This window comes from Nelumbo lutea, chromosome 7 (assembly GCF_056320005.1).
Source record: "Nelumbo lutea isolate HS-2025 chromosome 7, American lotus-T2T, whole genome shotgun sequence".
In the NCBI taxonomy this organism is placed as follows: Eukaryota; Viridiplantae; Streptophyta; class Magnoliopsida; order Proteales; family Nelumbonaceae; genus Nelumbo; species Nelumbo lutea.
Genome location: NC_142690.1, coordinates 2587167 through 2652106, shown reverse-complemented (window position 1 = coordinate 2652106; position 64940 = coordinate 2587167). Strand labels below are relative to the sequence as shown.

The window sequence follows — 64940 nt, the reverse complement described above, 5'->3', positions numbered from 1 at the left end:
ATGTTCATGATACATAACCTCAACTTTCTTAAATAGAAGAAGCAATAATTTGAAACTGTTCATTTTTATCAATATGTGCAGTTTCAAAACTTTAAGAAAGTTGAGGTTATGTATCATGAATATTTTATGAGAAAAACAACACTGGTATGGAGTAACGCCAACGTTTTAAAGTTTGGGGACCAAAGTGGCACTAGGTCCAAAGTACAAGGTAGTAATCACAAATTTTCCCTATTAAAAAACACCAAATTGGACAGATGGTATTTAGCATGATGCCGTTTTATGAGAAAATGGCGCCGCATAGGCACCACATCAAAGAAAATAGTGCTTCAAACAACGTCTTTTTGTTTGATTTTGTTTTTCAATTTAAAAAAAAAAAAGTTGCTCTTGACCATGCCTTGGAAATAAGTATGGTATGGAGTAACGCCAAATTCAATGTTTTTTGATAAAAATAGTGCATTGTTGCCATCGGTGAAATGATGTGGCATCATCTTAAATGTTGGATAATATAAATCATATTAAAAATGTTGCTGCCAGCACTAGTACCAAACAAAACCAGTGTTGTTTTTCTCATAAAAAAAATAGCTTATGTGGCAGCACCAGTTTCAAACAAAAAAATAAGCACCATTGTTGCCAACACTTGTATCAAACAAAACCAATGTTTTATGAGGAAACAACCTATATGGCAGCACCGGTTCCAACCAAAAAATAAGCACCGGTTCCACATGCCCAACACCATTTTTCTCATAAAACAATGGGGTATTCCCAGCACCAATGAAAAACACCTACTTAACCATGTTTCGAAATCATATTAGCCTTTCTAAGCATGGGAACAATGCTTATTTAAATAAACCTTTCACAAACCTCATGACAGTCTTCAATTATCGTGATTGACTATTTTTTTTGTTAATGAATGATTTATATAACAATATGTATTATTTATTTAAAAATGTGTTTGGATAATTTTGTCCATTCCGATGATGACTTTCTGTGAATAAAAGAAATAGTTGTATGATTATAATTTATTTGGGAATCAAACAAACGCATAAAGGGGGCATTCTTTTTTGGGATTTTGAGAGGGGGAAAAGTTTATCAATAGGATTTTGGTTCCCATTAACCAAGAATCCTATGTTCTTTTGTCAAATTTATGTGTGGGGATTAGGGAATGTTTATTTTCCTGAGTAAGTGATACCCATCACCTAAGAGTAAATAACTTTCCCACCTAGTAAAAAAATTGCTAACATTTGAATGGGACAAAAATGTCCCTTTTAATAATAGGTTTCCGTAGTTAAAATGGTCATTGCCTTATTTACCTGGGAAATAAAAGAACATGGGTAAATGCACTTGCATGGGCAAGTGTTTCCTAAGAAAAAATTTACCTATGTAATTGCACTTACCTAGGTAAGTAACTTATCGAAAAGCAAATGGAGCCAAAAAATTCATTTCCCCAAGTAAATAAATTTTCCAAAAAAAAAGAAAAAAAAAAAACAACTAAAGAGATCGAGCCAATAGATTCCTAAACAATATCTCTAATTGCACATTCACCATTTGGCATCCTAAAAGCACCCAAATTGATATTGATCCCTTCACTCCAATCCACCTCTTGAGTTTAACAACTTCAACTTCATCACTAACATCCAAATGGTTTTATATTGAATCCATGATGTCGCTTTGGCCCTCTCTAAAAATATAGAGGGTGGGAGACCTCTAAATACTTTATTATTTATGTTTCTCCACAATGGCAATGAATTAAGGCTATATCCATATAAATATATCTACTAAAGCCTGCCCCATTAAGAAGACATAAGCTCTTGCACTTGCACCGATCCTTAATGATTAAATTGGTACAATATGGGGTGGGAACATTAAGGTTAAGGATTGACCAATATATATGTATGTATGTATGTGCATATTGTCTTCTAATTCTCTAATTTCATAGCAATACAAACTAGTATCTAAACCTCTTCTACCAAGAAAAGACTTGACCAATATTTTATCTTTTAAGTACCAAGTTAAAAAATCCTTAAAAAAAATTACTAAGTTAAAAAAAAATCATTTTTCGGAGAAAATGGAGATTCCAAATCTTCTTATAGCCACCATTAGAAAGGGATGCAATGCACTTTCTCCCTAGCAACTAACCTATATGCTTACTTTGTAGTCATTTTTCCTCTAGACAACTTCACCCTCTATATCCATAAGAGGAATTGTTGTAATTTTTATTTATGTTCCAAATTTGAAAATTTACATGGTTGCAAATCTTCTATATGTTATCACTTTTTATTGAGTAGTTTGTCACATTTGGAACCATGATGTTCTCATTAACCATGTCCCCTACATTATCCATCTTACTTAAACATAGATCACCAATCAAACTATCATTCCAAAATTGAGTCTTTCTCTTATTGCCATTTTTTTAAACAAAGTTTTTTTTTTCAAAATTCCTATTTGATTTAAGATTCCTCCCCACTAGGGTGGATACAAATTGAGCTTTTCACAATTTATTTGAGCTTGAATCATGAGAAGCTGGACTCAATTTGGTCTAAACCAAGCTTCAAGTGGAGCTCAAAATCAAATATGCAAGCTTATTTGTCAATTGACCCAAGACAAACTCGAATATATGAGCCTATAAGTCAAAGCTAAATTTAAGCTCATGTCTCTATCTCGAATGGAGCACAATCCCAAACTAGGACCTCGTATTTTTTTCTTCCAAATAGCCAAATATTTGGCTCGGCTTGAAGCCACCCCTACTCCCTATGTCCATGGGCAATTGTTTTTGAGTTTTACATTCCAAAAACTCTCTTGAACCAAATAATTTTTTAAAACCACTTGAACCTAACATTAAAATTCCCCATCCTAATTTAGAAACGGAAGCCTTATTAAACCATTCCATTTTATTAAGTCTCCATTCACCCTAATTGCATGGAAAACAACGACTTTTTGATTGCACGAGGGAGAAGGTTTCTTATCACTTTCAGATTATTTGAGGAAAAATAGAAAACTTTACAAAAAAATATTGGGGCATCATGCTAATGTTAACCATCAAGAGGGTAGCTCTACCAGCTAGAGATAACCGGTTTTTTTTTTCCACCCACTCAATTTATTTTATATTCTCTCTTGTACCATTTTGAAGGTACTTTTGTTAATTCGTTCATCCACAATCGGAGCATCAAGATAATTTTATTTTCTTTTTTTGTGATATTTCTTTTCTTTTCTTTGTGATATTATGATAATTTTAAGAATCCTAATATCCTATATGTAATTTTTTTGTGACTTTCAGGCACAATTTTTGAAAAGCGTTAATGGTGATTTTTTTTAATTAGGTTTTTTGGTCGTTACCTCTTGCAAAATTATCCATTAACTCAATAAATTTAAAACTACAATAACTGAAGATTTGTGGGGGAAAAAACAAGCAATTACCTACAGACCCTTCTTTTTTTTTGCAAACCAACCTTATTAGGATTCCCTCCATGTATAACGAAAATGTAAGAAAAGAGGGGGTTCCCTAGCGAATATGAGGGAGTAAAAGCTCTAGGGAGCCATTAATGGGGGGTTTGGAAAGAACCATAAATTATATATTCCATAACCCAATTAATACACCTATCCATTAAAAACCAATTTTCCTTGGAACTTTTTTCTTTGAAATACCATTAAATTCTATCATATACCTTTCCCACGCATGATTACATTGTTTCTCTAAAAGAAATACGAATTTCTGTATCATGTGTTGAATCTTATGTGAACGATAATTGATAGTTTGTATTTTCTACATGTTTAAATCAACTAATTGGAAATTTTGATGTATATTCATGCCATTTTGCTTGTTTATTGCTTATACATGAAAGTAAATAATGATACACTATACCTGACTTATGGACCCGATCAAACAACCCAACCCACTTCACACTCAAACTTGTTTACTTTAATAATGCTTTGAATCTCATGTGAATGATAATTTGTGTTGTTACATGGTTCAATCAAAAAATTGGAAAATTTGATGTCTATTCATGCTACTTTGCATATTTATTGCTTATATACAACAATAAATAACCAGAAATTAGGTGTGGGTTTTGGAGCCAACCTGCCCCACCCTCAAATGCTAGGAGGGTAGGGCTGGGGAGGGTTTTGCATATTCATGCATGGGAGGGTTTTCTTTTTTTTTTGTAATAGAAAATGAGATTTCATTAAAATTATGGAGGATACATCATTGGATAGTCATTGAGCAGGATGTGCATTAACCAGGAAGGCACATTCATTATGTCAGGCTTTAGAAGCTAGGTGGTGAGATGCATTATTTGCTCTTCCAGAGATGCTGACTTCTTGCTATCCATAAATCTTTATCGAATAGATTTGATATCACTTAGAAGTGCTATAATAGGAAAGAAATGAGATGTAGCCTCATGGTTGATAGCTTTGGAAGCATTCCGAGCATCTGTTTCTATGATGATTCTTGAGTGAGGGAGATTACTGCTTTCCTTTAAACCCATTCGGATTGCTTGGAGCTTAGCCGTTTCTATTGATGGACTTAGGATATTTTCAATTTTGGCTTTTAAGAGTGCTCCTTCATTAGTTCTAACAATGCAATCAATTGTGGCTTCTTTCGAGGCTTCTCTAAAAGACGCATCACAATTAAATTTGATCTAGCTTGTGGGAGGAGGATTCCAAGTTGCAGATGCCTCTGTCTCAAAGTCTCGAGGGTTGTTGGTCTTACAGATGTACAATACTCCTTGAGCTGACTGATGCTTTGAGCTACTATTGAGGTTGGGTGTCTATTCACTTGGTTGAAATACCATTCATTTTTGGCTTTCTAGATGTTCCAACATATGAAAAAGTGAAGAGCTATCAATTTTTTCCTGTCATTTAAGCTCCACCAAGGAGTTTGCTTCCAACTCATTATCCAATCCTCTATGTTATTGTACTGAAAATTACCATATCGATAACTCATGGGGCTTGTAATCCATACTATTTTAGCAAAGTCACAAAATCATAGCAAGTGTCGAATGGATTCCAACTCATGGGAGCATTTAGCACACTGACTTTGATCTGTAATATGGTGTAGAAACATTTTTTCTTTTCACTACTATTGCTCCTATGCAACAACGCCAAATAAAGTTTTTGACTTTTTGGGGGACCTGAGATTCCAAAGTTCCTTGTTTGGGTTAACGTGGGGTTGATGGCTTCCCACTCATGATGGTATCCCGATTTCACTATGTAAGCTCCATCATTAGTGCAACTCCATATTGAGATATCTTCAATGTCATAATAAGGAAGAGAGATAGTGAGGATGGCTTGTACCTCTTGATTCGAAAATTTATGTCTAAGAACATTAAAGTTCCATCTCTGGGGATGCTGCAACATCAAATCAACCACTTGGTTTAGACTTGTTTGATCTAGCTTTGGGGTCCGAATTTTTCCGTTTGGTAGCAACGGAACCCACTGGTCCTCCCAGATGTTTGTTGTTCTTCCATTTTTTCATTAAAGCTGATATTCATAATGCATGGGAGGGCTTGAATTCTAAAAATCCAACCAATTGCAAGTTTTGGGAGAGGACAAGCTAGAACGTTTGGAAAAGGCAGGGAGTGTCTAGAATCTATAAAACCCCCCTTTCGAACCCACCATGTTGCCATCTCTATCATAGGGTAGAGAAAGAGAAAACCAGGCTAACTCGATTGGATAACTAAAGCAATTCACATGGATTTTCTATATTTTTCATTTTCCCACTATTTATGTTGTTATACTAGTGATTGAACCCCATATGTTATTGAGGGGAAAAGAATCATAAGCATGGATTGGATTATTTTCTATTATGTTTTTCCCCTCTTGAGTTTTGACTCTTAGACTGTGTTTCGTTGCAATGCGAATTTATTTGCACTGATGCAAAACCATGGTAGTGTAAATGATTTTGGTGCAAATTCTGATTTATTTTTATTTTAAAATTTACCTTTTTTGTTTGATTGCATTAAAAATTAAGTAAAATAAGATCTGAAACCAAATAAAGTAAAACCCAAAATAAAATTAAGCCAAAGTTTGCATTCTTTTCATTTGCACTTCCATGCATTTGTACTAGTGCAAATAAAATTGCACTACAACCAAACATAGCCTTAGGCTTCGTTTGAAAATAGTGCAAATACAAGGTTTAGAAACACTTATAAGGCTCCGTTTGTTTGTGATACAAACGTCAAACCGGGATGTTTATGTACCCCAGTTCACGTTTGCGAGTGTTTGTTTGAAACGTAAAAAGGTAATGATTATCACAGCAAAGATGTATTTTCTAGCACTTTTGTACTCTGGGAGGAGAGCATTACTGTATCTATTTTTTTGATACAACTTTGTGTTATTTTGATAATTAACTTTTTGCCCGAAGTTAATGCATTGGAGCATAAGATAGTTGGAGCACTTAATGATGGGCCCACACTTTTACATCGATTTCAAACAAACAAGATGAATGCAAAAATGGTTTAAAATGTGAACCATGTTTGCATTCATGAACCAAAAAATGGGTAAATATGTAGTGTACATATTTGCGTTTGCATTGCAACCAAGGTTGCGTTTGGAAATGATGCAAATAAGTGTGAATGCAAATATGTAGAGTGTAAAACGGTCCATATAAATTGCAAAGTTGGGTTAGTTTCGTAATGACAGATTAACCCTCTTACTAAACTGACTTTTAGATGTAATGGATGCAAACATGAATTCTAATAAAGCATATGCCTTTTTTATCAAAAACCCACTTGAATGCAAATTTACTTCCTTTTTTATTTATGTTCTTTTACGTCTTAATATCAATATAAATATGCATTGGAAAATGTGTTTTCTGGCATTTATCAATGCATAAATGTAATGTTGCCAAACATAGGCAAAAGTGAACCATAGTGCAAATTTACCCTGAATCAGGATTTACACTTCATTTGCATCGTTTCCAAATGCAGCCTATGGCTTAATTTGGGATGAGTGTAAATGCAAATTTGTACATTTGCAAAACCTTGTACATGGTATTTCTAAAGCTTATATTTGCACTCTCCCCACACTGAGCCTAATATACATAATTTTAAACTTCTATTAAACCTGCCTATTTGGATCCCAAACACAAATTAACTAGTCAGGGTTAATGATATTGTAAATTTTACTCCTAAATATTGCTTACCATGTATAGTATGTAATTGACATAAGGTGATTGTTCAACACATCTTCTATATATAGTTCATTGCTAGATAGGAAGAACAAATGTTGTGTTTCTTTTTGTTAAATCAACTTTACTTTCCCCAAAGGTATATTTTTTTAGGCTTCGTTTGGTTTGTGGGTTGGGGATGAGAAAAGGGAATATTCTAAAAATATTCCTTTTTATCTTATTTGTTTTGAGGGAAATAGGGGGATGGGATGAGAAAAACGTGAGATGCAGGATCCCAAAATCGTGTAATCGGGGTCGCACCAAAATAGTGCAACCCCAGTGGAAAAATTCGAGAAAACTCGAGTTTTCTTCATTCATGGGATGTGCCTTCTTCTTCAACTGGAGTAAGGCGACGAACCAACGATGAAGTTACCACAGTCGCACCAAGACAGGTAAGGTGAGAAATGACGACGAACTAGCAAGAGAACCAGTGCGGTGGCAAAGGAACAAAAGAGGAACAGTGATCTCCTCTCCCGATCTATTCTCTATCTCTCCCTCCATCTTCCTCTTCTCTCTTCTCCCTCATCTTCTTCTTCTTCCTATTCTTCTTGTCTTCCTCCCCTTTGATTTTCCTTCTTTCTTTGATCGCCACTGCAACTCTCGGCAGTGGAGATCTACTTTCTCAGCACTCCCATCTCTCTCTCATTCCTACAAAATGGCAGCACTTTTCCCATATAAACCAATATCAAGTCATTCTTCTTAGCTTCTTTAGCCATGGCTTCTGCAGCTCCCTGTCCAACGTTATTCCCACAACTCTTTCCTCTTTTGATAGAAAGAGACCTTGTCAAACCATTGAACATATTTGATAAATGTCCCATTACTTCTACAATTTGACCCTAGTGTGTGAACCACAAGTTTCTTCCTTTTTCTTTCTTTAGATATGAAGTAATCCTCTAGAACAAATTTAGCGTTGTTCAGATGAACAAAGAAGCGATCCATAAACAAAGGTTATGAACCTTGGAGTTTAATATTAACCAAATAAAATAGATGTATAAGAAAATAATAACCTTGAGAATTCAAAGAAAAATTATCCATCTCTCTATCTCTTCCTTCCATCTTCCTCTTCTCTCTTCTCCCTCACCTTCTTCTTCTTCTTCCTATTATTCCCGTCTTCCTCCCCTTTGATTTTCCTTCTTTCTCTGATCGCCACTGCAACCCTCAGCAACAATAATATGCTTTCTCAGCACTCCCATCTCTCTTTCATTATGGCAAAATGGCGTACTTTTCCCATATAAACCAAACAATGGAAAGTTAAATTTTTACACATTCCCATCCCACCCAAATCTTCCCACAAACCAAACGGAGCCTTAAGGTGAGCTTTGATTTTTTTCCTATCAGCACATTATGTGCTTTAACTTTCATCTGGCATTGTGTTCAGAAGAGGTAATTCTTAGTGGTATTGTCAAGGCTTGATTTAATTCTTAATTTACATAGTTGGATTAATTTGCATAATTATCCTAACTAGGGTAATTTGTTTAATTTAAGGGAAAATTCATGATAGGTACCCTGTACTTTAGGTCGAGTGTCAATTTAGTACCCAAACTTTAAAATGCGACAATCTAGTGCCCGAACTTTAATTTTGCAACAATTTAATACCTGACATTAATCAGCCATAAAATAGCATGCAAAAAGACAAAAATGTCCTTCAAGTGTAAACTCACAACCTTATTCCTCTATGTAAGCTCCCAACCTTCCACAATTAAGTACTTGTTTAACTACTTCACTGATGAAGCACTGGTGGAGAGAGATGCCTCCTCTCTCCCCACCATCCTCATCGAGTAACTTCCCTACTAGCTATACTTGTGCGATCGCAATGGCGCCCTTGGTGACGACTGACGACGAAAAGGACTCCTCGTTTGACGAACACGATGACGACGATGACAGGGAGAAATCCTCCAACAACTCCAACATTCCTTCCCACTTCCTCTCTTTCAACCTTGCCTTCACTACCTACACCAAGGATTTTGGCGGACTATCGTACTCAACGTAAGCCATTAAATTGCCCGCTGAGAGGGTTGTAATTGCTGCTATGACCGTTTCGTCATAGTTTGCCAGGGTGTATGGGGAGATCTCCCTGATTAATTTCCCATCATCATCTACGACCGCGATGAAGGTTTGCTGAGACAAGGAAATGGAGATTAAATCCACAACGAAATAGGCCGAATCGTGATATCTGCTGGCCAGGACTCGTCTCCTTGTCATCATCCTCCATGATTCTTTCCCCCAAACTCCTAGTTTTACGATGCAATCTCGTCATTTGCAAGGAGCAATGTTGATTTGCAATTTCTAGCATTCCAAATCAAGAACCCACCCGGCTATCCCCTAGTTCGAAAGTTCACGGTTGAAGAGCTAGCTCCCAAGTCACCTTGGTCAGCCTCAAATGTTCCCGACAAAAGAAATCTTAATCAGATCGAGACTTCAGAGGTGGAAAATAAGTGGGTTTAACAAAATAGTAACCATTCCCAAAAGAATTTTCAAGGAAGATATTAAGTAAAATGAAGTAAAAATACAAACACATCGACAATCCTCTTTACAAAGAGACTAGAGAAGAACAAATGAAGTAACCATTCCCAGCAGGTCACTATTCCTACTGGCTTTGTGAGAAGAATAGAGACCGGAGATTTTAGCGTAGAGGAAGAGGAAGCGAGGTTCTCCTCTTTATAGAGATAGAATATCACATCAACCATGCAAGGGTTCATGACACATCGACATTCACATTTGAGGAGTGATTACAACTCCAAACATTGAGAAAGTTGTCACCTGACCCCTTGAGCATCAACAACACACCGCTGATGATGGCTGAAATGGAGAGCGACCCCTGCGTCGGCTTTCCAAGACAGAGGTTGGGTACCTCGCGAGTCAACAAGCTAACTGCCATGCAAGAGAAGAAGAAACTCTGGATAGAAGCCCTGTAGAAACAAACCCTAAGATGGATGTAGAATGAGATAGACCCTCGAAACGACGAGACTCGACAATGGTGGTGGGAACCTGGAGGGGTGGCATCGTATTACCCAAGGTGTGGGTACTTATAGACGGAGTTTCTCGGAACCCAAATCAGGTTCCGGGAACCCAAATCTCTTGTTCGCAAGATAATGCAGTTTAGAGAGCTGTAGGACCTGCCTTACCGTTCAGTTCAACAGGGAGCCACTTGCGCACTCAACCATTGTTGCAAGAATTTTTCTGTGCGACGAAGAATGTCTGATTGGTAGTTCACCTCCATCAAGAGATTTGGGTTCTCGGAACTTGATCTTCATTTTCTTGAGAAAGAAGATGATGAACAATGTGTTTGGGCTTAGTTTCATTTTCTCGAGAAAGAATATGATGAATAATGTTTAAGGGTAATTTTGACATTTTTTAAAGTCTTAAATCGACACGAGGTCATGTGATATACATAACTGACGATCCATTAATAGTAGGTACTAAATTGTTGCAAAATGAAAGTTTGGGTACTAGTTTGTCCCGTTTTAAAGTTTGGATACTAAATTGGCACTCGACATAAAATACAAGATAGCTATCGGGAATTTTTCCTTAATTTAATTACTTTATTTGCTTAGCTTAACTGGCTTAATCGATTGGTTAATTCACTTAGTTGACTTTATTTACTTATTTAGTTTAATTAGTTTAGTTTCTTTAATTGCTCCATTTACTTAGCTCAGTTTACTTATTTTACTTCAAATCGTTGTTGACAATGTTAAACCGTTTGACCAGGTGAAGGGTTTTTGGGTCATTTAAATATATATATATATATTATTTTTTAAAATGTCATGGGCTGATATATCAGATTAGACTTATTTAATTAATTTTATGCCACCATAGACCTCGAAAGTAATTTACTTAATTAACTCCAATTAAAGTGGCATTTTCAAACTATTTGGTCCAAGTGGCCTACAGTTTTCTTTTTCATTTTTAATTTTTTTATGAGTATTGCCACCTAAGCATGTTTTGTTATTTTATGCATTGTTTAACAGAGATGTCAATGTTGTTCTCTTATGGATTAACATACCATTTCCATCATAGTTTGAGGTTAAAAATGACTTTTTATCAATTTTTAGGGTCTGGAGTACATTATTTTTACAAAATTAAAATGTTATTAGTTATTAGAGCCAAAAATCCATTTTTATAGTAATATTTTTTTAAAAGAAAATTCGAATCACGTACGAAAAAAAAGTCAAACAAACCGGACCTGAAATATTGAACTTAGGCTCGGCCCACAAAATGTTTCAAACCAGCTCGAACACGGCCCAAACCTGAAAATTTGGCTGGCGGGCCCGGGTGAAATCAGTCAAATCACCATTCCTCATCCGTTGTCAAAAATCAAAATGACAGTACCATCACACACCGCGTAATGGTTTTTATCTTCCATATTTCTTTTTTTCTCTGTCAATTGCTACAATTATTTATCTATTTATTTAGTTGTCAATTTGATCGGCTGCAGTTCCTTGAAGTATCGGAAAATTCTATCTTAAACGGCAAGTTTTCGTGTCATTTTCGGCTATTTAATCTTCCCATTATATACGTTGTCATTATTCTGTCCATCCAATCCCTTCTTAACCATATTTTTTCTCATACAATAATTTGATTTAGTCCCATCTTATATTTCCAAAAAAGCCATTTATTTTCTTTTTTGAAAACAACAAAATGCTGATTCCATGTTATTTGCAATACGATATTGTCGACGTACCACCACAATCATCTGCTATTCATCCGGTATCATACCCTTCCTCAAATCTGGACCAGATCTTCTGCATACCCGAGATTCTTTTTGGGTAAATATGCATGCCCGAGATATAGCTTTATGGCTTTATGCTATGCTATGCACCCATAACATACAAGTTTAGAGAAAAGCATTGTACGCCCCAGTTCTATGACGAATGCTACGGTTGTCCGGTTATCGTTGGAATCAATCTTCTTCTACAGATTATTCAGGAGGGTCCCACTGGCCACTGCTTTAATGGCAGTGATTAACTGATTATGCAATGCAGGCGGCAACAATGGCAAGGCAAGTAATAATTTTGAGAATTTTTTTAACCATAAATGGTTAAATACTCCGAGGACAATACAGTGGGCAGCGTGAAGCACACTCCCCGTCTCATGGAAGCGCAGGTTATTCTCTTTCACGGTTTCACCATTTTTTTACTATCTTCCACTTGGTGGGCGCAGCCGAAAGACCAGAACCCACTACTACCGCCTTTGTTGCCCGCGCCGCGCACGTTAGATCGGATCCGCCACTCAGTTTGAAACTGAAGTCGCTGGTTTTTTTCCTTTCTCTGTTTAGAACGGGAGAAATACTAATGGGTACCCAATACTAATTCTACTCCTGGAGTCCTGGGTGTATTGTTCCTCGCCCATTTCTGTTTCGGGCATAACAATATAACATGACAGAAATAAGTGTATTTTTCCTTCTTCGTATTATCTTTTTGACCCTGTAAGATATATTGAAGTCGTTTAACGAAAGAAGCCTCTCTCTCTCTCTCTCTCTCTCTCTCTCTCTCTCTCGTTCAGCTTTTAACCGTGCCCCACGATCGGGGGTGTCCTTTATCGAGGTCGAGTCTCAGTCTACAATACAATACAAATACACAAAGCACCAAATCCCATCAACAAAAACCCCTCCGATGCCTCTTTTCTCCTAAATATCTCGACAATTCTCGATTCTTCTTCCACCGTCTGAGCCTCCGATCTAATAAAATCGTTGGATTTTGATCAGTAAATCATCGGACTCAGCTAATGATCAATTAATTTCAATCAGAAACCATTGGATTTTGATCTCATAGCGCTCAATCGCCGTTTGCGCGTCGAACCGCGCATTTGTTGGTATTGGCCTTGCATCGGTGTTGGTCTGTCGATCGGTTTTCGATCTGTACCGGACGCTGAATCCGGTGGAGTTTAAGAGGGATGGAAGGATTTAGAAGGATAGCTTTCAGGACCTGAAGATGCCCGGTCTAGCGCAGAGAAATGCTCAATTCAGCAATGCTTCATCTTTGTTATATTCGTCGTTGTGCTCCGCCGGATCGGCATCGACAAATGGAATCTGGTCGAAGCATCGCGATGACGTTACCTTCGATCAGCTTCAGAAGGTCTCAGACTTTCCATTTTCAGTTATAATGATATTTGTTTTAATTCTGTTCCTACTAAATTCTAGTAATCTATTAGTTTCTGTACGAAACAAGGTTGGACAATCAGAGCTTCAATTGGATAGAAACTTCAAATGATAGATTGAGAGTGTTCTCGGAGTGTTAGGTCTGTTTGCTTGCATGATGAACATAACATATGGACGACTACAGCAATCAGATTTGCGAGTTCTTCTATTCACTGGATCCATTGCATTAATGTCAACCTTTTATAATCTTATGCATCTATTCTCTTCCAGCGATTTGCAGATTCCACGGGATGAAAACCTTATTCTAGGAGGCCTTGTTCATTCCTGATCAATTGTCCATGTTACTTATTTGATACCAGCGTCCAGAGGAGGTTCCTGTTTATGGCCATTTCCTTTATTTATTTATTTTTTATATTTCGTTTTGCTTACTTAAAATCGGTGATCAGAGGAGGTTCCTGTTTATAGCCATTATTTCTAAAACCAGTGATCAAAGGTGGTTCGTGTTTATGTTGGTGTCTTCACCATTGCAGTTAGGATTGGAGCTGGACAGTCTACAATAGCAAAATGCTTAGTTTTAGAGATAATGCAGGAGAGATTACTTTTGCTGCCCTTTTGTTTGTGACATTGTTTAATTCATAGCGTGTTGAAGAGACTGATCATGCTATGGACACTAAAGACATGTTCTGTACTTGTGGTGCAGTTCTGGAGTGAGCTACCGCCCCATGCTAGACAAGAGCTTCTCAGGATTGATAAGCAGATGCTTTTTGAACAAGCTCGTAAGAACCTTTACTGCTCTAGATGCAATGGTTTGCTGCTTGAAGGTTTTTCACAGATAGTCATGTATGGGAAGTCCTTGCAGCAGGAAGGTGTGGTTGAACACCTTCCCAGCAGCAGAGCAGGAGCCCTGAGAAATCAGAATGATGGTGTATTGAATATAATGCCTTCATGCTGCCAAGATGACATTCAAGATCCATCTGTTCACCCTTGGGGTGGTCTGGCTGCAACTCGGGATGGGATACTGACAATTCTAGACTGCTTTATAGAGGCAAAGTCACTCAAGCCACTGCAAAATGTCTGTATACAAATCTTGATAATCCAAGTGGACCCTAGTTTTGTTTTGTACTTGGTCTTTTACGTAGTTTTGACATTTTCCTTTCTGTTTTAGGTTTTTGACAGTGCACGTGCAAGGGAACGGGAGCGTGAATTGCTTTATCCTGATGCCTGTGGTGGGGGAGGTAGGGGATGGATGAGCCAAGGAGTTGTTAATTATGGTAGGGGGCATGGAACTAGGGAAACATGTGCGCTGCACACAGCCAGACTTTCTTGTGATACTCTTGTGGATTTCTGGTCAGCACTTGGAGATGAAACTCGGCAATCACTTCTACGGATGAAAGAAGAGGATTTTATTGAGAAGCTCATGTATAGGTGTGTTCTGTTCTGTCAATTACCTAGTGCTGTGTCTAGTTTTTAAATTCATATGAGTAGTTGACATGAAAAAGCTCATTATGGTTGTTCAAAGCTCTAATGTGAACTATGAAGTTAATTGCCTTACAGTGACAGCACTGCAAGAATGACAATAAATGCTTTACTTTTAGTATTTGATAGACAACTATTTTTCTGTTATTGCATCTGAAACCATTTAAAATCACTCACAAGCTAATCCGAATTATTGGCAGTGAAGAATTTTGATTGTAGGCCTGGGAAAGTGAGACCTCAGAGGACTTTGAGCTTTTATATGGTGGACTGTACGATTTGCAGATGCTCATCATACAACCAAATTGTTGGCTAGTTGGTTGCTGTATCTCTAAGGTTCATCACCATCATCATCACCAAGCCTTATCCTAACTATTTGGGGTTGGGTAATGGCTATATGGATCCTGTTTCGCCATTCCGTTCTGTTTAATGTCATCTGTTTGTTAAATTACGTGCACTTAAAATAATTTCTTACTATTTTGATCCATGTCCCTTTTGGTTTGCCCCTAGCCTTTCTAGCCCGTTCAACTTGCAACAGATCACTTCTTCTTATGGGTTCTGTAGGTGGTCTTCTATGCACGTGACCAAGCCATCTTTGTCTACTTTTTCTCATTTTATCACCTATTGGACCTACTCCTAGGTTCCATCGAACGACTTCATTTCTAATACTATCCTTTCCAGCTTTTCCCACTCATACTGTCATACATGTCAGCATATGCATTTCTGCCACACTCATTTTTTAGACATATTGTTTCTTAATTGCCCAACACTCTGCAATCCAAGGATATGCAAGTCAAAGGGAAGGAAGATGATCAAGATAAGATCGGTTTTGGGGTAGATGCGGGCAGAGGGAGAAAGAGAAGGTAGACCATGTGGTGGAAGCTGCTTTGGAGTTTCATAAGACGAAGGTTTCAGTGGTTCAGGTCTCAAACATTCCAACTTTAGAGAAGTGCAAGGAAGGCTCATCAGGGCTTGAGGTTCAGGCTGTGGAGGAGAATGTGGAGAGCATCTGTGAAGCTGATGATGAACAAGATAATGTCCCAGATGAGATTGGCAGCTTGAAGGTTGGGTGTGGGGTTGACAGATCTGGATCAATGGTAAATTCTTCAACTTTCTAGTGGAGGTTAGTAATCCTGTTTCTGAAAATAGAAGGGGGGGTATTTGTCAAAGAGCATTTTGATTCTGTGATGAAGAATAGGGAGGTAGGTGAGAGTTTGGTGATTGAGGAGTCTGGTAATTTTTAGGGGGGGGGGGAATGAGGGTGGGTCTAGGGATAATGAGGGGGGAAATGGTGATGAGGTCCAAGTGTGTGGGGAAGTAAGGGGATGTTTGGAGGAAGATGAGGAATTGGAGTTGGGGGCTAGGATTGAAGAATAGACCCAAAGGTGATGCAAATTGTGGATTTGAGTGAGGAGATAGGAGAAGGTTTAAGTGCTAGGGTGTTGGGTGTTGGGTGTTGGGGACGAGAGGTTGGACAATGGGAACATCCAAATGTATAGTAGGAAAAGAAGGTACAGAACAAAGCCTTTAGATGAAATTGAAGATTGTGAAGGCAATATTTCAAATGAGAATGATTAAGGTGGAGACGTCATTTTAGGTGAAACTCATACAATTCAGCGAGCTATCAATTTGGATAGATGGTGAATGCTGAGATGGAAGCAAGTAAATCATTAGGGTTATTTTTTATGACGAAGTTACAAGGAGGGCTGGATTAGGTACTCCTCTTTGATAGAATTCATCAAACACTTCCAACAACTCTTCTTTCAACATGTCCCAACAATCTTGGTAGAAGGCCATTGTGAAACCATTTGGCTTAGGGGCTTTGCATTCCATTGAGAATACAAATTCCCTAATCTCCTACTCAAATATCCTCTCCAGCCAAGTCTTATTTTCATTTGGAATCCTTGACCATTCAAGACAAGCCACACTTTTTCCTTCAAGGGCCTTATATAAATTGATCTAAAATGCTCTTTGAATGCCCTAGTTTTCTTACTCTGATGTGTCATAGAGATTCCACTGACTAATAATCTTGAGATGTGATTCATCCTCCTCTTGCCAATTGCCAATGCATGGAAAAATTTAGTGTTTCTATCATCCTCCTTAATCCATTTGTGCCTTGACTTCTGTCTCTAACTTATTTCCTCTTTATGAAGTACATCTTCCAGTTGTTTCCTCAGGGACCATGTAGCCTCCTTATCTTATTCCTCAAAAGTACCCTCTCCTCTTTATTCAATTCCTCAATTTGATTAATCGGTGTACATTTCCTCTCTTCAATCCTCCCAAACTCCAAAATGTTCAAATCCTTGATCTTGGGTTTTAATTCTTTCAGCTTCCTGTGAAATCTCATCCCTTTCCAATCAGCTCTTCTTTTGCTCTCCCCCCACCACTAATCTTCTGAATAAAGCCCAGGTGACACAACCACATGTTCTCAAAGATAAAGGGAGTTGGCTCTCTTCCTTCAAACTCCTACTTACAGATAGAGATAGGCCAATGGTCCGAGGTTAATCTGGTTAAAGCTCTAGACACATACCCCAATGTTCCTCCCAATCCACTGAAAAGAGTTTGGAGCAAATTGGACTACCTTGGAGATTGGACCAGGTATAATTACTATGTAAGAGAGGCAATTCTTTAAGCTCAAAGACATTAATAAACTGATTAAACCTTCTCATACTAGTAGTAATACTTTTTCTCCTGTTATTTGTTTCTTCAGTGAATCTGATTACATCAAAATCTCCACCAATACACCAAGGTCCCTCCCACAATCCTCTTATATCTCCTAATATTCCTCCCACAATTCATTCCTCTCCCTATATCCATTCAAGCCGTACAGATTTGTTAAAATCCATAACCATCCCCCACTTGCCAAAACCTTATGGATAATGTCCATAAGTTCTTCAGTTCCAATCATCTTCTCCTCTCTCCACAGGGTTACCATACCCCCAAGATAGAGCCATTGCCCAACTTATTCCCCTAGGCCTCTATACACTTCTTGCCTATCTACTATCAAACTCTGCCAATTTGGTTTCTTGAAGGATAGCAATATCGGGATCCTCTTTTCTTACCACTTTCTTAATGATTGCCCTTTTTCTAGCACTACCTAGACCATCCAACTTGGGATTTTCATAGTTAACTATCTTTTTGCTCCCCTCCTAAAGTTCCCCTTCCTACTTCCTCTCATTTGTCCTTTTCCCTTCTTGCACTAAACTCCTTGTCACCTTCAATGTCCATCTTCAAATTTTCAACTTTACTCAACTTTATCTTCCTCACCTTTCCTTCCCCCTTTTTCCTTAAGTATGTTTTCATGCCAGTTGGGTCCTTAACACTACATCCAAGTTTTCCAGCAAAAACCCACCAAATTCTCTTCCTTACTATCTTGTTTCTCTCCACTGTACCTTTTCTAACATCTTTTTGTTCTCTCCCACTTCCCTCAACCCTCACTTCAGCATTGCCTCCCTCCTCAAATTTGTTTATGTCTTCTTCTCCCTCTAATTCTCTCATCTTCAATTCCTCGAATAAAGCCTCTATCATTTTCCAGTTTTTTTTGCCTTCCTCCTCCACATCCAACTTCTTACCCATTTCCTTCTTTTTCATCATGCCTTTCATAAACACTGTGGGTTGCATTTACACGGGCTTGCAGTCATGAAACCTGCTGAATACCTAGAGAATAACTGGCAGGCATAGAGCAAAAGTTAGTATCCAAACCTGAAACGACCATTGTACCTGAGCAAGATGGCTGAGAGGAAAGTTGAAGACTAGGTTCTGCTATAGAGTTTTGTTGGAAAGATCCTCCTGTTTGTGATAATACCCATTGTTCACCCTCAGGACTCTGTCGTTTATCCCCACCTGATGTCTCTCTGCTAGGCCATTGAAGATCCTCTTCACTTCCTTTATGGATACCCTGCTAAGAACATCTATTTTGGTCTAGAATTTCTTTGTTCAGGCTTTGGAGGTTTTCCCCAACGACCTTGTTCAAATCTGATTTACCTTCCACCCCTTACGATGGAGTCAAAGTAAGAGTTTGGGTGTTATTAATTTCTTATTCTTTAAATAACAAAGCCATATCATACCCCTCTTTCTCTCTCTCTCTCTCGTCATTACTAGTTTCCCCCACACTGCCAATCATCGTACTAGTCCCCAAATCTGAGTTCTCATCATTTGATGAACTACAGCTTACCCAATCTCCATTGGCATCATCAATACCTTCCTTTTGGTCTCTAGTATATCTTGGGTTAGTCTGGTCCAATGCGATTCGATTGGCATGGAATTTTTGAGATAAGGCTATGGGTCTCCACTGCAATACCTCCTTTTTCAAACCAATTTGTGAACCATCCTACGTCGGGTAGCCAATTCGGGACAATGATAGACTTATCTTCCCTAGTCGACCTGTTAGCCATACTAGGACCATGGTTCTCATGGGCCACTGAAGACTCACATGAGGTTTTTTTATGCATTTTGAGTTACTATTTATTTCTTTCATAGCCAATGCTTTTTAATATGATCCTATGCTTTTGAAATTTTATTCTATGTTTATAAACTTCTCCACCTAAATGAAGTAGCCAGTTTATTGTGTGTGTGTGTGTGTATTCTTATTTATTTATTTTTAGTATAAGCTAATTTATGAATATCTTGAAATGAATAATTTTCACTATATAAAACTTCTTTATTGGTGCTAAATGACTTGTAAGTGAGAGTGGACAAAAAGAGATTTGCAATTGCATTTAATTTTTGTTGTATTTATAATAATTTTTATTCCATTTTTATTTAAGCAAAAATGTAACTATCATTTTAGCTTTTAGATTTATGGGTCCTACTATCTTGTGTAATGCTTGAACATATGAGTATATTTTCACAAAAAAAGAACATATAGATATGATATTCCCATGTTTGGCAACTTGAGGTATAGAATAAGCATTAATACTCTTTTATTTGATAATTAAGAGAGAAATAGATATTTTTTATCTAAGAAAGATAATATTTGGATGTGGATTGTTCAATTTTATTGGTAATTATAACTTTTCTTGAATTTTGGAATCTATCATTTATTTTTATCATTTTAATAGTTTGATTGAATTAGACATGCACCTCACCAGTTTAAGGCAAAAGGTGGTAAGGCAAATGCCTCACAACATTTGAAAGCCTCAGGTCTAACACACACAACATTTGAGGCTGGGTGTTTTGGTTCTACCTTGCCATGAGGCATTTTTTTGAACATAAATAAAGAAAAAAATATATTACTAAAAAGAGTTTACAGCTCATAGGTGACAAGAGGCCACCCCCCAAAAACAGAAAAACAGAAAAACAGAACAGACTTACTAACAAAATACATCAGAAACCAGAAATTAAGCATTCAAGGAGCTCCAAAAGTCTGCCCCAAAATCTTCTTTCTTTAGTCCTTGAAAATCTGGCAGGATTAACACCCAGCCTATGACTGAAGAACTGATTCGAGCCACCACCTCTTCCCAACTTTTTTCCTTGTTCTCGAAGATTCTTTTATTTCTTTCCTTCCAAACTTCCCAGCACACTGCGAAAGGAATACAGCTGCACAGAATCTTGACCTTAGAACCACCCTGAACTTTTGGCGATCATCCAAAGATTTCAGCCTGATCTGAAATTGACCACCGGCCCCTCTTAAATAACTTGAAAAAATAGGACCATATTGAGGAAATGAAGCTGCACCTGTAGAACAAATGCAATATGTTTTCTTCTCCAGATAAGAAAAGGATACATCTGCTTGGGAATTAAAAGCCTTGGCTCTTAATGTTGTCCTGAGTCAGGATCCCCTTGGATAGCAGCTAAGCAAAAGCTTCCACTCTTGGGGGCACAGGTTTCTCCCAAACTCCCTGAACTGGTTCAGCTTCCACCATATTTCTGATCAGAATTGAGTATATTGACTTGACTGTAAATTTCCCATCCTTGCAATCCTTCCACCACCTACTAGCATCAACTGACAGATTGATCTCCACCGACTGCATTTCAGACAGCAGATCCACACATTCCTCCAACTCGCAGTCGAGTAAAGATCTTCTGAAGTTTGGAGCCCATACCAAAGAACCATTTGAGACTTTGTAACAATCCGAAATAGGTACACCCTTCCGACCCAATCTGTACAACCTTGGACAGATTTCACAGAGGCATATGCTTAATGCCTTTTAAGACTATGTTCTTAATTATCCATAAACAAAAGAAAAGAAACATCTTTTGGTTATTGATCAAAGGGGAAGGTTAAGAAAAGAAACATCTTTCATCATAATTAATAAAGTTTCAAGGTTAACAATAAAAAAGCAAAAGGTAGCCTTTTTTTTTTCAATGAAAAAACACATAAAAATGAATCTTGTAGCACCTGCCACTGCTAAATAATAGCCAACTTGGAATTCTTTTGAACAGTTAAACCATTTTAGAAGGAGCAACTTACCCTACCTTTGGTACTGTGGCCTTCCAGAACAGGACCAATTGATGTTCTAAAATGTATTCTAAATTTCTAATGTTAGAATATTGTAAGTCTTAAAACCTTGATGTTCATGCCACAGGTTTGACAGCAAGAGGTTTTGCAGAGATTGCAGAAGAAATGTTATTCGTGAGTTCAAGGAGCTGAAGGAGCTGAAGCGCATGAGGAGGGAACCTCGATGCACCAGTTGGTTTTGTGTTGCAGATACAGCTTTCCATTATGAGGTGCATTTTCTTCTATATTTGTTGGTCATAGTTTGCCGGTCTGCAGTGGCCCTATTTTTTCTGAGAAATAAGATAAATTTCATTAATAGCCAGAAGATAAAGGTGGGCGCCAAGGGAGAGGTTCCCTCAACAGCCAGACACAATGGCATCAGAGAAAAGCAAACAAGGCGTTACAAGGCCAACTCATCATCCCATAAGATCATCCCCCAATGACCATAAAAATGATTGTACTTAAAGCCCTCGAATAAACTGTTCATGGAAACCCACTTCACAATTAGCCTTTCAACTTCTGCACACATCTTTTCAACCGGAGGTGTGATTATCAAAAACCTTCCATTCCTTTCCCGCCATATGCACTAACAAATTGCTTGGGGCATCATATTCCATATGATTCTTCCCTGCGTACTAAAAAGCTTTCACCCTCCAAGAGGACACCAAAGCCTTGAGATCAGGAGTTCTACCCAGGATACATTGAACAAATGTAAGGCATGATGTCATACAGCATGGCTGTATTCACAGTGATAGGACCACTTTGAATTCTGAGAATCTGAGCTGGTTCAAGGGAGCTCACCCTCCTGAAATGGACGAGAGAGAGAGGAAGAGAGGAAGAAGGGAGAGACGGTAGAAGACTAAAGGATTATTTCATTTCATGCGTCGAATAGATGGGGGGTTACAATTATTTATACTCTCTCTTCAGTTTCTCCTGCACATGGACTAGACTGTGACTGCTAACTAACTGGAGGGACGTGGCCTCCTCACGTAAACGAACCTCAGTGGAGGTTGCACATGGGTGATCAGGTGTTTCTCTTGTGTTGGGCCTGGTTGATGTGTGTCTTGGCCTGGGTCTTATGTTGTGGGCCCGAATAGATAGTTGGGGCCTATCAGTCCCACCCTCTTCAAGAAACACCTTGTCCTCAAGGTTGACACGGGGATACTGATCTTGTAGTTTGTCATAGTTCTCCCAGGTGGCAACTTCTGGTGACAAGTTTTTCCACATGACTAAGGCCTGCTTGTGTAAGTTTTTGCCTATCTTGACCCCTCTTACATTCCTGATTTGTCGTGGTTCAACCAGTATATCCCCGTTTTCTGTGAATTGTGGAAGGGTCGGGCTGACCTTAGTTGTAGGGCTTAGGCAAGGCTTCAGCATACCAACATGGAAAGTCGGGTGTAATTTCGAGCAAGTAGGAAGCTCCAATTTGTAAGCCACCTGTCCCACTTGTTCAATCACCATGAATGGGCCAAAATACTTAGGAGCTAGCTTATGCCAAACTCGTCGGGCTACTGAAGCTTGCCGGTAAGGCTGGAGCTTCAAATAGACCCAATGCCCAACTGCCAATTCAAGCTCCCGGTGATTGCAGTCGTAGGCCAACTCCATGCGCTGTTGTGCTCTCTGCAAATGCAATTTAAGGAATCTTGATATCTCATCTCTTACATCCTCAATGCGCAGCCTGTAGTTCCCTCCCTCGATCCATTTTTGACGTACATCTCTGAAAAGTGTGTGGATATCAGCTGTTGTAAGGTACCCTCTTCCATGGAGATCAAACACCGAAACAAATATGTCAATCCTCCCGGTGTATCTTTATTTTCTAGGGCCAAAACAAAGTCAAGGAAACTTTCAGAATCCATCTGCCATGCATTATCACCACCACTGTCATTTTTGCGACGCTGAACACGTTTATCAAATGCCCGCTCCATGAATATTTCTGTCAATGTACCATCTGCATATTCTCGAAGCTCCTGCTTGCTCAATGTCCCATTCAAAACTTTATCTAGAGCAAGAAACATATCACATATCAGTTGTGCGGATGAGAACTGGTTTTCAGCTTGTTCAGTATCAGTGACTTCTTCCTCACTTTCCTGGTGTAGTTCCATGAGTTCCTGGAGGCAATTACTAAGTAGTACCTTCTTTATGCATGCTTTACCTCGTCTGTGAGGATCACAAAAGAAGAAAAATTTGCGTGCAGCTATGCGGCAGTTCATTTGAATAAAAGCTGCAGGCCTACCTCGAAGTTGTGCCAGATTAGGAATAAGACCTCTAATGTAGGCCTCCATTTCATGAGAGTGAAGGAAACCGTCAGAATCCTCATCAAGCTCGCTCATATCAATTCTCGCTTTAGTGAGGGAAACTGTGCACATCACATAAAGGTAAAACAACAGGATGGAAATTCTTCCAGACTCATCTTTCTCAATCTTTATAAAATTTGAAGGGCTGAAAAACCGTCGACACCTTGGACCTATTTGCTCCGTACATACAGAAGCAATATGGCAGAAATCTTCATATTTCATCTTCTTTGGTGAGAGTGTAGCTGAGGCCGGGACAATGACGACAATGACAAATGACGAGCACTAATTAATCCAACTCCAAACTGCCTGAACATACACACAACAACAATATCCACCCAGATATAGGATATGGCACCACTGGAGATGCTAGAATGGACAAGGTGAACAACGACTACATTAAAGATGCTTGGATTCTCACCATCACCTATCATTTCCCCCTTTCGTTGTTGACCTGTGTCTAGAGGTCTTGTTGGAACCAAAACCCAAATCATTGAGTCTGCCTTAGCTATTTTGGCATCATTGTCAATGATCGAAAGAATCTGCTGACATTGTAACAACTTGGTGGATACAAGCACACGTCCAATGCGATCTTCGTGGTCGAAGGTTCTGTGACCACCGGGCCTAACTCCAACAATGTACCAGAACTCATGGTTGTCACTAGGGAGCCATGGAAGAAGAGAAAGAATAAGGATCTGTAAAACTGGAGGGTGGACAGAGACGGGTTTCAGGTGGCATGGTGAGATAAGTCGGGTTATGGTTGCCGCCAACGAAAATGATGACCAGAGGTTGAACAACTGAGACGGACCTGGGCTGGGTATGGACAGGCTCGATTTAAGTGAGAGAGTGAGAGGGAAGAGAACAGGGACCAGGGGTCGGGCTACATGGATAATGATGGATAGGGCTATAGTCTTCACACCGCCCTTCTGTACCACCTCGCCTATTTTGTCACCTAACATCGCTGAGCTCGTTGCTAGGGTTGAAGTCTCAACTCCTGATGATGATCTCGTTGTCGTTATTGGCTTTCCAATGTTCTCTATCAGCTTCGATCCTCCATTTTCTCCGAAATGAGTGTTGATGGAAGGAGCTCGGCAACTATGCTCTTCTAGAGAACCGACCATTGTGCCAAGCCTGTCTGAAATCATCTTCAGCTCAGCCAGAATTCCTTTCTGATTCCTTAGACTTCCCTCAAGGCGACTGAGACTGCCTTCAAGCCTTGTCACCTGCGCATCCATGGATCAACCTGGCTCTGATACCAATTGATAGGACCGCTTTGAATTCTGAGAATCTGAGCTGGTTCGAGGGAGTTCACCCTCCTGAAATGGACGAGAGAGAGAGGAAGAGAGGAAGAAGGGAGAGATGGTAGAAGACTAAAGGATTATTTCATTTCATGCCTCGAATAGATGGGGGGTTACTACTCTCTCTTCAGTCTCTCCTGCACATGGACTAGACTGTGACTGCTAACTAACTGGAGGGACGTGGCCTCCTCATGTAAACGAACCTCAGTGGAGGTTGCACATGGGTGATCAGGTGTTTCTCTTGTGTTGGACCTGGTCGATGTGTGTCTTGGCCTGGGTCTCATGTTGTGGGCCCGAATGGATAGTTGGGGCCTATCACACAGACTTCTATGTCAATGCTTCTCTGGTTCGTGCACCGTCCATCTCATATCAGGTTTTACAGAAAAATCTATTTTGATTGAGTTCTTTTCTGTTTTTCTTTTCTTTTGTCATGCTGTGGATCTGTGGCTTCTAAGCACTTTCAGGTGTAATCCTTCTTTCCCTCTTTCTAAACCTTAGTAACCATTAACAAGGTGGAAGTGGGAGTTTTTCTACACTTCAAGTCATGGTTGGTTAAGTTAGAAAGGGAAAATGCTCCTAAAAAAGTGGAGTAGGAGAAAGGCTATCCTTTAAATACAGGGTAAGGAGTAGAATAGGTTCTTCTTTCCTTTTCAATGTGGGGTTAATGCAGTCCCTAATTTCCCTTTCACACAATTCCTACTTTATCTTTCACAAACTCCCCTCAAAATCTGTCTACACAGTACATAGTGCACATTTCCAAACTAAGTTCCCCCTCGTACACATTCAAATAGTACTTGATTAAGATATTCAAGTTTCTCTAACACACATACATTGCTAATTTCTTAAAGTAGAAATATTCTGGAGAACTTAAGATCTGCAAACAAATGGAGTAAGCAGATTACATTCAAAGCCAATAAATTTATATTTGAATAAATTATAGAAAAGGAGTGCTTTTGAAGATCAGAGAATCAGGTAAGTCACTGCAATGATTGATGGGAAAGGACTTGTGGTTGGTGCCATTTACCCATACTAGCTGCTTGAATGGAAAATGAAGCAAAAGGAAACAGAAGTTGTCTTGCAGGAAGGAAACAAAATCCAAAAGGAAGATTTATAATGGTGAAAGAAAACTTTGACAGGATAAAAAACAAATAGTTTGTTTTCCAGAAGGAAGACAACAAAAAGCTGGAGATTAGATTCAGTTATTCTGCAAAAAATGTTTAGAAGAGAAAAAATTGGAAGCTCAAAAGGTGGAGGAAGTTGGTAAAAGTCTTCAAAAATATGCAAATGAGCAAAAAGACAAGGCACCTCCTTATGGCAAAGAAATTCTCAATACTGATATTAACAGTGGAGGAAGAAACCTTATTCAGTAGCACTTTCATAACCACCAGGATGGGGGTACATGATCAGGGAAGTATAGCAGAAATGCTGAAAGATAAAATATCTTTGCGTAATGATTTCACCTTGAGAACATTAAATGCACTGGGGAACTTTGCAGTGGATTCAGTGACATTGCAGAATCCACCCTTAAATTGCAAGAGCTTGAAGTTGCTAGGATCCTGGTTTCCAGATATCAGGCCATACACAGATCCAGGATGATATAATAATTGATTCTCCACAAAGGTTGAAGTATCAACTATGGGCCTACTATCCGTGGAAGCACAACTCCAGAAGTAGAAACAGAGGTTTGGAGAAGTTGACACTTGACACTGTAACACTAAGAGTTGCACTCGGCAGGTGATTGGTGGATATTATCAGTGGAAAAAACAGAACATGAAGATTGTTACGGGCTCACTTTCTCGTAATAGCATAGTCTCTTCTTTCCCTAGGCAAAAAATAAGAGAAATAACAAAATTGTTGAGAAAACTATGGGTAACATTTAAATGAACACTTAGATCAGCCAATGGTATGGGCTGTATGGCTGATACAGTTATACCTGGCTAGACAAGGAGTGAACAGGACACAACCGTTTTGAGGAGCAACTTTCTGAGGAGAAAAGAGGTGTAATTTGACCTTTTAGTATGAATAATTAAGGATGGGTTGCAATGGTTTGATTATATGGGCTGCTTAGCACATCATTTACACCATTCATGTTTGTTACTGATAAGAAAAACTTTGCTAAGTACAAATTATCTTCATTGATAAAAAAAGTACAAATTATCTTCATCCTTCACATACACATATATGTGCATATGCTCTTCTCTTTATGGTTTACATGCTCCTAAGACACTTTGTAAATTAGGAGCTTCTCACATTTGACACTTGTAAGATCCTGCTCCATGCCTTGTTAGTTCTTACTTGGCTCTAAACTGCCTATAGAAGATCACCTTGAAGTTAGAATGACTGCTTGAACTAGGTAGGGAATTTTGATTTTTCTGTAAAAGCATGTGTCTACGATTTTAGAATTGTTATGAGAATTTTCACCAGTATTGCCTGAAGTCATGCTCTGTTCCTTCCAGGTATCTGATGACACAGTACATGCTGATTGGCACCAGTCATTCATTGACAATGTTGGAACATACCATCACTTTGAATGGGCTCTTGGAACAGGAGAAGGAAAATCTGATATTCTAGAATTTGAAGATGTTGGCATGAATGGAAGTGTTCAAGTAAATGGCCTTGACCTTGGTGGTTTGAATTCATGTTTTATTACAGTGAGGGCTTGGAAGCTAGATGGCCGCTGTACCGAACTTTCTGTTAAAGCCCATGCTTTGAAGGGTCAACTTTGTGTCCATCGAAGGCTTGTTGTTGGGGATGGATTTGTTACAATAACAAAAGGGGAAAGTATCAGACGTTTTTTTGAGCATGCTGAAGAAGCAGAGGAAGAAGAGGTAACCTATGACTTTAACCTGTTGACTATTATTTTTGCTGGCCATTTGATTTCTTGTATTGCTTTCATAGAAAATGTGTTTGAAGCTTCCTTGTGTGGTTTCTGGTCGTCTGTACGTGCAGGATGATGATTCCATGGACAAGGATGGAAATGAGCTGGATGGAGAAAACTCCCGTCCCCAAAAGCATGCAAAGAGTCCTGAACTTGCTAGAGAATTTCTTCTTGATGCTGCAACTGTTATCTTCAAAGAACAGGCATGATATATCTACTGATAATTCTTATACTTGGCCATGATTGTTCTGTTTCTTGATCATAAAGTAAATTTTATATCATTTCTATACAACTGTTTGCACTTAGAAAAGAAGTGCTACATCTAAACATATCTGTCATAATATCAGGCAGGTTGTGACTGTGATACAAAAAAAGCATCTATGCAAACAGTAATTGCAAGCAAAATACAAGTTTCTACTTGTAGGGTCATAACACCATGTGTTCAATTAGTGATAGATTCTTTTTTTTTTATTGGTTCTAGATATTCTACTACCAAGCAAGCTTTAAATAAGCGTGTGGAAAATCATGCACAAAGGTTAGAGTTAAGATTTCAACCTTCCATTGAAGGTATTTTGCTTGTCAATCAAATGAAAACTGGTTTCTGTTGTGTCAAACCATGGAAACAGTGGGATGGATCGTCATCATCTAAGCCTTATCCCATTTATATGGGTTCGGCTACATGGATCCTGTTTGGCCGTTCTGTTCTGTTTTGTGGCATATTCGTTGTTAAATTATGAGTACTTAAATCATTTGTTACTACTTTGATCCATGTCCTTTTCGGTCTACCCGTAGCCCTTTTAACGCCTTCAACTTGTAAGTTGTAACTGATTACCTTATGGATGCTTTTAGGTGGTCTTCTATGCACATGACTGAACCATCTAAGTCTACTTTCTCTCATTTTATCATCTATGGGAATTACTCCTAGGTTCTTTTGAATAACTTCATTTCTGACCCTATCCTTTTTATTTTTTCCACTTATCCATCTCAATATACACATTTCTTTCACACTCACTTTTTGGACATGTTTCTTTACTGCATAACACTCTGCTCGATATAGCATTGCTAGCCTTACAACAATGGGAATGTATCATTGCTGGAAATCTTATAATCAATGAGGATCTTCCTCTAAGAGGTTTAATTGTGATTGCAGAATCTTTAGGGAGGATCAGTACACTGCAGAGATAAACTGGACTGAAGCTTATGGGGTTCCGAAGGCTGTTGCTTGGGTCAATTAGGAAAGGGACTGTGCTATAATCAGAGTTTGTTGGATTTTATCTAGGAAAATCGATATTGTTGATTAGTGTAAATGAAGGGAAGAAAGTTCCAAAGCTGGAGTGAGTGAAAAAGGGGTTGGCCAAGGGTTCTGCTGTTCTAGAGTGCCATATAAACTTCACATACAGAGAAGGGGTTGGTTGAACTATGTAATGTAGAAAATCAAAACTATCAAATTTCAAATAAAGGGAGAAGAAGCACAAGAGGAAAGAAGAAGATAAACCATTGGAATAATCACCAATATTTACTCCAGGCATCAACAGCTAGTCAGCTACAACTGAAGGAGTTGCTCCTTTGGTATGGCTTCATACCAGGCAAACAATATCTGTAAATGCCTGCAATACATTTATTAAAAACCGTTTATAATAGTAGGTGTAAACTTTTGACATAATTTGATCTAAACCTAAGAATGAAACTCCTAATCTAGACCTTCTATCTTAAAATCTTCTAACAACAAAACTATACTTGACTCTGACAAGACAATAAATTTCCAAAATAGTCCTTATTCAAATCCAAACCTAAGATATTAAGTCTAAAGTGCTACTAATCAGCCCCAAAATAAAACCAAGGTGTTTGAATTAGTAATAATAACAATCTAGCAAGGTGTTAGATTGAGATCCTCGAAGTCTCTCCAGGTGCTTCTTTGACTTGGGCCTATCTCCCACCAGTTTTGGAAGAGATTCCAATGCAATTGATAAATTCAGGTTGGCAAGGTGTAAGGGGTTTTCTACATTTTCTAATGGGGGCCTGCATTGTTAAGAGAGTATTAATTCCATCATTAGTACCAGAGTTTTTATATGCCCTTAATGAATACACTTTATCTACACACAAAGAACAAGTTGGTAGCATTCCTAATTGAATAGTTAAATAAATAAATTAGAGAACAAAGACTCCTAAACAAATGCCTATCCAATCACAAAATAGATAACAGAAAAAAAACTGAAATGCTTTTGCTGCTGTTAGAAAATATAGATTGGCTACATATGTATTGGTGGTGGTGTTACTGGAAGAAGAAAACAGACAAGGTTTTTCATACTTCTTCACAACTGATCTATCAACTCCTCCTTTTCCAGCACCAGAAGCAGACACATCATCACTTGTAGTTCCATGGATAGGATTCTCTCTAATAGAACATGATTAGCCCACGTGGATGGTGGACCATGAAAATCGTAACAATAATAGTTCACTATGTGGCCCTCTTGTCCATGGTGACTTTATTTGCGCACTGAGCCACGCCCATCAATACCTCTACCTCTGGCACCTCCATGTCTATTTCGGGTTTAGACCTGTTCATGAGTCAGGATAGGCTTTGCCTCTTTATTAACAGAATGTGCTTAGGCCAAGCTCATGCCCAACCTGACCATCAGGCCTAGATCTTGAGCCAGAGCTCGACCCTCATATAAATCCCGAACCCCAGGCCTAGAAACTGGGTTTGGACAAGAAGATTTTTTTACTTAACAATAGAACTGGTTTATTTATATTAAATGGCCTTAGAACCCAAAAATATTGAAAGCCACTATGGATTGGGAATTGAGAAGAGGAACAAAGAAAAAAAATATGTTGTATATTATTAATATATTTTTTATTATATATTATTATCAAGCCAAGCTTTTTTGAGAAGGACTAAATCCCAACTTGAAAAAAGTCGGGCCTAGTGTTTTGGGCCGAAGCCTGACCTCATGGGACTAAAATCATGTCCAAGCCCAACAAAGAATGGGCTGGGCTGGACTGGCCCATTGAGCTACCCGTCTCATGAACAGGTCTACTCGGGTTCCATGATCACCACCTCTAATACCAATACCCCTACTACATACACCTCTATGATTCTACTGCTTCTAGGTGTAGTCAAAGCTGACTTCTCAAATAGGAGTACTATCAACTTGTGGATCTGAGACTCCCCTAATCCTAGAGAATACTTTTGGCAAAGTAGGAATATAACTATACCCAAACATCCAAGTGTTCTTGTTCTTGTTGTTGGATCTTCAAAAGCAATAGAAAGTGGCTAATATACATTAAGTTCATTCCTTAGGTTCTTCAGGGATGAATAGTACTCTTAAACAATCTTGTCAGTTGGAGAAGAAAATAATCTTGGTATAGCCGGTAAATTCTGGTCACATTGTCCTAGCTTCAATAGAGTTGCTTCACATGATCCCAAAATTTCCTTGGCAGTGTCCATAACACGAGATTAAAACTAATATAGGTTTCCATGCTGCACCAAAGCAAGGTCATAATTTGCTAATTTGGGCATTCTCTTGTACCCAGTCTTCATACCGGGCAGACCCACTCTCTGGCTTTGGGTCCTTAACATATTTCAACTCCTTAGCAGTAAGAAATATCTATACAGATTTGGCCCATGCAACATAGTTTGCACCATTTAACTTGACTGAGTAATTTGGACATCCATAAATTCTAGGTTCATAACCATCATGGATTTATTTTCTCCACTAGACGGAGCCATTATGTGATAGGTGAATACCACTTTGGCTATAAGGAAAATTCCTTAAAACAGTTTTTTTAATGAATATTTTGAGTTTTATTAAGAGACTTTATGTAAAATCTTTACAATCATCCCTTAGAGAGGCACGGGCTGCTGCCTCTCGTGCAAAAAGAAAACACATTACAATTGTTCTGGCCAGTCCTTACGCTTTATGTAAAATCTTTACAATCATCCCTTGTCAGTAGGTTGACTAGGGGACCTCATTGGCATTTATGGCAATTCTTTTGAGTTGTGATTGATGTTTATAGTAAATTTCACAATTACTAATTATAGTAATTCTTGGCTTCATATATTTAGTAGAACTAGAGAGTTATAATGTCCATGCTTGAAGAAGTTTCTACTCTTGAAGTCTGAATACAAGTAGGAGTTGAGTTGCTATTTTGGATCAACAGGTCATGTAGAAAATACAACCTATTCTACTCTACTGTTTTCTCCCTACTATGGAGTATGGGCTGAATAAAGAAATTCTTTTTGTATTTCTAGTTTTCTACCATAGCCAGCAGCTATAATAGAAGTTATTCTTACTTCCTCTTCTATCTTGGACCAACAGGTCTTGTAGAAAATACAACCTATTCTATTCTATTCTATTGTCTTCTCCCTACTAAGGACTGAATAAAGAATTCTTTTTATATTTCTACCATAGGTAGCAGCTATAATAGAAGTTATTCTTACTTCCTCTTCCAATTTCTCTTCTTTATTTGCTTGTTAATACTTGTGGCCAAAGTTGAATCTTAGAAAATTTCCACCTCAGTTAGTGCACTACGATGCATGTTTCCATGATGTGTCTTCTTCACATCAAGAAAGAAATATAACCAATTTGGTGGGAGCCTCATGCACTGGGATGCTCTCATTTTTAATTTGCAAAGAATAATTTTATTTGCCTTTTTACTGGCTTCCATTTTTCAAACATCCAAATCTGGCACGTTCTGTAACTATGGATGGTGCTTATTCAGGTTGAAAAGGCTTTCAGGGAGGGAACAGCTCGTCAAAATGCACATAGTATATTTGTTTGCCTGGCACTAAAATTGCTGGAAGAACGTGTTCATGTTGCGTGCAAAGAAATCATCACTTTAGAAAAGCAGGTACTTACTAATACTTTGCTAGTAATTTAGGATTAAATTTTCTTCCTGTTTTCATCCATTCAATAAAAAGTAAGCTTAATTACTAATTTTCTGAGAGATATCATTGACTACTGTCCATATCTTTCTACAGATCAAGTTGCTTGAGGAAGAAGAGAAAGAAAAACGTGAGAAAGAAGAGCGCAAGGAGAGGAGAAGAACAAAAGAACGAGAGAAAAAGCTGAGGAGAAAAGAGAGGCTAAAAGGAAAAGAAAGGAATAGAGAAAAGAAAGGTGATGAAACAAAGCAAATTCCCACTGTTCCTGAGGCTTCCATGAAAGATTCATCCCCAAGTGTTGATGCTGAACCAAACAAAACTATCATTTCAGAGGATGCGGTGGATGCAGTTAGTGAAACTGGAGATGATATGCTAGGCATGCCTCCTCCAGATGCTCAAGATGAACAACCCTCAAATGGGTCTGCCATTTCTAATGGGCCTAACCTGAAAAATGATAGTGCAAAATACACACACAATGTTGCCGAGGGGGACCTCTGTGCCAAGGATGGGAATGGTTCATTTACAATTGAGCATTCAAAATCTTCTCGCAGGAAACTGAGGTTCAGGAAAGAATTTCAAACTGACCTGGCTTCCAAGTGGTGTGAGAAGCACCGATCTGCAGTTGTCTATGACAGCAGAATTTTTTTTGATGAATCTGAGCGAAAATTTCGTGGTACATATACAGAAAAGCCTTCCAAGTGCATTAATGGAGTTATCAGGCAAAGAGGCAATACTACCAAGTTGAACACCAGAAATTCTGGCCCTAGGCTGGGGGAAAAGTCTCACTGTTTCAACAAGGCACGTGATAGGTATGACTTCCATTCCTGCAGCTGTAACCAACATGGTGATTACCGGTCGAAGGACAGTCATCATATTTCTGTTATCAGATCCTGTCAGGAAAGCAAATTTGTGTGCAAGTCAGAATCTGCATCAGATATGCCTAGGCCATTCTTTCGCAACAAGTATAATTATGGATCTTACATGTCTGATAGTTGTGGAAATCCAAAAAGCAAGGTCATGTCAGGCAACATTCCTCCAAGTCGAGATTTGTTCCATATCAAGAAGGTATGGGAGCCATTGGAAGCACGGAAAAAGTATCCCCGAAGCAATTCAGACTCTGATGTGACCTTGAAGTCATCTACTTTTAGGGTTGATGGATGTGAAGGCAGTAGATGTAATGGAGATGAGATTGGATTGCAGCAGCCTGATAATCTTCTCAAATCAACAGATGAGCTGTATCTTCATCAACTTTCTGGAAATTCAGGAAATGTTGATGATTCGGATAAAGACCAGTGCCACAAGGATAGCAAAAGGAAGGAATCAAGAAATTCGAGCCCAAGTATAGAGGGCTGCCAGAACAGATTTGGTTTGGGATCAAAGGCCCCTTACTGCTCAAAGGATGCTGCTGATGTGGAAGCTGAATTGTGTCCTTCCATTGCTTCTTTTTCTAGGAATGGTGCTTCTGATCCTACTATGAGTAGCACTTCCAGTTCAGATAACTTTTCTTCATGTCTTAGTGAAGGGGACAGCAGCACAGCCTCTTCAAGCACTCAAAATGTAGAATCATTGTCAATATCAGATTCAGAGGATGCCAGCCAACATTCTGAAGGGAGAGATGCTTCAACTTGTGGTGGCAATGGTTTTCATAGTTGCCAGGATGTTGGAGCAGATGACCAGCAGAGCATAAATGGAGGGGGATCTTTTACAAGTGGGACAGTTTCTGGGTTCCCAGTGGCAAGCTGTGCCATAGGAAGCAATTTTCCACGGGAACCACCAATAAAATGTTCCCATACTTCTGAAAATGGTAGAGTGACAGTTGATATGGGTTCTCAGCAGCACACTGTGCTTCCACCAATGCCTAATCAAAGCGTACATTTGCCAGTGTTTCCAGCACCTTCAACTATAGGGTACTACCATCAAAATCCAGCTTCTTGGCCATCTGCTCCTGCTAACGGGCTAATGCCATTCCCCCAGCCCAATGGCTACCTTTTTACTAGCCATCTAGGGTACGGTTTATCAGCAAACCAGCCCTCACACTTCTGCATGCAATACAGTGGTCTACACCATTTAAGAACTCCAGTGCTTAATGTGGGCCAGTTTCCAGTCTATCAGCCTGTTAACAGAGCTAATAATGTCATTTCAAAAGAGCAGAACAATAATGCAAAACTAGTTGGATCACAAGAAGCCATTAATGTGGCTGACAAAGTGGTAAATGAACGTCCTCTTGAGACCACATCTCCAAGTGGCCAGAATCCATCACAGACCCTGTTACACAAGGAAGATCGGTGCACTGTGACCTCTAAATTGAATAATGACAATAAAAACTTTTCATTGTTCCATTTCGGTGGGCCAATAGCAGTGGCCACTGGATATAAGTTGAATCCAGTGTCCATGAAAGAGGGAATGGTTGGGAATTTTTCTCCAAACTCACCAGCAGATCCTGCTATGGATGATCATACTTGCACTAAGAAAGAGACAACTGTTGAAGAGTACAACTTATTTGCAGCAAGTAATGGGACAAGGTTTTCATTCTTCTGATTGTTGAGAATTTGAGAGGCTGTTAGAATTCAGTCCCTGGTCCCTTCTTTGGTTATGAATGATTGAGCACTTGTAATTCATTAGATAAGATAATAATCATCTTTGAGAATTCCAATTATAGCATATATTCTCCTTCAGATCACTGTCATTGCAATTGTTTCTTACTTTTTCTTTTATTTTATTTCCCGTAGGGAGGAAAAGAATTGCGAGAGTGGTATAATGCTTAAGGTTTTCCTGTATGAGAAGGCTTTACTATTAATGAAGTATATGCTGATATTAAATTGGGATGTGCATATGCATTTTGGCTTAGACATCAAATCTATCTACAAATTCTCTTTAAAAACAGATTTTTATATTAAAAGTGTCATGGATTCTTCAGATTTTGCTCGATTAATGGATACTAGACATCAATATGCTTCTTGATTTTGATTACTTGATCCCTAGTAGTGCTATCAATGAGTTGGAGTCCCGAATGATTGAAAAACAGCAGGACTCGGTTCTGAATCTTATGATCTATGACCCTCGGGGTGGGTCTGTAAGTAATAACCCGGAACTGATAGGGTGATTCGACAACACCCAACTGATAGGCTGCTAATTCTCTTGGATTCTCTTCTCGAAATATCTCATTTATTCCTAAAAACATCAAAAGTTTTAGACATGCTATATGAAATTATTATACACATACAAATGTGTGTATATATAAGTTAGAACAGTTCCATTATATTCAGATATCTGCCAAAGTAGAAAAACAAAATTTCCACTGAATGTTTTCAGGGCCTTCTCAGATTTCCTTTTTCCAGATTTCAGACTTCAGACCTTAGTTCGTAACCTTTTATTTGTAAATCAAAACTAGGCGTTCTAATACAAATGAAAATAAAATATGTAGAGTGGCATGGGGATGTAAATGAACGATTGGCATGGATCCAAATCCAACTCTAGCTCTAAAATGTGCATCGGTTTAATAGAAAAAGAAAATTGATTTAATATAGTTTTTAAATTAAAAAAAAACTTTTAAGACACTGTGTTGATGATTGTCTCATTCTTTAATATAAAATGCACTGTTTAATTAAAACCTCCTCGATGTTCTAAGAAATAATAAAACCTCCCTTATCACCTTATGAACGGTGCGATGGGACGAAAGCAGTTAATAGTTTGTCAAAATTTGTTTGCATGTGCCATCATGTGCGACTAAAATTCTCCAAAAATCCAATTTTGCCCCTAATCACTTCATTTGCCTAATGTTTATAACTTCAATGGACAAAGAAGTCAAGCCCAGATTTCCTACAAACTTTTTTTACCCACTTTCTACCCACCATGAATTGGAGCCATACATCTTTATTATGAAAAGTGAGTAGGGAATCCCGAGTGAAAGAAGTCACCGACGTATAGAGGGATAGCGAGCCAATGAGAGACCTGGGATCAACTGACGGTGGCTAAATTGGTAATTTCTGTTTCTGGTTGTAGAGGAAACTTGGGAGTTGGGATCAAACCCCTGGAGTTAGAGGGGAAGGAAGACGAAGTTTGAATTCTATTACAAGACAATGCAAACTGCGCGCGCCATGGAAAGCTCCATTTGCTTCAATCCTTATGTGATATACATTATGAGATGGAGGGCAAGTAATGGTACTTAAAAAAAAAAATCTGTGTATGAATACAGTAATGATGGAGTTATATGCCCGACCAACAAACGTGAGCAAATGAATTTTGTGAACCGCCTCGGTTGGGAAGTCATATTTTAAGCAAATTGTTGAACTAAGTGATTTATTGCTTTGCTATATTCAACGGTGTAATAAATTGATAATGAATCCAACTTTAGCGACATGTCATAGACCTAGTCTCTTTTAGCATCTCATGCGGCACTTATCTTTAATCTGTTGCTCCATAAGTTAGTTTTTTTTTGTTTAGAGTATATTTCTGACTCTTAGGACTAAGTAGTTGGTCAATTCACTCCTCACACTAAGGCATATATTTGGGCAATAAGCACATAAAGTATACAAGGAAAGAGAGATTGAGAATTCAAAAAAGTTTATTGTATTGCTCAAGAGATGAATACAACACTTGAATGCTTAGTAAATGCAAATGAAGGAGGGAGTTTCCTTTTATAAACATTTTTACCTCCTTACATGATTTCTCTAAAGCATAAATGTTCTACACTTATCTTAGTTCCCTTACGTACATGTATGTACAAGAAAGATCTAGAATAGTGTACAAGTACCTAGTGTTCAAGAATCCTCATGAGTTTTCTAAAATGCTTTTGGAATATCTTTAAACCCTCTTAAAGTGTTTTGGAGCTTTAGGAAACTTCTTGGACATTCTTGAAATCTCTTCCTTCAGCCCTTTTCACTGTAGGGTCAGGTCACATTAGCTTCAACATTGGCACCTAATGACATACAACTATTAAGGTGCTCATAACTTGCTTAAAAATTTGTTCACTAAAAGAGAAAGCAATAAGTTTATCATTTTAATCATTTCTACTATTATCAAATGGTCCCTGCATTTGTTTCTGATGTAAATACATTTTTGCACTCATGGAATTAATGGTAATGATTCAATGAGAGTAGGGATGCCAATGGACTGGTTTTGGGTTGGACTCCGTCCAAATCAAAATCCATTTGGACAAATTGGATGGACCAATAAGACATTAAATTTGGATGGACTGGACGGACCAATATGTCATATTGGATTGGACCTGGTCTGTCCACAATGAATTTATATTGGATTGAGTCAATATGCTGGCCATTGATATAAAATAAGAACATAGGTGTCAATGTACTAGGTTTGAGTTGAAACCAATATAAACTAACATGAATTTGAACAGATTGGACAGTCTTTGGACTGATCCAAAATGGTCTAAAATATTCATTGGACTGGATTGGACCAGGTCCGTTTGTAATGGACTCACAATGGACTGGACTGAATTGGACCAAATCCAATCCAATTGACACCCCTAGATGAGAGTGTAAAATGTGGACTGTCCATTGTGTCCATTTACACTATTTGTTTGGTTCCCATCCACATAACAAGAGGTTGCAAATATTTGCTGTTTGATTAACACACTTCCTACGACTGCAATGTTGGATTCACCCAGGACGTAGATTGCTTGGCCCAACTGAGCTTCTCTCCATGCCTGCTTTTGTCCATAGACGAGGTCGCTCCAAGGTTGTGATTCTACCCAATGATCTTGATCAGATTCCGGCATCATTAATGATTCAAGCCCGATAGATCATCAAGCAAGGGCAATGAAACCCTGGATTACTGATTGACCAAGAATAAATCAAAACCCCAATAATTTGAAATCCTAAGACCTCTAGAGAAAATTAAATTTAGATTTTCTCTCTCACTTCTCGCTCTTTCTAATCTATACTATTAATAAAAGAGTGAATAGTCTCATTTTCTGGACTTTTCATTAGATATTTTTATCCCTTATCTAAGGAACATACAATAGATATTAAAAAGGGCATATATGTTTTTTACTCTTACTTCAAAAACTGCCCACTTATAATTGTTAAAAAGCTGTCCACTTATAACAACTAATAAATTGTTCACTTATAATAGTTAAAAAACTGTCAATGAATTATATATAGTTTTGTCCTGGAGATACTATCATGTGCAAATGCATGTACATATTTACTAATTCCTTAAAATGGTTGAATGAAAAAAAAAACCACATTAGGGGAGAGGGGAGAAGAAAATCACAAAAGCAAGTCAGGGCCAAGATAATCAATGCTGTCTCTCATTCCACTTCCACTTCGGTAACTCCAACAACGGAGGAAGGCAGACAAAATGGTTGTTGTATCACCTCTGGTGAGAAGCAGAAAAACAAGAGAAAAGAGTTTTACATTGGTGTTAACATTACATGACTGTTGAAATAAAAAAAAAAATTATATATATATATATATATATGTATATATTAAGAAGAGTTTTACATCTATTTATGATGTATAAATACACCACTAGAAAACATAAGGAAGACAGTGGGAAAAAATCTATGATGCAGAAAAAGATATGGAAAAAGTTTTAATCAATCAAAACCCACTCATGAATTTTAATACATAATACTATATTCAATGTCACATTTATGATTCTGATTTATTGGTCAGTTATTTTTTTGGATATCATATCTTTTCCATATGAATCAACAAAGCGGAATGCAAATTACACTGACCCGGTGTTTACATTGCAAACAAACGTGACCTATGTCTCGTACAAGAAAAAGTTGTTGAATGTAACATGTATGTTAAACAGTTGAAGCATAGATATTGACATTCAACATAGCATTGACACGCCAAATATGTATGCCTTGTGGGTAGGAATTCAACTATTGTTTAGTTTTGGCTCGTCTGTCGCCATTCAATATTTGTGTTTTATTGGAATAAAGCAACTACTTTTTACTAGTTTAGTTTCAATAACATCCTCCATATCATGTCAGAGTATTTTAACAACTAATCAAGTGGTCGATCCGTTTCTTCCCTTGGATTGTGGTTTCATGGTTAAAAATTTTGGGTCAAACGGGTTATCTCTCTCTCTCTCTCCGTAGTTTGCATGTAGCATATGAATGTTATATTTAGTTTTAATTTGCATTTCTATTTTAGTTTTAATTTTTTGTTTATAAGTTAAAAATTAAATATTTAGATCCGAAGTCAAAGGGGCTTTTAATTTTTTTTTGGACAAAAAATAATGCAGAAAAGTATTGACAGGCCCAATGCAGATTTTTGAATTCTACTATAGAGTTATAAACATTCAAAATGTCAAAAACCCCTACTCTATGCATCAATGCTGGCCCGTGAATTGGCATCAATTCTGAGCTGACACCCACCCCAACTGTACTTTGGGCCTAAAAATTCTGACCCTGGGTTGAACTGTCATTCTCCCAAAATAATGGGCCAAGCTTGATGCATTAAACCACATAGATTGCAAAAATTTACACGTTATAAAGAAAGATAACCCCAATATGATCATGGAATGCAAAGTTATGGCCCTTGTTTAAGGATACTAGTACATATAATTTTATCTCACCTTATTTCATGTTATGTCTTATTGAGCCATTCAGTTTGCATTATTAACTTAAGGGAAAATTCCCAATTAGTAACCTATACTTTGGATTTAGTGTCATTTTGGTTTTTGAACTTAAAAAATGCGATAATTCAGTAGTCAAACTTTTAAAACATGTCAATCCAATGTCTACCTTTAACTAACTCTTAATTAATTGCTAAATAGCATTTGAAAAAGACACAAATACCTTTCAGGTTTCATCTAATTTTCTTTATAAATCATCCAAACATTGATAAAAATTAACAATTCCAAATCTTTGCCTTTTCTATTAAAAAAAGTTGGGGTCATCAGAATGCCTACTGAAATATGACCCCAACTTCTTTAGATAGAAAAAGTAATGATTTGAGATTGTTAATTTTTTTGTTAACGTTTGGGTGGTTTATAAAAAAAATTAGATGACACTCAAAAGGCATTTGTGTCTTTTTCAAATGCCACTTAACAATTAATTAACAATAGATACTAAATTGACATATTTTAAAGTTTTGAATACTAAATTAATCGCATTTTAAAATTTAGAGACCAAAATAAATGGTACTAATGGGAAAATTTTCTATTGGAGATATTGCCCCGAATTCTCTAACATTAGGTATTTCGTTTTCGTAGTAATAAGCATCAAGCCGAGGTGACAACCCTTCAAACCTAAATCTCGAGCAATATTCCAATTCTAACATTAAATAGCGTTGTATGTGGGAAGCTGAACAAAAAAATCCATGTCATCCAAGCAGCCAGATTACACTTCTCAGCCAAGATCTCCAGCAAATTTTCAATTATATCCTTGTGTCAAATTTTGACAGAAATACATATAAATTTAATTTGCAAGTTGCAACCCGTGACATGAAGAACAGCCGGAGTAATGAATGGGTCATGGTCGATCGGTCTGACCGGCTGGGGTTGACGGTGGATTGAAAACTTTGGCCTGATAGGCGACAGCCCTGTGCGTACGGACCGGACCTCTTTGGCGGGTTTTAATTCACTTCATAAAGCCCCCAAAATTCCGTTTCCCGCCTTCAAACTCCTAAACCCAATATTGATTCTATTTCCCTCCCTTGAGAGTTGAGTCCCGACATCTATCACACACATATTATAAGGAAAAATTTCGATTAATATTCCTGTACTTTAGGTTTAGGTTTAGTGCCACTATAGTTCCCAATGTTTAAGATGCGAACAATTGTTAAATGTCGATCTATTACCTACTGTTAATTAATTAATTAATTGTTAAATAACATTTGGAAAAAGATACAAATATCTTTTGAATATCATCTAAATTTGCCAAGGATGGAGAAGCGAGTGCTTCAAAATCCTCTTCTACAAAAAAGGGGAAGAAAGCTGCGAAAGAAGTTTTAGTGAGCCGTTTATACGGGAAACCAGTTCCGCTAGAAGAAGCGCGGGAACGGTGGCCAGAGAGATACGACAATAAGGTTCGACTAAGAATTCTATTTTATCTGTCTGTATTTCCAGTTTCTTATTGCCATTTTCCTTAAAAACTTCCTCTTCTGCTCATATTTGTCTGTATCTCCTCTGAATTTCGCGGTTTCTTATCGTGACTTTTTCTTGATACGAAGCTTTTATTGTTTTATTTTATTTTATTTTTCAGAAAACAGAGAAGAAGAACGGTCGGTCTGGAAGCTCTAAAAAGTAATTCTATATTGTGTTTTTTTACTCGATACTCGGTAACCAGCTATATTTGGTATTTTTTTCATCTCTTACTTGTTTTCAATATATGATTTGGTTATTCAGAGACGACAGTGATGAGGAGGTACTACTTGCCCGCTGCCGTTACACACAAGCAGAGGTCGACGGCTGCATTTTCAATCTGAATGATTATGCTTATGTTAAAGTGAGGTTTTGTTTCTTGTACCTTTTCATTTGCGAAGATATAGACAATGCCGAGGCTTATTTAATGTGTGAGGGATTCAAAACACAGGCAAATTTGATGAATACAACAGAAAAAATTCCGGTGTTTGGGCCTGAAATTCATGGCATTATATGTTTAGCGAGGAAAAATGATACGCACTAATCTTTCAATTTATTTAATACTGTGTTTTCAGGGGGAACCCGGGAAACCTAATTACATAGGGAAGATAGTTGAACTGTTTGAGACCACCGATGGAGAGCCATATTTTACGGCTCAGTGGTTTTTCAAAGCTGAAGACACGGCATTATATCTGCTCTGTTGCGTCAGTGACAATCCCGTGATCTCTTGGATGATTTTAGGTCATTGGAGATGGCCAGTCTGCATAAAGGGGGGTGGTTTATGGGTTAGAGGTTTAAATTTTTCATCATTTTTGAACTTTACCAATCGTTTTTCAAATGTCTCACACTTTATAAAGCTGTTAAATAACTTACTTTTAATCATATTAAAATTGTATTTTTTTTTGTTATTAATCAATTTTTAAAAATTTCTTTAAATTTTATAATATATTCATGATTATATATTATAAATACATGGTTAAAAGTTAAAACTACCTTTTCAATACTCCATGTTTTTTCATGCTCCGAGCCATACTGGTTATGTTACCCCACGCTTATATGGGAAATGTAAAACCAGAACCGTGAAAACAACCGATAGAGCTTTGACGATACTAATTGGTTTGTTGGTTCAATGACAGATTGATCGGCAATTCAGCTGTTATCAAAACCCAGCAAAAGAAAGGAGTTGGTAAAAGTAAGCAATTATGCATTATTATTGTTTCAAGTAAGTAGTGATCGACAGAAAAAACGTGCAAGATCAATTACCGTCGCAGAATATGAATTCCAAACAAACAAACATCTCCTCCTCCACAGAAGAGAAAACATTCAAAGGACAAACAAAACATTTTTAACATGTATATTAACAGACTCAGACTGAACAGAGAACTCACGTTAATGCAATGATAGAGAGACAGATGGATTTAGTGGCGGGGGGTGATATGATTTCATGAGGCTTGCGTTATCTTTGATGCCTCGAGGTCAGCAGCTTTCTTGAGAAAGCTATTGTCATCGTCTTCGATAACCATCTGAATGGGTGAGTCGCCAAGGCCATCGGCGATGGCGAGCATGATCTTCTTCATCTCGGACCTGAATTCATCGCGATCGATGGTTCCATTGCGGTCGCAATCAAACTTCTCAAAGATGGCATCATAGAGCTGGGTGAGATCGTCGGGCTGGGTGGCCACATCGGATCCGTAATGGGTCTCGATGAGTCGGAAGGATTCGAAAGCCTTACGCAGCTCTGACCTGCAGAGGACACCATCGCCGTTGAGGTCTAAGGAGGTGAACCGCTCATCCACGCTCTTATTGAATATGTCCTCCTCGTTCACGAAGGATCGAACAGTGGGTCCATCTATTATCACAATTCCCATCCTTCTCTCTTGTTTTCAAGTTTTAGCACCGAAAGCCCACGGCACCCAGTTGGTTTTACTCTTGTGCCGGAGCGTTTGATTGTTTTTATTATTGGGTGATGCTTTATCTTTGGAAAATTGAAATTCGACATTCGAGCAGAAATGTCTGTCTTTTAGTGTATGGCCGTGTTGGGAGGGGGGGGGGGGTGTATTTTAGTCCAATGGAATTCGTGTCGTGGCTTTGTAATTGCAGATTTGCAGGTGTAGCACGAACTTAGTGATTAGTTGCGGTGAGATAGGAAGGGGGGTGTTGGGAAATGGCAATATTGACAGGCTCAACGTTGAAAAGTAGTAGAGTACATTGCCATTAGCATTGATGAAAATCATGAAAGAAAATAGGCGGAGGATTTGGGGCCATTAATTAATTGTCTTCGATTTGTGGTTTCCACTTTTGTGATAAGGAATACACAAGGGGCTGATGAGTGGTGGGCACCCTATTCCAATTTTTAATCCCCTAACTAGGGGGTGTTAGTATTTAAAAATTCAATTTTGAATTTGATATCTGATATAATCGAATTGAATTAAGATAATTTGAATATTTAATTGGTTGAATTCGGATATCCTATTCTCACCGAATAATTAATTGGATTCGAATTTGAATATGACTTGATTTGATTCAATAAATATTTGAATTTGACCGATTATTTAATTCTTATATATGATATATAAAATATTTTATATAATAATTAGGTTATATAAATAATTTATATACTTTATATCAATAAAATATTTATGTTATATATTTATTAATTATTTAAAATAATTAATAAATCAAATTTGAATTGAATTGAATATTTGAATATTTAATTGGATTTAAATTTGAACATTAATTTTCAATATCCATCTGATATCAAATCGAATTCGGATATTGGATTTTCTAATCAGATTCAAATTCGGATATTGCCTGATCCGATTCTAATTCGATCTGTTTACACCCCTACCCTTAAGAATGGTATAGGCAATATTGGGTTGTCAGCTTTGTAGATATATTACCAGAATATTGTCTTTGTGTTTCTTTTTAGAAGTCGAGGATATTGTCTAGTGGAGAGATAAATAGATTATGGTCTATGGGTGTTAAAATAATAATAAATAACAATAACTCAGCGCCTTTGCCCTTTCGAACTATGTTTATAGGAATTATGTTTCTAAATTTGTATTGAAAGTTTCAAGTGAAAAATACACTTTCTCTTTTTTGCCTTTTTGGCTTGAAAGTTTGTTGGTGGTTTGGGTCTCTACCTTTCTTTTGATTTGATTTGATTTTTGTTAGGTCAGAGGAACTAGAATTTTCATTCGGTGAGGGGAAGTGATTTGGTTTAGTTATGGTCATGTATACTTGTGTTATATTTAATGATTTATATAATTTTTTTGGTGAGGGGAGAATAATTTTAGGTAGATTGCCAAACTGTTTTACATAATTTTTTCTTGCATTTAACTTATTTACTAGAGAATAAAAAATAGTGTACCGAAAGGGTATTTTTATTGAAACTCTTGTTCTTCTTGTTTTTTATTTGGTAATTTAATAGGGAATGTGTTGTCTGGATCCACATGTGAGTATATGGAATTAAGAGTCTTATATTGAAAAAAAAAACAAGGGACTTATATATAAGGATTGTCTATATAAATCCCATCCATGTATTCAATCTCCCCCGTCTTTAACAACTCCTCTCATTACATAATTAGGGGGTAGAGCGAGGAATTTTTTATGAAGGGGCCAATTAGGGTGGGGGGGGGGGGGTGACAATGTGGGGGGTTTTGGGCCATAGGGGGGCCATGGCTCCCTTAGGTCCCCTAGCTGGCTCCGCCCCTATACACAATAGTGGTATCAAAATTGAAAATTGGGATGCACGTCTTAATGTATGGAGTGAAGAGTCCCACATTGGACAAAGAAAACAAATGCAAGGACCAATTGAGTAGTGACTCGATTGGCATGCAGACTAGATAGTCCTAGAAGTGAAGTGGTTTCGAGCTCCACTATCAGTTCCCACCACCACACCTTTAAGAAGAGTTATTAGATTTTTGTTAAAAAAGTGTTGTACTATGCCAAGGCAATTTCTCGTATCACACAATAGTGTTATCAAAATCTTATATGTGGTATCAACCTTTAACCTTAAAGGTTGTGCCAAACTCTTGTGTATAAGTCTTATGTGTGTGTTTAACATCTTTGATTTTAGCAATTTCTCTCATCACATAACAGTGGTATCGAACTTTTATGTGTGGTATTAAAGGTTGTGCTTAACTCTTGTGTGCAAGTCTTACGTATATGTTTGAATTCATCAATTTTGATAATTTCTTTTATTACACAATAATGTATCAAATTTTTAAAGTGTGATATCAACCTTTAACCTTAAAGGTTGTGCCAAACTTTTGTATCAAACTTTAACCTTAAATGTTGTGTCAAACTCATGTGTGTAGGTCCTACGTGTGTGTTTGAATTCCTTGGTTTTGACAATATCTTATGGCTTAGCAGTGGCGTCAAAGCTAAAGGCTAGGATGTATATAGGTGTTGACAAATGCACTTGATGGCTCCCATGGCTTTGTTGACTTTCTCTAGTTATGTATTAAGAAAGAGTGGTTGATCTCTTATGATGGTTTCACCTATGAGAATGTGATTCCATAGTTGTTTCCTCTATGGTTGTATGAGCAAAGGGCTCTTAGTTGGTGCATGTCAAACTTAATGATATGATACCAATTATCATTTGAAGGTAGAATATTCAATATAAAAAAGATGTGATGGAGAGATTGTTGGGATGCATATTTAACTCAATGATAGTATATTCAATATAAAAAAGATATGAATGTATGGGTGAATAGTCTTGTATTGAAAAAATAAAAGAAATACAAAAGACTTATATATAAAGATTGACCATTAACTCAATGACTAAAATTTTTAGGCTAAAGGTGATATTTAACTCTTGTGTGTAAATCTTATGCATGTATTTGAGCTCTTTAATTTTAGTGACTCCTTTCATTGCACAATACATGCTACATTAGTTATCCAGGCTTTAAAAAATTGTAATGACCCAACTCTATTAATGAGAGTATTGACGACTCTTATAGTGGATTTTTTTGCTAAGTTAAAATGGATATTTTGAGCCTTGCCTCTGTATCCTTTTTTTCTTTGTTCTCTAATTTCTTTTGAAATTTGGAAAGTCATACAAATTTTTAAGTTAATTATACATACAACTACCATATACTTTACGAGGTGGGGGTGTAACACTTAACCCCTTGAACCTTGTATGCCCCACCAAATAAAGTTCTAGATTTTAACACTTTGCCCCAATCTACTTACACTGTTAAACTATAAAAATAAAATTATCAAATTCTCATTTCTATTGGTTGATTATAATAAATACCAAAACGATGAAAATAACCATTTTAAAGCACAAATTATTTTGAAGGCGTTCTCAAGATGAACTTTGTTGCAATAATATTGAGAGAAACATATAAATGATTTTTAGAAAAGCTAGATTAAAAGGGAAAACTGGTATCATAAAAGAATATAAAGGTAATTTGATATTTAAGAAGTGTTTTGAGAAATAATCCATCAAGATGATGGATGGAATGCTAATGGTAGGGTAAAGTGCTTGAATCCAAAAGTTTAGGGGGATCTTTATCACAAAACAAAGTTCAAGGAACTAAGTATCATTAGCCCCAAGTGCAGAGTGACTGGTTATAATCAACCATTTTTTTGATAGTAAGGCTACGTTTGTTTGGGGTGGAAAATCGAATTGGGGTAAACTTTACACCCCGGTTCGATTTTATTGGCATTTGATAAACGTGTAATTTTACATTGAAAATTACATTTTGAATTTTATTTACATCGATAATTGATGTAATAAATACATCAAAATTATCGATGTAAAAAATAACCTTTCGCTCTCTTCTTCTTCTTCCCCCCTTTTTTTTTCTCTTTCCGTCACCGTCTCTGCAACCAGTTGCACTAACAAATCTGAACCCCTGTGGCCTAGAAGTTGTGTGCTTTGTCATTCATGGTGGATATCGTGTTTTAGGGCTTGTTACGTGGTTTTTTTACTTTCAAGGGTTTGGTTTGGTGGCGAGGTGAGACATAACAAAGAGGTCAAGAGAACGTGCCCGATATGAAATGATAGGCTGTTTGGATTTTGTTATGCTTTTTTTGGGTCGTCCAACCAAGTCAAGATCGTCCAACCGAGTCAAGTAGTTGCAGCAGCCCCTCCGATTTTGTTTGATCTGTCTCTCTTTCTCTCTTCTCCTCCTTTTTCTTCTTCTTCTTCCCCTGTTTCCCTCTTCCTTTGTAGATCGTCTTCTCCTCTTCTGCACCGTCTCACCCAATTTACACCTTGACAACCAAACAAGGTAGGTGTAAATTTTCAAAATCAATTGATTTTAATTTCCAGCAATCACTAAATTAGTTCATTTTTTTCTGTGGTATAAAATTTCAATTTACACCTCAAACAAATACAACCTAAATAAAAAAAATGAGGAAAAAGGAAAGAGAAAAAAAATAAAGGTGATAAAAAATCACTCACCAAAAAAAGAAAAACCCATCAGAAACCTCTCCCTCTACTTCAAAGAAATCAAACTTATCCAAATCAAATAAACAACTCCCAAACCAAAATGAACACAAGCTGACATGCCCTGTAACTTCACCATACAAACTTCTTAGTAATTAATACCAAATTTTTGCTTTTTGGCTCAATAAAATTTTTAGTTTTACTAATATATTGCAATCATCATGATCATGATCATCATCTAAACCTTCCCAACTCGCAACTATATGGGGTTAGCTGCACGATTCCTGTTTCGTCATTCCTTTTTGTTCAGTGGCACACCCAACTAGATTGTTGTAATACACAAACTATTTTAGTTTTATATCAAGCAAACCATATCCATTGAAAGAAACAGAAATTGAGGGAAGGTTCTAATGGAATTTCACAAATTTTATTAAAAACTTTCCCTATTTATTTTCACTTATTATCAAACCAGATATAACCTATATCAGAAGATAAAAGAGAAACGCCAATCATAACCTTTGGGTTGATTACATCTGGCTGAGAGAAAGTCTGGAGAGAAAAGTTTGTTTGTTTTTTTTTTTTTTTTAATTTTTTTATTGCAGTTGGTGATAATCTTGATCTTAATAATCTGATATAGGTTATGATTTAGATAACCCGCTTCAGAAGACTTCTGCATTGACTGAGCCACTTCAGAGAAGCTACCTGAGATATATCGGAAAGTCGATTTTATGATTTAGATAAACCTATTTTTGGCTTTCCTTTTTTTTTTTTTTTCATCAAACGTAGCTTTATAGCATTTCAGCTTTCTGGGTTTCTCAGCTCATACCACACTAGGAGCCGCTATGTGAAAGTCCTCCTAAAAGGGCACTTAATGACATGACCAGCCCTGGTAATTAAGGATGGCAATTTTTCCCACAAAAGCGGGTTCCCGATCTGATCCCCCGAACATGGCAGATTTTACCCGACCTTAAACGGGGATGAATTGAATTTGAGAGTTTTTCTTTTGCCCCGAACTGTGGACAGGAAGGGGATGAGGTTTGCACATAAATCCCCGAACCCGACCCGACCCGATTGTAAATCACAATAATGCCCTTATATATAGACATATGTGAGTTAGGTTTTGTATGTTGGGTTTCTCACTTCCAAACTTCTCGTCACTTCGTTGTTTGCTCTTCCTCTTCCTAGAGCACAATCGATAGTTCAGCTTCTCCCAAGCCAACCCCTACCAAAAATTAGATTGTAGTCCCATAAATAAGGGATGCAAATCGATCGGACTGGATTAGAATTAGGGTATATTTGAATCTGATCCGAGTTGTTTTCTTTAAAAATTAATAAATTATTAAAAGAAAAATAAAAAATACTGATTTAAATAAAGTAAAAACAAAAAATACAATTTTTTAATTATTTTCGTCATTTATATACATGTTTTTTATAAAAAATAAATAATATAACACATTTATAAAATATAATATAAAAATGTATTTATAAATAAATTATCAACGGTAAGCAAAGTGTGCTTCTAAAGTGCCTTGTTGCACTGCATACATGCGCGCACACGAGTGCACACACATTGCGCAGTAGCAAGCCTCCATACTCTCATCTTTTATATCTAAGGAGTGTAAATCAACTCCTATTGAAAAGCCCAAAACAATTCTGTAATTTTCCAATGTGGGACAAGTTAAAAACTAATTGTAGTAAGAGAAAAGTTATTTTTCAAAACATGTGTGCAAGTGTGTTTTGTCATGTAATTGACCAATCAAACCCCATTGGATTTAATCTCTAATGGGATTAAAATCCAACAATATGTATTTAAACCTTATAAGTTTGGAGATTTATTTTATATTTTTTATATATAGATTTATCGAGTCGTTGGGAATGGTGTATAATGAAGTTGGTGGAAAAAATGGTGGTTGTGTTCAATGAAAAAAAATGTCTAGAGTGGTGTATAACAAAGTTTCTTTCTGCACGAAGAGCTTCCTGAACTCCAATTGAGCCGCTTTGAGTCTTTTGACTGATTGGTTCTAAATAAAATTTTCTATTAAATGATACGCCTATTAGTAGACTTGTTCATGGGCTGGGTAGCCTGATGGTCCGGTTTGGCCTGAGTTGTTATTTTTTGGTCTTGGACAAAATTTCAGGCCCACGGACTCGGGCTTGGGCTTTCTCAAATAATCCCAGTCCAGGCCTGAGCCTGACCCATTATTTTTTGGGTTTGGACAAAATTTCAGACCCACGGGCTCGGGCTTTATCAAATAATCTTGACCCAGGCCCGAGCCCAACTTGTTATTTTTTGGGCTTGGACAAAATTTCAGGTTCGCGGGCTCGGGCTCGGGCTTTCTCAAATAATCTTGGCCCAGGCCCAAGCCCAACCCGATACTATTACATATAATAAAAAAACATTTAAATTATATATAATAAATATATATAATATATATTTGTTTTTTTAAATCATTAATAAATATTAATTTACTATTAAGAAATATAAATTAATTAATTATTAAGTTAATTTAATATTAATTTATAAAAGTACGCTGAAAATAAGACATTTAATATACAGATTAGGCTTTGGGCTCGGACTTCAAGCTTTATATAAAGGCATGACTTAAACTCAAAATCTAGGCCTGATGGTCGGGTTGGGCTCGGGCTTGGGCCTACATTTCTATTGATAAAGAGGCAAAGCTCGGCCTGAACCCGACCCATGATCAGGTCAGAAATAAAGAGTAATTCTGTTCATATTAAATTGTGTACGGATAGTGTGTTTGGCTATAACATTCACTTGAATCACTTCACTGGAGGCTGGTAGCTGAAATGACAATTGTTTGGAGCCAAAATGAGAAAATGACATAACAAAACCTGAAGCTAATCAAACCTGGGTAGATTGTAATTCTGTTCATATTAAATTGCGAATGATTTCAGAGTAAATTTGATTCATTTTTGTTTTATTTTTAGCCTTGTTTTGTTTTCTTGCATGAACTAATCAAAGTAAAACCAAAGCAACAGTGGACCACAATTTGCATTCTTATGTTTTTACTTCCATGCATTTGTATTAGTCTTATCCTAAAATCTGAAACCTCTTCAACTTTTATCAAGCTTAATGGAACTCTGTTTTTCTTCTTCTGATCTTCTTTATGGTATTCCTGGTGTGCAAGAAAAATTAGGTATCATAGAACGCAGTTAAATAATATAATGATGTTTTAATTTATTATAATGCATGTACTTGTGGCCCAGTCTTCTTCCCTTTAATCCCTTCCATTCATGAATACTTTATAGGTAGCAACATCTATGTTTTTTGTGTGCAATTGTTGACCTTTGCCTCTAAAATTTTGTAAAGTTAGCTATGTTTAGAAGTATTTATTATGTTTATGAGCTGTAATCAGTTGACATGATGTTTCATGCTCATTTGAAAATATAATTAATTGCCTGATTCTTTTTTTCCATCTTTATTTTTATTTTTAAGTATCCATTTTATTACTCTAAAAATACTTTCTGCATTAACTCATTTAGGCCATTGAATAAATGAACAGATGATAATCTGGGATTTCAATTATCTCAGTATCTATATAACCTGGGATTTCAAGTTTCAACAAAGCTTGGCTGGTTGCAGGGTGGGGATATGTCCCGGATTCTCCATCCCCAAGTTCAGTGGTTGGAGAGCGGGGATATGTCGGGGATGGGTTAAGGGATTTTAGCCACGGGACAGGGATGGGGAGGGGCGAGGGGGTGACCTGCCCCATACCCGTCCCTCCCGTTGCCATTCATACTGGCAATGCGGTTTGTGTAAATATTTAAGTTTTTTCATTTTCCTTTTTTTTTCAAAAAGACAAAAAGAAAAAAAAAAAAAAGTAAGTCATGACTCATGAGAGAAATTAAGAAGGCAATCAAAGGGGCAAATTAAAGACATTAATTGTTGCTCTAATTTATATTGATGCAAAATCATTATGGAGGGTTACAAACTTACAATTAATTAGCTGAAACTGAAAGCCTTCAATTAACATTTATGTGCATACACGAGAAATCATAAATTAACATAAGAATTACATAAAATTTCTTCAACCCTTTTTGGCAGATTCATGTTCAATGGCCTTCATGAGGAAGCTATCATTGTCCAGTGCCACCTGAACCGGCAAATCACCAATTCCACGGCCAATGGCGAGCAGGATCTCCTTCATCTCAGTCATGAATTCCTCTCGGTCAATGGTCCCACTATGGTCCCTGTCGAATATATCAAACACGATATTGTAGAGGGTGGTCAGGTCGTCCTCTGGTCTCGATTCCTTCCCCAATGACAACAGGCAATCGAACTCCTTCCTTAGCTCTTCACGGGAAAGCACTCCATCACCATTTTCGTCCAGTTTTGCGAAATGTTCGTTCACACATTTGTTGAAGGCCTCGCTGTCTTCAACGAAGTCTCTCAATGTTTGGCTACTAAGGAGGGCAACGCTCATTGTTTTTTCTGCTGCTGCGTTTGCCTGATGTGTGACGGAGATGGACGACACACAGTACTCTTCGTTTTCAGCTGTTTTGGTGCATGTTTTTCCATTATATACTGGATTATTTGCCCATTTCCAATCTTAGGGAGTTGGTTGGGCAAATGGAAGGTCTGTATATGTCTTCCATCCTCAGAATTCCATCTGTCATCATTTGAGCCGGTAACCTTTTCTTTTCCTTCCCTTTTTCTTCGGGGTGAGGGAGGGGACAGTCGGACAGACGGACGAGGACGAGCGCTTTTTAACTTCTACGCACCCATCGCATATGCCTATGCCATGGTTAAAGGCATGTTAGAGTCCTCCCCTTTTAAACATGTGGCATGGCATTAATTGAATCCAAAAAGTGGGTAATTTTATTATAAACATGTTTATTTATAATCGATTAAATATAAAGAATGGAATCCATTAAAAGATTATCACAAATTTATCTTTATTTTTAAATGATTTTTTTTTTCATTTTCTGTTATCTTTCCAATCAACTTCCCTCTTTTAATTAATTTCTCGGAATATAGCTGTTATAATCGGTTTGGTCGGTTTGGATCCGTCCTACAGATTGACCCATTGATAGTTTGAAACTCTTCTTCAAGAACATGCGTTAATATCGTAACAGGCCCAATGCAAATTTCTGAATTCCACTATATATCTATAAACATTTAAAATGTCAAATACCCTACTCTATGCATAAGCCCATTTTTCTAAATGTAATAACATACCAATTGTTTTGGGCGTGATTTTCCTCATAATTGATTTTTTTAGATGAAACCCCGTCCATCAATGTTGCATGCTTTGTTTCAGTATATAGATACAGAGTGTAAGTTTTCTTTCATTCTCTTCCCTTTTCACGTTTCCATCTTACTCGCATTGACGTTCAAGGCTTCAAGCCATGCCTTTGAGTTTCTGACCATGAAATTAATAACTTAGTACATAAAATTAATTATTAATTCATTAATTTTTGTATGTATAATTAATATGTAAAACAAAAGTTATTAAGTTTATAAAAAGAAATACAAAATGATTCAATAATTATTAAAAATTATTATTTCAAAAAAAAAAAAGAAAATGATTGAATAATTAGTAAAACGGCTAAATAATTGGATTAATTAACTTCATTAAGTTACCTTAGATTTATTAGTCAAATAAAACTAATAATTTAATTTAAGTTAATTAAAATGTGATAAAAAATAAAAAACAACTATTTAAATAAAAATTAATTGGATATGTATTACATTATAAAATGTAATTGTCTACGTTAGCATCTCCTCTCCATCCTTCTACACTATTTGTCAAAACTTACATTTTTCTTTTAAATTTTTTAACATTATCTATAATTCTATACTCTCACAAAATACTCAATTATCTAATGTTTCTTCCTAAAATATCTTTATCTTCCTAAAATACTCAAATTAAACTTACCAATACATGTACTGAATCTCAAACAAAATAATAGTTGCCCCATACTTAGGATTTTGCCACGCCTACTACTCCATAGACTAAAAAGAAGAAAAAGCATAAATTTTTAATTGCAAATTAAACTTGATTAATTTTCTTAATTAAATAAGAAACCAAAGTCAAATTTATCATATAAGCTTAAGTTGTGAATCTCAAATGAAATAATAAATAATATGGGCCATTTTTTAGATAAAACATGGTAAATTTCTTAAATCAAATAAAAGTCTATAAAAAGAAAATAAAATACTTAATCTAAATTTCTAATATAGATGATTTAAAAAAAAATGAAATAATTCATATTATGAACCTATACTTAGTACGGGGTCATGCGTAGTCAGTCATCAGGTTCATAGTGGCAAGTGAATGTCCTGAGAATTATGATCCATAAAAAAAAAAAAAACGAATAAGGATAATCCATTTGAGATTGGGTGGTGCTGCTGGATCAGGGCGTCAGGCTAAAAAACTATGTCCAGGCTTGATGCTGGACTGAATATGAATTATAAGCGGAGCCCTTTCAAAAACTACGTCTGAAACCTGAAAGGAAAATTCATGGTTCCTTGTTTGGCTTGAATGGCTCTGCCTTTTTGTCCTTCTGTGGATGGGGGTGTCAATGGATCCAAATCAAAATTAATTTGGACGGATTGGACAGATCAATAAGACATATTGAATTGGACCATCAGTCCATATTTAATGGTCAAAAGTACTTATTGGATTGGATTTGGCCTGGTCCATCCGTAATGGATTTATATTGGATTGGGTCGGATTGAACAATATCCGCTCCACTGATAGAAGATAAGAATACAGGTGTCAATATACTAGGTTTGGGTTGGAACCAAATCTAAATTAAAAGCAATTTGAACAGATTGAACGGTCCAGACATTGAATTGGATTGGTCCAAAATGGTCCAAAGTATTCACCGGATTGGACTGAACCTGGTCCTCCGGTAATAGACTCACATTGGACTGGATCAGATTGGACCAAATCTGGTCTAATTGACACCCCTAGTGGGAGTACCCCGGTTTTCGTTACCAAAAGGGCATGGTTCCCTGGGTCACTGAGATTTTGTAATGCTTTGGAACCTTAGTCCTTCTGGACATGGTTAACAGGGAAAATGGGGAGCAGGAAGAAATATGTAAAAATTAAAATGTGCTCTGAGACTGAGTAGCTCAGTAGCCACATTAGAATCATAGAAGTTCTGCCAATTTCCAACAGTTACGAGCATGCAGCTGGCTGGCAAGAATATTCAGGAAACAGGAAATTGATCGAGTTGAGTCGGTATCAAATCAAATTAATACCTAACTGGACCTTGTTCAAGTCATAACCTGTAGAAAATATCAGTCATCTAAAACCCTCTTTGTAATGGGTTTCTTTTTTATTCTATTTTTGATGAGAATAACTGCACTTGTTTTAATATCTTAGTTACTACATGAATAATTCTATTACTCTCATGTTCCTCCTCAAGTACCTAAAAGGCCTAGTGTTCTTGAAGATGCAATCTCCAATTAAGAATAACTTTTTGGACTTAAATTTACCTGTGCGACTCTGACATTCCCAATTCTTCCAATGATGTTTTCCCCCATGAACCTCATATGCCTATTCTCCTCATGCTTTTCTCAAAATGACAATACCACCGTTGCATATGCCATTCAATTTACCCTCTTTAGAATTAAATACCGGACTTGCTTAATCTGTTTTCACAGAGCAGCTTCCCCTTTCATAACTCCCGAAGAAAGAGAAGGAAGACTCTAAAAATACCTGTTCTTTCAATATGCCTTGTATTATATCAGGCTATTGTTCATATAAACCACCCCACTAAGATCTCCCAGATCTGAAAGGAGAGCCTTTCATTGTTATTTTGTTTCATTCACTCATCATCCCTAACTTGGTGTGAAAGATAAATTGTGTATCTTTTTTTTCTAATGAGTTATTTTATACTTCCATTCATTCAAACTTCTTCAGGCTCTATCTGAATTAGAATTATGTGGAACTTAACAGGTTTTCCCTGCAATAATAACCCACAACCATGCCAACAGTCCCAAGGTTGTTGATGATAAATAAGCCATTGTTCTTGCAAAAAATGTTAGCACTTAGATTTGGCTAAATAACTGTGAAGTCTCTGCAGCATCACGCATTTGATTCAAGTTCAAAACATACTAAAAAGTTAGCCAAAAATCAGCTGACTTTAGTCAATAACTTAATTTCCAGGGGATTATTATCTCTGATATCAGTGCTAGATATTAAGGAAAAATAGAACTGTAGATGCAATATCATGGTAGAGATGAACAGTTCGTTATGATAGCAAATCATTCATTGAAGTGCAAGAATTTGATTCAATTGTACATGAAAAAAAAAAAACCCCAAAAGCATTCAATTCAATTGAAACAAATGCCAAAAGTTCCACGATCCAAAACCCCAAAATTTCAGGACTTCCATTTAGGAAAAGGGGGAAGTCGCAGGACGGCTTCCTCCGTCTCAATTGGGTCTGATCGCAGTATCTGCCAAACAATAAAAAATTTTACTACAAATACATAAAATAATCATGTAATTTATCTCTAAATGCAGCAAAGCTCAATGAAGTGCCATCTAGAGAGAGAGAGAGAGTACAGGATCTTGAAGGATTGGCTTTGTGTCATCTTTAGCTGGTCTAAATGGAGGCTTTTGCGGTTTGTCACTGAAGCTCTTAGTTTCGCCTTCGCTCTCGCTTGTTTTAATCAAAATCTCTGAACCTTTCATGGTTTCTACTTTCTAGGGCTTTCTTCTTCCCACCCTGGAGACTGAGTACCTTCTCGAATATAATGACGTAATGGTGAAGGGTATTTTGGTAATCTTAGACGTGTTTATTTGTCTCTATGAAGACGAGACCAATGGATTTTCTATTTTTCTTTGCTAGACTATCACTGGTGTGTTCTTCAAAAATTTCTCCACTGTGTGATGATTTCCCGCCAACTTCCATTCCTCTTCCTGCGGTCCAAAACTTCCATCCATCTACTCCAGATTCATTGTCTGATCCTCAAAACCGCTCTCGATTTTGACTCCCTCTCCGTATCGGGGTTTATATCGTCTGCTTGTTCTATTTCAGTTGATTTTGCCCGGGTATTCTTCGATCGCCTCCCCATTTCACCGCCTCTCTTCAGTTGGAATTCAATCATTAGACAATATGCGAAGAGCCCACAACCTATTGAAGCCGTGAAGCTGTTCTCGGGACTGCTCTGGACAGGAATTAGGCCGGACAACTTCACATACCCTTTTGTTCTTAAAGCGTGTGGCCGTTGTTCCATGTTAGAGGAAGGAGGGGCAGTGCATTCCTTGATTTTCAAGACGGGATTATATTCAGATCGATATATAGGGAATACCCTCTTGAGGATGTATGCTGCTTGCGGTGCCATTGGGTTTTCAAGACAAGTGTTTGACGAAATGACTTATAGAGATGTAGTTTCTTGGAGTTCTATAATAGCGGGATATGTTGCTTGGTAGGCATTAACGCTCCAACCATTGTATATTTGGTATTGTTTTATGGTAGCTACAACCCACTGAAGGATGTGTCCAACCTAGCTTCCATATATGAGAGTTCAAATCAGTCCCCACAAGACTGCCACAACGTCCCACAGCACATCCCCGCCGTGTATTGGGCTGTGGAACGTTGTGGGGCGCAGTCTTGGGGGGGGGGGGGGGCGGATTTGATCTCCATATATGAAATATAGACACTATAAATGTGACATTGGAATTGCATTCATAAATTGTGAAATGATACAAGGAATATGTCTCATAACCAATGTTTTTCTGTATAATGGATATTCTAGAGTAAATTTTTGTTTTGTTTTGGTTTTTTTTCTTTAATTTTAAACTTCAGTTTATCATGTTCCTGCCAGAAGTTGGAACTTGGAAAGTATGTCTTAACAGCCTGAAAGAAGTTGATAAACTAAGATGCTATGACTATATCGTTTGGCCGGTTCTGGACCTGGATGTCATTGACCCATATAATATATGGTTCCAATGTTTAAAAATAGTAACCGTTTTCTTAATGAAATTAATTTAGTTCCATTTATCTGTCATTTAAGCATCCTCTTACAAGTCAATTAATGCAGCAACTTGCCTTTGAATGCTTTGAGGATGTTCCAAAACATAAAGCTGGAGAATGTGCAACCTAATTCTGTCACTTTGGTAAGCTTACTTTCTGTTTGCACTCGTCTGGGAAGTCTGAGCATGGGAAAGTCGGTTCACTCTCAAATTGTTATTAATAATATTGAATTGGATATTGCACTAGGAACTGCTCTCCTCGAGATGTATGCCAAGTGTGGGAATATAGAAAAAGCATTGCAAGTTTTCAGCTCCATGAGTGAGAAGAACTTGCAGACATGGACAATCATGATATCTGGCCTTGCTGATCATGGCCGTGGGGAAGATGCTATTGCCTTGTTTAGCCAAATGGAAAAAGATGGCATGAAGCCTGACAGTATGTCATTTTCATGCATTTTATGTGCTTGCAGCCACTTGGGTTTGGTTGATGAAGGCCTAGAGTATTTCGATAAGATGGTGAAAATATATAATATCATCCCAACAGTGGAGCACTATGGTTGTATGGTGGATCTGTTTGGACGGGCTGGGAGGGTTGAGGAAGCTTATGAGATTATTAAGAAAATGCCAATAGGCCCCAACTCAGTTATACTAAGGAGTTTCATAGTTTCCTGCAGAAATCATGGCTGGGCTCCTCCTGTAGATGAGGACTTTAGCAAGATTCTGCTTAAAGTTGAGCCTGAACTTGGAGCTAACTATGTACTTGCTGCCAACGTGTCTGCTGTGACTGGTCATTGGGATGATATGGCACGTTTGAGAATAAGTATGAAAAAGAAGGCTTTGAAGAAGGTTCCAGGATGCAGTTGGGTGGAACTGAATGATAGCATTGTATAAGAATATACAGACTACAGAGGGAGTTGAACATATTATTACTTATCATTGTAGGCAACTAAAAGAACATTTTTTATTCTCATTGTTGTGAGAAATGAGGATGGGAAGTGGAGAGTGTTAAATCCATAAGGGAGAGATTCCGGTAATGTCATATTAAGATGTATCAGCATAGAAGAATGACAAGACAATACTTCATGAAATCTTCATATTCATGTTACTTCATGAAAGGAACAAGACAATGCTTCTTAGAGTAAATCTCGACAGAAACAATGCCTGGAAGCAAGTTTGAAGATGTTTCAAAGTTTCTTTCCTTATTTGTAACCATTTATGTTCAAAGATTTAATTTCTGCCCCCATGACATACTTGGAACTCAGATGGTTAAGTACGTATTGTAATCATGAAATCTGAGGTTAAAGGCTATCATTTTTATCTATTCAAATCATCTGCTCCTGTATTACAACAAAAGGTTATAGTTTGATGTATACTGGACCATATGCCATTTGTTCTGGCTTTTTTACCAAGCCAAGATGTTAGTACATTAAATGGTTTCAAGATGGGAAAATGAAGTGTGATGGAGCATAATGCATGGTTACAGAATTGTTTTCCTCCTTTTTTGTAAGCATCTCCATTGTATTGTACACCCATCATAACTATTTTCAAGGGCATATCTTCCATCAGATTATGAGCTTTTTCTTCTTCTCTCACTACCTCATCTGAGAAATCTTTTCTCCTTCCCTCTATTTAGAGCCTTAGAGCCTACAACTTGTATATCAGTTCCAGCCTTAGTCTTTGTTGAACCTTTGGGTTGATTTTGGATATTGATTTTTCCCCTTTCCCTTGTGCTCCCAAGGGATTATGGATATTAAAAGTAGGTTATACATAGGAGAAAATCTTCTTTGAGCAGGATTTTGCATGAATTTGGAGCTTTGTTAAAAGAGTCACTCGATTGATTAGTCTTGGATATCTATAGAATTTTAGGGATCTAGAAAGAGGTCAGTTGGTTCTGATTAGTCTTTGATTCACTTTTTGAGCTAAAACCTGGTATTGAACTCAGGCCAGAGGCTGAAGGACAATTGATTCTCAACTCTAAGAATAGAGTTGGGGTCCCAATTACATTGCTAACATGGTTTGTACAGTATGACATGTTATGAACCTTGCCCCAACTATATCGGGTTGGCTACATGAATCCTGTTTTGCCATTCCTTACTGCACAGCCTATACACTATTTATAGATTTCAATTTGATGCTGTGCGAGTCATTATACATATTTTTGAAGGAAAGGCTTTAAAATGCATCCATATAGATGCCTAGAGAAACCAATTAACCAGCTGATTGGTTGACTTTCTTTGGTATGACCTACACAACAGGAGGTAAACCCTTCCTCGACTGATTGACTGGTTTATTATTTTGCTAAAAAGTGTATATATATATTTTTTTCCTTCCAAATCATCTGAGACTACAAAAGGAACAATGTTTCAAAGGATTCTGCTTCTCTTAGAAAAAACATTTTAAGGGAAGCAGTGACTTCGTATGTGGAGGGGATACTGTTTCCTCACTTCATATGTGGATGATCAGTGTTCCAAAGGATTCTGCTTCTCTCCTAATTTCCCGTAGCCACTTAGGCTGTGTTTGGTTGAACCGTTGAAGGGAAAGGGAGGAAAACCTGTGTAAGCCCCTACCTTTTCCTTCAAACCAAGCACAGCCTTAGCGTCTGAGTTGCAGGGAATTGCTTTTCTTCATGTTCCTAGCTAGGGAGGCCAATGTAGTGGTCCATAATATTGCCTCTAAGGGGGTCTGGTCTAAGGGCACGTTAGATCTCAGGCCCGCATTTTGTGATTGGCTATGGAGCCTAAGTTCAGTGGATGTATCCCACCGTTCTATTAGGCTGTGTTTGGTTTGAAGGAAAAGGTAGGGAAACATATACAATGTTAAAGTTTCCCTGCCTTTCCCTTCCTTTCCCTACATTTTCTTTCAAACCAAACACAACCTTAATGGATGTTCTTTTGTGTGTGTGTGCACACACACACACACAAAGTGGTTCTGTTTCCCGGTTGTGAAGGGAGGGATAGAGTGACTGTCGGGCATAGCACACTAGGAGACTGGATTAATGGAAAGAAATGGTTGTGCAGTGGGCTGTATAACTCATAATAACACCCCATGCCAGCCTTTTGGTAGGGCTTTCATGCAGTGGCTTCTGTGTTGTAAGGTAGCAAACCACTTTTGCTAGACGGTGTTGTAGTGCTGTGCTGAAACAACAAAATCAAAACCTTTGATGTATTTATATGGCCTCACGGCCCTCACCTTGAATTAGATGAAGTGATGTCCTGGTGAGGCCGCGGCAATACATCTAAGGTCATGATTATCAGCTTTAGCCCTGTGCTACAACACTGTCATAGCAAAACTGAGCTTGTAAGGTAGGCCCCAAATGTTTGGTGAAAAACCCAAAAGGCCCAAAAATACTTAGGATTGAGCTGAAAAAATCAACTTTGTAATGAAGTTAGTTTTAATAACTTGTTCAAAGCGGCTCAGTCAATGTAGCTGGATCAACACCGGAGGCAGTAAGGCTCAAGACAACACTTGCCTATTAGACATGATTATGCATGATTGGTCAAGACACCAACACTGTTGCATTTTCTTTAATGTCGTGATTTATGCTTGTCTTAAACCACCTCAGAAGAAAATTAAATCATTATGCCACCGCAAAGGCCGAATAAAAAGGTTTTTAGTTACTGGTGACCCACAGTTACAAAAAGTTATAGGTCTTGATATTGTTTCAGGTCATGGGGATTTCTCTGCAATAACGTATTAGTGCCAAAACTTGAAAATAAAGTAGCCTTTATGATTCTGAACCTCCAGCCTTGATCTAGGTTTTACCCCTTGCTTAATTTACCATCAACAATATTCAACTAGCAAGTAAACCAATGGGATGCTATGGATTTGATAGATGTTTGGTAAGGTTTGGATTGATAAATTTGGTCTTGGACTGGCCCTTAATCTGATTTGGTCCATCTCATTTGTATCCTTGCTTTATTAGAGAGAGAGAGATTAAATTAAAACGGATGTGAGCACTGATGAGGTGATAGGATTCTTGGCTTCCTTCCTCTATATTATATAGATATAAATTTGATAGCCGTGAATATAGGCCAGAGACATTCAGGCTCTGTTTGGTTGCATACAAAAGGAAGGAAAACAATTGATCTTCTGAAAATTGCTATTTTATGTTGTTTAATCATGTGTAAAATTTTCACCAAATAAAAAAAAATCCTGTGGAAAACTAACATATATATTTCAACAGGTCAAGAAAATGAGACTCCTGATTTTATGTTAGTTAGCCATCTACACTTTTGATCACTCAATATGTTTCTCAGATACAAAAACATGTTTTTCAAGCAAATAACAACTCATATTTCTCTTTAGTTACCATAAAAAAATAGAATCACCATAAACCTTCTGTGGTCAGAAAATGAAACCATAATCAAAGTGCCAAACGCATGTATTACAGCTATTTGAAAAGCCCATCGATCCAATTACTTTCACATTTCTCCACAAAACAAAAACGTAGGGTTCACGTTAGGCTTGTCGTACATCTCTTATCTCTCTACTCTATAAAACATAAGCAAGAAGAAGATTTGACACAGACAGAGATGGACCCAGAAAAACTGTCCTATATAGGGAAGATAAAGATAAAAGATACAGAGGACCCATCTCATATATGATATATCAATTTCCTATGTGGGGTTTCTGATAGTAAATATTGGGTGGGACCGGCCGGTCGCCGGTGCACCTCTCTATTACGTTCTCTTCACTCTTCACTGTGCATGACCACATGAACAGTGATCCATTAATTGGCTACGTGCATGGCATTCATTACTACCCTCCGCCTCCATCTCAGTTGTTTAGTCTTATTATTAATCAATAGCCATCATACATACATCATTCCACAATCTCATTCTTCATCTCTGCTCTTTCTCTGGTAATCCAATTGCTGTTACAGAGAACCCAAAATCCCCGGTCAAAAGGTGGGGCTCTCCGTTCTCAAGAAATAAAAAAGAAAAAGAGGAAAAGCCTGCACTATCGCCTCAGGCCACAGCATACAGAGAGACAGAGAGAGAGAGAGAGTGACTGAGCTCGTGAGTGAGAGGGCTAGACTTTAGAGTTAGACACCTCTCCTCCCGGAGTCCGATTTGGTCAACGATTTTAGCCGCACCAGAAACTTTACTTTCTTCTCCCATGTGGATCCCTCTTTCCTCTTCTTCCCGCCTATTCTCCCCGGAGAAGAATCCCAATTTTCCGGCGATTCCAATAGCATCCTGTCCACGCTCTCCGGCGTTCTCGCTGCATCTTCCGGTGCCCGAGGACATCCTTCCGTTGGATCGCGGTCTCCTCTCAAAAGACTTTCCTGCAGAGCTGATATCACCGCTTTAATCGCTGCATCAGCATCTCTCCTGTTCCTTAACAGGATTTCTCCGATCTGAGCTGGTGTTAGAGCACCACCGGCTCTGATGCAACTCTCCACCACCTCGAACAGCATGTGAGACTCTACTCCAAGGTAGTTCTTTGCCAAAGCCTTAAACGCATGGACTCCACACGTGCCGAGTCTAACGTGCACGTCCATGCGTCCACATCTAACAAGCGCCGGGTCAACATTGTCCCTGTGATTCGTAGTGAAAACGATAATCCTCTCCTCCCCGCAGCATGACCAAAGACCATCAGTGAAGTTAAGCAGTCCCGAAAGCGTGACTCGTCCGTTTTCCTCTCCGTCTTCGCACCGCCGGTGGCTCTCCGGCATCGGTGTAGTTGATTTTTTCCTCTTTGAGAGTCGGTCCGCTGTTAGATCGAGCGAACAATCGATATCTTCAATGACGATGATCGAACGGTTTGTCGTCTGTATCAGCAATGCTCGTAGCTCCGAATTATCTGAAACCTTCGTTAACTCGAGATCGTAAACGTCGTAACACAAGAAATTCGCCATGGCAGCAATCAAGCTTGATTTGCCGGACCCAGGAGGCCCATACAACAGATACCCTCGTTTCCACGACCGTCCAACTCTGTGATAAAAATCTCTCCCGTTAGCGAACGCCGTTAAGTCTTCCGTTAACTGTTCCTTCAACTCGGGCTCAAGCGCGAGAGTTTCAAACGTGGAAGGGTGGCGGAAGGGAACAGAGACCCACCCCGACTCGTAGGAACCATGGCCATTGTTGGTGTAGAGTCGTCGCTCGCGTGAGACGCGTTCGAACTCCTCGGCGCGAGAAGAGACAAATTCAAGGTAGGACGACAAGAGGGCCTGCCGGTGCCGCTTGGGGAGCTTGAGCGAGAAGCTGCGCTTCTCCTCCAGTGAGTCTTGTACGGTATCGACGTGGTGTGTCCAGGAGACACGGTGACCGTTGAAAGAGTCATGAACGGTGTGATTGGGTGCAACGGTGAAGGAGATGCAGTTGGAGGTCTTGGAACGAGTAAGAGTGAGGCGACGACAGGTTGCAGAAGGGTCGATGGAGTTGAGGTAGAGGTTGACATGGCGATAGAGGTCGTTGACATCGACGCCGCAGTAGCCATTAAACTCAGGGATCTCAAAGTAAGAGTATGGACTGAAGAAATCTTGTAGGGACTCGTAGAAGGAGTGAAGCAGAGAGAGGAGTTGTGAAGGCAGGACGTTCTGAAGGACTGTGAGAAGCCCCAACAACGACCACAGCTGTGATAAGATCTCCATTGCAAGCTTCTTTCTTTTCTTTTTCTTCGTGTTCTCTTCTCTCCTTGTTTTTGTCTCTCTCTGATCCGTTTCTCTCTTTAAGTGCTTTTATATGTGAATAGAAGAAGACAAGATAAAAGGGTGATGGGCAGTGTGGGAAGTTTTAATTCTCTACTGTAGATAAAGAGACTGTTTGTTCGGCAAAAGCACTAAAGATAAAGCGAAAGCTGAAGGTGAGGCGACTCCTCTTCTTTTTTCTTCCCTTCTTTACTTCAATTACAGAGACTGAGACAAAGAGAGAGAGAGAGAGATGGTTTGGGCCGGTTGGCCCGGCCACACGCATGCACGCTCACACGGAGAGGTGCGGCTTTTGCTTTTTATATATATTCTACTAGTTGCTTTTATCTTTTGCTTTTATCAATTTTGG

General features: G+C 37.8%; 4 protein-coding genes, 2 long non-coding RNA genes and 3 pseudogenes across 14 annotated transcripts; 4 read left to right on the top strand and 5 right to left on the bottom strand.

The window, feature by feature from the left end:
- Positions 1 to 12222: 12222 nt before the first annotated feature.
- Positions 12223 to 35342, top strand: LOC148844618 (uncharacterized). Of its 6 annotated transcripts, none has more exons than XM_088955483.1 (9): positions 12223 to 13236; positions 13960 to 14035; positions 14119 to 14331; positions 14425 to 14684; positions 21284 to 21401; positions 27217 to 27588; positions 27710 to 27841; positions 32361 to 32489; positions 32620 to 35342. In XM_088955483.1, exons 1-9 carry the CDS (start codon positions 13115 to 13117, stop codon positions 35059 to 35061), a joined length of 3864 nt encoding a protein of 1287 aa, XP_088811609.1. In that variant the 5' UTR covers positions 12223 to 13114; the 3' UTR covers positions 35062 to 35342. The 6 variants fall into 6 exon arrangements, with proteins under 6 accessions (XP_088811609.1, XP_088811608.1, XP_088811610.1 ...); XM_088955482.1 differs by having other exon boundaries at positions 21260 to 21401; XM_088955481.1 differs by lacking the exon at positions 12223 to 13236 and adding exons at positions 13318 to 13399; positions 13530 to 13630 and having other exon boundaries at positions 13790 to 14331; positions 21260 to 21401.
- Positions 19746 to 24809, bottom strand: LOC148844619 (putative serine/threonine-protein phosphatase 2A regulatory subunit B'' subunit TON2 pseudogene; annotated as a pseudogene). The gene has a single exon (XR_016102368.1). The product of XR_016102368.1 is annotated as a putative serine/threonine-protein phosphatase 2A regulatory subunit B'' subunit TON2 pseudogene (transcript).
- A 5882-nt stretch (positions 35343 to 41224) lies between the features above and the next one.
- LOC148844617 (uncharacterized) lies at positions 41225 to 42095 on the top strand. Of its 2 annotated transcripts, none has more exons than XR_016102283.1 (3): positions 41225 to 41557; positions 41708 to 41748; positions 41851 to 42095. It is a non-coding gene; the product is annotated as an uncharacterized LOC148844617 (long non-coding RNA). The 2 variants fall into 2 exon arrangements; XR_016102282.1 differs by having other exon boundaries at positions 41385 to 41531.
- Positions 42096 to 42512: 417 nt separating this feature from the next.
- LOC148844616 (uncharacterized) lies at positions 42513 to 43543 on the bottom strand. Its single transcript, XM_088955101.1, has 2 exons — positions 42975 to 43543; positions 42513 to 42739 (listed from the first exon to the last, which is right to left on the bottom strand). The coding sequence occupies exon 1, from the start codon at positions 43452 to 43454 to the stop codon at positions 43029 to 43031; it is 426 nt and encodes a 141-aa protein (XP_088811227.1). The 5' UTR covers positions 43455 to 43543; the 3' UTR covers positions 42513 to 42739; positions 42975 to 43028.
- Positions 43544 to 52035: 8492 nt separating this feature from the next.
- On the bottom strand, positions 52036 to 52431 carry LOC148844615 (calcineurin regulatory subunit CNB1-like). The gene has a single exon (XM_088954217.1). It carries the CDS (start codon positions 52429 to 52431, stop codon positions 52036 to 52038), a length of 396 nt encoding a protein of 131 aa, XP_088810343.1.
- Positions 52432 to 56195: 3764 nt separating this feature from the next.
- On the bottom strand, positions 56196 to 56805 carry LOC148844614 (uncharacterized). The gene is made up of 2 exons (XR_016101785.1): positions 56527 to 56805; positions 56196 to 56417 (listed from the first exon to the last, which is right to left on the bottom strand). It is a non-coding gene; the product is annotated as an uncharacterized LOC148844614 (long non-coding RNA).
- Positions 56794 to 59266, top strand: LOC148844612 (pentatricopeptide repeat-containing protein At3g22690-like). Its single transcript, XM_088953143.1, has 3 exons — positions 56794 to 57392; positions 58008 to 58083; positions 58187 to 59266. The coding sequence occupies exons 1-3, from the start codon at positions 56854 to 56856 to the stop codon at positions 58226 to 58228; spliced, it is 657 nt and encodes a 218-aa protein (XP_088809269.1). The 5' UTR covers positions 56794 to 56853; the 3' UTR covers positions 58229 to 59266.
- On the top strand, positions 58255 to 58830 carry LOC148844613 (pentatricopeptide repeat-containing protein At3g29230 pseudogene; annotated as a pseudogene).
- A 2997-nt stretch (positions 59267 to 62263) lies between the features above and the next one.
- On the bottom strand, positions 62264 to 64626 carry LOC148844611 (AAA-ATPase At4g25835 pseudogene; annotated as a pseudogene). The gene has a single exon (XR_016101784.1). The product of XR_016101784.1 is annotated as an AAA-ATPase At4g25835 pseudogene (transcript).
- Positions 64627 to 64940: the final 314 nt, after the last annotated feature.

Excerpts from the sequence above, each read along its gene's own strand:
- LOC148844618 (XM_088955479.1), top strand. The coding sequence starts at position 13,093 with ATGCCCGGTCTAGCGCAGAGAAATGCTCAATTCAGCAATGCTTCATCT. Across the intron at positions 13,237-13,959 it reads CCTTCGATCAGCTTCAGAAG|TTCTGGAGTGAGCTACCGCC; the intron begins GTCTCAGACTTT and ends CTTGTGGTGCAG. Across the intron at positions 14,685-21,259 it reads ATTGAGAAGCTCATGTATAG|GTTTGACAGCAAGAGGTTTT; the intron begins GTGTGTTCTGTT and ends TTCATGCCACAG.
- LOC148844616 (XM_088955101.1), bottom strand. The coding sequence starts at position 43,454 with ATGGGAATTGTGATAATAGATGGACCCACTGTTCGATCCTTCGTGAAC.
- LOC148844615 (XM_088954217.1), bottom strand. The coding sequence starts at position 52,431 with ATGAGCGTTGCCCTCCTTAGTAGCCAAACATTGAGAGACTTCGTTGAA.
- LOC148844612 (XM_088953143.1), top strand. The coding sequence starts at position 56,854 with ATGATTTCCCGCCAACTTCCATTCCTCTTCCTGCGGTCCAAAACTTCC. Across the intron at positions 57,393-58,007 it reads ATAGCGGGATATGTTGCTTG|CAACTTGCCTTTGAATGCTT; the intron begins GTAGGCATTAAC and ends CAATTAATGCAG. Across the intron at positions 58,084-58,186 it reads AACCTAATTCTGTCACTTTG|GAACTGCTCTCCTCGAGATG; the intron begins GTAAGCTTACTT and ends ATATTGCACTAG.